Source organism: Thermobia domestica, chromosome 18 (genome assembly GCF_964235325.1).
Source record: "Thermobia domestica chromosome 18, izTheDome1.hap1.1, whole genome shotgun sequence".
In the NCBI taxonomy this organism is placed as follows: Eukaryota; Metazoa; Arthropoda; class Insecta; order Zygentoma; family Lepismatidae; genus Thermobia; species Thermobia domestica.
Genome location: NC_137471.1, coordinates 155,282,410 through 155,354,498, shown reverse-complemented (window position 1 = coordinate 155,354,498; position 72,089 = coordinate 155,282,410). Strand labels below are relative to the sequence as shown.

The 72,089-nt window shown below is 35.2% G+C and overlaps 2 protein-coding genes and 1 long non-coding RNA gene across 3 annotated transcripts in view; 2 read left to right on the top strand and 1 right to left on the bottom strand.

Moving 5' to 3' along the window:
• Positions 1-7,125, top strand: part of LOC145675323 (uncharacterized) — an 18,133-nt gene extending 11,008 nt beyond the window's left edge. The window contains exons 3-4 of the mRNA XM_081745717.1: positions 5,409-5,554; positions 6,538-7,125. Of these exons, the coding sequence (XP_081601843.1) occupies positions 5,409-5,536 (128 nt within the window). The 3' untranslated portion in view covers positions 5,537-5,554; positions 6,538-7,125. The remainder of the gene's footprint in view (positions 1-5,408; positions 5,555-6,537) is intronic.
• A 1,464-nt stretch (positions 7,126-8,589) lies between these two features.
• On the top strand, positions 8,590-14,083 carry LOC145676189 (uncharacterized). The gene is made up of 3 exons (XR_014129315.1): positions 8,590-8,861; positions 10,646-10,791; positions 13,599-14,083. It is a non-coding gene; the product is annotated as an uncharacterized LOC145676189 (long non-coding RNA).
• Positions 14,084-38,514: 24,431 nt separating this feature from the next.
• LOC145675942 (uncharacterized) lies at positions 38,515-51,685 on the bottom strand. The gene is made up of 2 exons (XM_081746757.1): positions 51,144-51,685; positions 38,515-42,368 (listed from the first exon to the last, which is right to left on the bottom strand). Exons 1-2 carry the CDS (start codon positions 51,506-51,508, stop codon positions 40,679-40,681), a joined length of 2,055 nt encoding a protein of 684 aa, XP_081602883.1. The 5' UTR covers positions 51,509-51,685; the 3' UTR covers positions 38,515-40,678.
• Between the last annotated feature and the right edge of the window lie 20,404 nt (positions 51,686-72,089).

Here is a 72,089-nt window from a genome sequence, read left to right as displayed (position 1 = left end):
TATGTGTACATATTTATACATTTAAATCTACATCCAATAGTAAAATAGCGTCAATTTAAGTAAAAGAGGTATAATTTTTCATTATTCTAATTTACATACAACGATATAAAACAATATAACAGTTAATAAAGCATTACATTATACATATGCAAAAATATATATACACTTTAATCCTTATTTACTACAGACATTTTTAATATAAGTGATTATGGATTTGCGAGATATTCTCCTACAGAATAGAAGCAGTGCTCGAATAGTTAGTACTTGATTGCTTTATTGAAGCCGGATGTTTTGTTTTTTAAAGTGGAAGGAAGCTTGTTATAAATATTCACTGCCATAGGAAATGTACTATTCTTATGCACTTTTAAACGTGAAGACTACATTAAAATCCGACGCTTGTCTTGTATTATGCATATAAATATCTGAGTTCAACCAGAAATTGCTTGTTATACCTATCTATATATCTTTTTTTTACAAATTTTAGAAGTTCATATATATATATTATGACACAATTGGATTGTGTTGGGTTCGGTTCCGGTTCGGGGCAGCCATTCTTATGACCGGAAGAGTTTGATTCTTACCTGGTCCCATTCGGGATAAGCTAATTCACATACCCTTCTGAGTTCGAGTATTGTTCGATACGCCTTACCTGCGGTGGATTTCAGCAATTGGTGGAAAGAGGACATTCGCCGAACAGCTGACGACACTAAAATAAAACGTGTGCAAACCTCCCAGCAGGATCTCGAACCAATATGACACTCAATTGAGGTTGCGACTTCGGGCACCCACCGTCCTCGTCACGCCTGGTGACATCAACAAAATATTTACAAGTTGTTAGATGGAATATCCACCATTTCAGTAGTGACTTGTGTAGAGCACACAGTAAAAGTAATTGCAAACCAAACATGTACCATATGTAATTTTTATTCAATGAACACAAGTTGTATGTAATACTTACGTATACACTATTATTACATATTATAGTAAAATTTACTCAACGTAAATTAGCACATCATAAGCCCATAACGATGTTCATACGCAAATATTACGAAGAAATATTAGTGAATTATTGATTTCTTTCTTTCTTTGAAGAAAATAATCGATTGAGAATGCCGGCTGATACTTAAATTATACAATGCACAAACACTTAACACACGCTACTTATTCACAATAAATTTTGTTGCACTAAAAATTGGTGGCTTTGGGGGGGGTGACGTTGTTATTCCCACTGATGAAATGTTTTTATAGATGCTTGTTGATTGATCAATGGTCATCATTTAGGCTCCGTTTTAGTTTTCTTTCTCAACTGCGAATAAATTCAACTATTTGTTTCTTAAGGTTCCATGCTCACAAATCATTCCTTTTTACTATTTCGAACGTCAAGCGCTGTTTTTATACATCCTTTGGTTTTGCACTAATTTTACATTTTTATATTACTTCGACGTTAGTTTTGTATGTTACGTAACTAGATTTAAAATTTTCATAAAGATGGTTGACGAAACTTTTGATTTTTGGTGAACACGACGTATGCAGAACCATTCAGCTAACAGCCATTCTTGAGCACCCCCGCGCTTCTTACTGGGCGTCAGTAAGCTTGCGCCATACATAACAAAAAACATTTTAAAAATATCAATAGTAAATGTTTTTTTTATATAAAAGTATACATATTGAGAGGTGCTAAATGAGTTTACCATTAAAGCAAAATAATTGAAATGTTAAAAACAATAAAAGTAAGTCTCGATGATGATGGAATTCGACGAACCATGTTTTGCATCATTTTGACCATATTGCACCTCCTTTGTTCGGTGAACAGGAAGCACGAATCACCACTCACAGGATTGCCAACTTATAAAAAGATAAAACTAGAACACAGTTTGCGTCGACGAACAGTACATGGAGCCTCATTCCAATTCAACCAACAGTGACTGGGAAATTTAAAATGGAATGGGAGTGAGGGAGGCCACACGCTCACAATATAAACATGGAAGAGATAAGATTTCAATAAATTTAAATAGAGGTTTAAAAGAAGTTCGAGAAGAACTACAGTGCCAAGAATGAAAACCAACCAAAAGTCATACTAGTAGTGCTTCTCTTGTAAATATAAAATACAGCTTCTGCACAATGTGTAGGAATACGGCGCCGGTGGAAAATAGTTATCTTATACAGTTGTCTTTCATATGCACTTACGTATTTTATCCATCGTAAAGCATTTATAATTATTTTACACTTGTAACGCTTCACTTATAAACCTAAAATACATGTATATTACTTTGAATTTAATTCTATCGCCTGCAGAATTTTATTTTTTATAAATGTGTCTTTTCATGCATAGTTTTGAATTTTACCTGCATATCTTCCAAAATGTGGTACGCCGAAAGTAATCCAGCACCTAAAATTTAAAGGTCTGAGTGACGACTGACTGATCCTCGCACAAGACAAGCCGATTAATTTAAAAACTTGAAATTTCGACAGTACATAGGATTTGTGACGTATGGTAACACTAAGGAAGATTTTTTGGAAATTCTACGTGAAAGGGGGAATAAGGGGTGGGAAGTACTTTAATAAAGTGGCCATATCTCTGAATGTCTTAGGCTTACATGCTTGAAGTTTTATTTGGACTTCTCATTTAAAACAATTTGATACGTTTTAAGAGTTTTTTGATATTTTAGTAAAAATGGAAAGATAAGAGGGGAAAATGACAAACAGGGGATGGGTTTGCAATTATTATAATCAAATGTCGATATCCCGAAACATTTGAAGGTTAGGAACATGGAGTTTGGAATTCGGACTCATCATTTAACATAATTAGGCACGTATTTCAGTTTTTAATTATTATTATTATTATTATTATTTTGACACAACTTAGAATGGAAGAAATACGCGGATATGCGCGGATACGCGGAAAGGGTTGAAAAGCATTTTAATAAGATGGCCACATCTCCGAATCCCTTAAGCTTAGAAACTTGATGCTTTGTATTTAGGCTCCTCATTCAAAATAATTTGTACGTGTTTCACTGATTTTTGATATTTTAGTAAAAATCTTAAGAAAAGAGGGGCAAAGGAAAAAAGTTTTGGTTTGAAGGTTAGAAACATGAACTTCTAATTTAAAATAATTAGATAAAAAAATAAGCTTTCTTATTTAAATATATGTCCTAGAAGGGAAGAAGAAGGGTGCTGACGGCGATGGAGGTGGTAAAAAATATGAAATGAAATGAAAATGAAATCTTCCAGTTTAACGTCCCACGTTTTTGTCTATAAGCCTAAGGGAGATGGGTGGTAAAAGTTAGTAGTCACGTGTCCGAGAGTTTTTGAAAATTCCGTATATTAGAGTGAAAGAGGCTCAATTGTTGGTCCGACAGTGAAGCGAGTACGTTTAGAACTAGTTGAAATGTTTAGAAAGAACGTAGTTCATCTCTGCTGCATGGGGTCCTTGGTTCGATCCCAGCTAACGCCAAGCGGGCTTTGTGGTAGAAAAACCGTGTACGTGTTTTTTCTCTTGGCTGTCCCGTTTCCTCCCACATACTTTATTCCAGTATTTCATTCATTTCTCATCATCAGCGTCTCACCCTGGATGCATAAACGTGGGACGTTAAACTAAATGTTTCATTTCATCTTAATTTCCATGTACAATATCTGCTTCTTGAGTTATACATAATATTTTCAATCTGTGAACAATGCTAAACTAGTGTATTAATATAGGTTGCTGACATTATAGTACCTACAATTCTCCGCAGAATTTGATATTTATGAGTTCTGATAGAACAACTTCGTGTAGGCTTTGCTTTGGAAGTAATTTAGAAATACGTGACTTGTTAAACAATGCATGCTAGAAAGTATCTCTCATCCATGTTCGCGAATAGTTTGTTTTCTGCATTACTACTCCCTGAATACAGCGTGGGTGTAAAGTCAGTTCTTATTTGTAACAATGAATATTTCTAAAACTAAGCAACTTTTCACAGTTTTATTTTCATCGAATACATTATTAGAGTCCACCATTTGGTTATTAAGTTACATTTCAACGTATGCACCTGCATTTTCCACAACTTCTAAAATGTTAACAGTATCACACGCCAGCTAAGCTGATGCCAATTTCTAGGATAATCTAAATTAAAAATAAGTATTGACTTTATGACCACCGTGTATATTCTGAAACTGTTAAATTATTCCTCGTCTTCCTGTAGATTTCGTAATATTTTTTTATATATACGTTGCTTTCATCAATTTCTAATTTACAACGGCAGGGTTGGCTGGTTTAAACAGCTGTTTAAAAAAAACAACAGGTTTAAGCCAAAAAAGAAAAAAAGAACGAAAAATGCTTTAAATCGTGTGAACCTCATTGTGTGGTCTCCACATATCACACCATATGCATTATGTTTATCTACTTTTCATCTTTTAATCATGGGGTCCCGTGTTCAATTCTCGGTCGAACCACAACCCATCTTTCAAGTGTAAACCAAGTAGCGATTCGGTGTCCCTTTAAGCGAAAGTCTTCTCCGTGATAACTTTTGGTATTTCATAAGGATGTTAAGCCTAAACATGTGAAACGAAACCAAATTGTATATTTCTACTTGCCTGAATGCCTGTTGTTTTATAAAGAAGCCAAGGTTGCTTAAATATATTGATAGAAATTGGCAAAATGTATCAACTGCCTACGTAGCTTCCAACATCAGCTTGGATTCGACTTTGTTTTAATTTTGTTGAATGTTATCTACATAATAAATTTGTCATTTAATATGATACGTTGACCTTAAAATTTTACATACAAATACATTTAAACTAATAATAGGAGTTTCCCAATGGCTAAGGCGGGAGTTTCCTGATTTATATGTAATTCTGTATAATGTTTTTACTTCTGTAACTAATCTTTTTGTCCTTCTGAAATGACTTTTGACAATTATATTAACAACTAGGCCTATGTAAAGATCAGTATAACGTATTTTTATCAGGAGTCCTTCGTGAGTGAGTCGAAAATCTCACTTCTGACCAATTAGTCCCGGTTTCGTGTCGAAATGGACAATTTCTCTTGGATGTAAGCCGAGAAGCGGTTTGGATTCCCTTTCAGCATAACCTTGTTGTTGCATAATAACACCAAGACGAAACAAATTAATTTCTGTCCATATCTAATATAAATACAAAGAGTAAATTATTTAAACAAAAAAACTGTTTTTTTTTCAATAAAAACCATGGTTTTTGCCAACCCTGTACAACTGCTTGAAAATTAGTATGTAACCTTTCTTTTATTGGAAAAATAAAACGTCAGTGCAAATATTAATTTCGAGGATGCCCCAATTGCAACTGACTCGGTGAGACTGTCGTCTAAAATCAATATAATTTGTTTAAGGGCATCAGTTGTATGCTCTAAATTTCCATTACTATTACTTGAGTGCTTAATGTGTATTTCATTACAGGTCTAAGAAATGAAAAACTGGGAGGTCACAGCTTAGAAGCCATCACAAGAAACATCATGAAAAAGACAAGTGCAATAGCTGAGCAATTTAGTTGGCACGGTGCAAAAGGAAAGAGCTTTCCTCGTTAACCACTAACACAATAATAGGTAAGAAACTCTCCCTACTGTTCTTTAATCTCATTTTCAGAGTGGAATAAAAACATAAAGTTGTCATTTGAATAGGGATACACTATGTTTAAAATATTGTAAAAAAATAAAGAAAGAAAAAAGAAAAACATTATGGTGCCCTTTTTATTTTCTTCGCTTTAAATACTTACTATTGTGCCATGAATACTTCTCAGAACCATCTTCCTGTAAACTTTATTTCCCAAAAGCATATTCTGCAACCGCTGTTATAACATTTAATAGGCTTTGGAAATCCTTTATTTTAGCAAAATGTGCAATTTTCCTGTCCTCAAGTGACACGTTTCATTTAAGTGCCCGTGGAAGAGAGAACTGAATATGTATAAAAATATATTTCATCCTTTTACTGAATTCTTCTGTCATGTTGGTGGTTTTCTTGAGCATTTCATGTTTAATTCCTACATTATCAAAATTATTCATTTGTATAAGGCAAAGTAATATGTATGGCCAGCTCCGTGGCAAAGAAATCGAGCAAGGTAGCGGTCATCAAAGCCTTAGTAACCATCTCGGCATTCATCTTGTGCGACTGAGGGAAAAAGAATGATCGGGCCCAGATTTGAGATCGGAGCCTTCGGAATGAGACGCTAGTTCATCAACTCAAATGCTGCCACATGTTTTCAAATTATTATTATTTTTAATATTAGGTTTAATATTTATAAGATGCTATACTTTTTAAAAATAAAAGTGCGAAAACTTCAACATGTTACAACGTCCGTAATTAAGCTACAGTCTGAGGTATGTCACTTTCAGCTTTAGCTCTTGTCTTCCTTGCCTTTTACACTTTCTTCAGGATGTTACTTTTGTAACACATTATTGTCTTCACAACCTGCTGTAGGTCCTACACAAACATTTTAAATATTTTTGTAAGTTTAAGATGTAATAATGATCTCTAATCATTCCCTGCTGTTATTATGTTATTAAACACTGCCTATTATTTTTATTTTCAGAAACTGCAACACGAGAGAAACGTAACTAACGATGAGATCGCGTGGATTATTGGGATTTGGCTTCAACATGCCATACAGAGACGGACAAGAAGATCAGTTAAGAATTCCGCTGCAGTTCCACAAAACTTGAAGTGACAATTCCCAGCGTCGAAATTAGAATTAGTTGTGGTAATCAAAAGTGAGATTATACAGAAGCAAATGAGTATTTCTGGTTATTCAGCAATGTGATATTTCTTGAAAGTAGCAAGAACCCACACAGCAAGGAATATTTCCTCAATCAAAAGAAAATATTTTCCTTGGTTTCCAAAAGGTTTTCTTTCTCTGGAGATTTCCATCCTGGTTCCCCCAATGTATTCCGAACCTTTCCCGAAAATATTTTCCCAAAAATGTTTGTAAAACATTTCATAAATTATCGGGAGTACATTTTGAGAATGCTTGCCGGAAAGTAAATCCAAAAAATATTCACAAAATATATTACAAATATTGTTTTGGATATAATTTAATATGTTTTCACTGTTGAGAAGGGAAATATTTTCGAAATGATACTAAAAATGTTTTCCATATATGATACGGAAAGCAATCAAACGAAATATATTCCACATATTTAAAAAATGTTTTCTAATACGTTATTTGTAATATTTTCTATTTTTACGAGAAAACGTATTATATATATTTTTTTAAAAACATTTAGAATATTTTAAAAATAAATTATTTCGTAATATAAGAAATATTTTTCAGAAATGTTTTAAAAAGGTTTACTTAATTTTTACAAAAGTATCTTGGTAATCTTCTCCTACAACTTAAATTAAATATTTTCATATGATATTTTAGTACTATTTCCAGAATATTTTATCGAATTTTGAATATAAAACTTTAAAACGTAAAAGAAAACATTAAAACAGAATGGAAAAATGTTTTCAATTGTGTTTTGGAAGATATTTTGTGTCTTTAGTGAACATTTTCTGATATAGGTCTATTATAGAAACATTTTTACATTTTCAGAATATACTCTTCCGTTACTGGAGAAAACATATTTCTTGTTATATCTGAGAAGTATCCCAAATATTTGCCGGAAATATTTTTTAAAATGTGTTTAAAGAACATTTAATGAAGTACAGGAAGCAGTGGCGTTAAATAAGCTTTCCGGACTTAAGACCCCCCCAAAAATTGTTTTATTATATTAAAGTAAATGAAATATCCTGCACAATTTTCACATTTCCAGGAATAAAGTTAGCAAAGATACCCTCCACGAAACGAAAAAGTAAATACGCCACTGACAAGATGTGCATTTTTAGAACGTTAATAGGAAAATAATGTAAGGAAAATTTTCACAAATTGTAATACAAATATTGTGTTGAATGTAATGTAATATGTTTCCAATGTTGAGAGCAGGAGTAAAAGTGAATCTGAAAAGGTGAGGCGACGGTAAGTAGCGGATGACGTCACACCATTCTTCCTGCCTATCTTTGCCCATTATATATTTTTTTTTTTTTTAGGAACTGGGGAGAGGCCGTACATCGCACATTTTACTCCTAGTTGAGAGAGAAAATGTTTTCGAAGAAACACTAAAAATGTTTTACATACATGATGAAGAAAACAGAATAGGCCTATGAACAAAATAAAATGTTTTCGAACATGTCATTTACAATCTTTTCTATTGTTACAAGAAAACATATGAAATATAATTTTTAAAATATTTCGTATATTTTAAAAATAAATTCGATCGTAATGTAAGAAATATTTTTAAAACGCCTATTAATTTTGTATAGAAATGTTTTTGTTACATTGTCCTGTAACTTAAATAAAATATTTTCATGCAATATTTTAGAATTATTTCCACAATATTTTATCGAATGTTGAATAAATTCTCTCGCGAGAGTATCGTAGTAGCATTATCACCAATCATTATACTAATTATAGCAGCATCAAAGAAATATATTTGTTAAATATTAGAAATTTATGATAGGCCTATCCTGTGTGTCATCCCATAGACATCTGAGATTGCAAATTAGCATCGCTACATCAACCGTCATTTGTTTATCAAAAGTATCAGCATTCCTTGCGCGCTATGTTGAATTTGAGCTGTATCATTGATCTGTGGCTGTATTTAGGCAGAGATAAATAAAATAAAATAAAATAAACCAGTATATTCAATCATGTTGAAGAAGATATCTTTATATAGAAAAAATAATATTTAAGACGATGATTATTTGTATTGCTTGTAATATTCCTTCAACTGAAGAAATATATTGAAACTTATGGAAATAATCAGCTGAATTTAACTACCAAACACACTTATAGGCTGAAAGAAGACTTCGAAGTCGGTAAGTATAACGATTACATAAAATAATTTAGTTTTATTGTTTGTACAAGTACAAGTGGATATAGTATACATGAAGCTGCATCAGTTCCCGAAGGAGCAGGACGCTCATACTTTTAGGGATTATTCATTGAGTATGTACGAACTTACAAAAGGGGTAACAAAGCGACTTTTATTTACTTATCGACTGATACGAAAATAAAAAAGAACGTAACTGTACTTTATATCTGCATGTGTAGTGCCCTTGTACTTTATCTATGTGTGTGTATGTGGAGGGGGGGATTTAACGCATATCGCATGTCTTGTGCACATGGATACTTCTTACTATTGCACTACGTAGAAAATTTATGATATTTCATGTAGAAGTGATAATAGAACATAGAAGAAACGTAGATCAGGGGGTTCTTATGTATACTATTGACGTACAAGCTTATGTTTACAAATTTATAAAGGCATGTGGAATGCTAGATTTCTACTTTTTATCTCTATACATAAAATAACGTGCAGGTTTACTTTCGGCTCACCATTCGAAATAATTGCTGAAAAATAGATTCTTTTAATAATTTTCTTTTTATTGTCTCTTAAATGATTCACGCTAGGCGATTTGAAATACGTCACATGGCATAGATGAAATTCAAAGGGACCGTCGGAAGTAATTGTTGAAAAATTACAGTTATTCTTTTATGATTTGAGTATATATATATACGGGGCCGGATGTATGATGTAAAAACTACAGTGCAAAAAGTACAAATCAGCCTGTACTACGTGGCCACTAAAAAGCACCAATAGGCAGGGTTCTAGAACACAGGTTCCTCTTCCCATTTATCTGTAATAAAGACAGAATAAACGTGCCCTGCGGGGCTCTAACCCGCCTTCACTTGCTAACGCTCGCTCTGCAATACTATGAGAATTAAATATTTTACTTAGGTACTGAAAAAAAATCTATTAACCTATATGGGGGACCTGTGTTCTAGAACCTTCTCGCACCAATACTATCTGAGTCAGAGCATACGAGGGGTGCTTCCAAAGGGAAAAGATGCGGGCGAGTCAGTGACTTTAGGCAAGGCAAAGATAATAACCAATTCATGTGAACCGGTTACAGCAGTTACAGTTCCCAAGAGGGAAAGACAGAAAACAATGTGCCTGCGGGGCTCTAATCCGCCTTCACTCGTTCACGCTCGCTCGGCAATGCTATGTACTGACATAATATCACTGCCTTGCCCAAAGAGGCGTACATTACCATTTTTATGACAGGTTATAATAATTCTGCGTGCAGTTTTACTTCTGGCGTGCCACTCGAAATCAGTGTTTCTTTCAGAAGTAATGTTGCGGGCGGCATTGCTCATGCTATTTCAATTATTATTATAAACGTATTGTTTTTATACTGCTCGAAATACTTAGTGAAATATAATTCTTTCGCTACTTTCCTTCTTGTTGTCTATTTAATGATTTCCGCCAGGCGACGTATAAATTTTTCACGTGGCATAGATAAAATTCAAGGGGGCCATCAGAATTAATTGTCGAAAAATTACAATTCCTTTACGATTTGTGTATTTATATTGATTCCTGTGGATAAGAAGTTCAGTACAAAAAATACAAACCAATCTGTGTTAGGGGACTACTAAAAAGCACGAATGCCATCTAACCGAGTCAGGGAGGGTGAAGGCTTGTGGCCCAAGGGGGTGCTTCCGAAGGGAGCAGGCGCGTACATTTCTGTTTTGATGACGGGTTAATTGCGCGTATATTACCATTTTAATTCTGGGGTGCTTAATGTGTATTTCATTACAGGTCTAAGAAATGAAAATCTGGGAGGTCACAGCTTCGAAGCCATCACAAGAAACATCATGAAAAAGACAAGTGCAATAGCTGAGCAATTTAGTTGGCACGGTGCAAAAGGAAAGAGCTTTCCTCGTTAACCACTAACACAATAATAGGTAAGAAACTATCCCTTCTGTTCTTTAATCTGATTTTCCGAGTGGAAAATAAAAAAAAATATAGAAGTTGTCATTTGAATAGGGATACACTATGTTTAAAATATTGTAAAAAAAAAATCTGGTGCCTTTTTTATTTTCTTCGCTTTAAGTACTTACTATTGTGCCATGAATACTTCTCAGAATCATCTTCGTGTAAACTTTATTTCCCAAAAGCATATACCGCAACATTTAAAAGGCTTTGGAAATCCTTATTTTAGCAAAATGTGCAATTTTCCTGTCCTCAAGTGACACGTTACATCTAAGTGTCCGCGGAAGAGAGAGCTGAATATGTATAAAATATATTTCATCCTTTTACTGAATTGTTCTGTCATGTTGGTAGTTTTCTTGAGCATTTCATGATTACTTCCTACATTATCAAAATTATTCATTTCTATGAGGCAAAGTAATATGTAAGGCCTGCTCCGTGGCAAAGAAATCGAGCAAGGTAGCGGTCATCAAAGCCTAATTTAGCATATCTCGTACTTCCACCGTGAAAAATTCAACTTAAAAGACTGAAAATTGCGCTTCGTAGCGTGGATATTCGCTGTTTTGAAAAAATGGCCCCCATTTTGATATTTTACTTTGGTATGCCGCTAAAATCTATACAGAAAATTTAGTGTCTCATGCTTGTACTGTGACAATTTTAACTTAAAACGCCGAAAGTTGTACCCTGTAGTGTGTGTGGTAGAAACAGACAGACGAGTTCAGTTGATTTTGTGTTTAACGCCCCTTTCAGCAGCGAGGCTATATGAGACGGGAGCTACTGATTAACGTGGAATCCGAACCACATGAGCTCCCTCCTGGGAGCAAACCCGGGTCCCACATCGAAGACGCGTACACTAACCGGATAGCCATGAAGGAGCTCGGCAGACAAACGAACAAATGTAGATCAAGTCATCCAGAAGCCTGACTGACGTTCGCCAAATATGAACACCAAAAGGGGTCTATTAATTTAAAACAAAGATACAATTCATGTTGTATGAAATAAATAAATGTTTTAAAATGTCTTATATGAAATTAACATCTTCCAGCGTAAATAAACCTGCCATATTTTCTCCATGAGAATACGGGAAACCTCAGATCCTCCCCTTCTCAACATTGCAACACAATGCAATGAGCTGTAGCTCTGGTTATAAAAAAAAGTAGAATGGGCCGCGGTGGCTCAGTGGGAAGAGCGTTCACCTCTGGTGCATGAGATCCCTAGTTCGATCTTAGCTCGCGCCAAGTGAGCTTTGTGGTGGACAAACACCTTGTGCGTGCGTTTTCTCAGGATTCTTCAGTTTCCTCCCACTTTCTTCATTCCGCCATTTCATTCATTTCTCATCATCACTGTCACCTTGCGCATAGCAGGCATAACCGTGAGACTAAAACTAAAAATTTCATTTTATTTTATTTATTTTATTTTATTTTTTCAAGAATATAATAGGTAAAAGTTCACTAAGCAGCATCTGCTTTTCTCTGTTCCTACCCTGCAATTAATTGTACAGACTGAAGATGCCTAAAAACTTAAGATGTGCTATAAAAATACTTTACAGGAAAACAATATGCAAATTATTTAAATCAGTGCTACAATCTATCTTCAATATTCTTCGCGCGTTTAGCAATACTTATTTACATGGCTGTATTTGCCAAAATTACGTTCGTCTCAGTTTAATCTGATGAAAAGCGGATTTTTTTTCCTTGTGTCGTGTGTAATTGTCAGGACCAGATTTACATTTTTCTAAGACCTGGACCAAAGCACAATTCTGTGCCCCTAGCCTCTTAAAAAGATTATAATTCTTGTTAACTTATCTAATGTGTTGCTGGAGAAAAGGTTAGCCAACTTCCCTGTGTTTGTAAATGTGGAAACTCTTTTTTTTTTTTAATGTTCCAGAGAGTATCCGAGTTTCCATCAAGTGCAATGGAAAAAGGAGCATTGCAAATTTCGCTCGCTATCGAGTCGAACAGGGTGGTGTAATAACTTCCTCGAAACTGTTACATGCAACAGCGCACTGTTCATTCACTAATTACAGGATTCCCAGCCAATGTCAGAATTTTTTGTTCTTCACTTTTCGAATAAGCTGATAATGATAGCAGAAATGGAACGGAATTTAAATACGGCACATTTCTCTGTCCCGACTAAATTTACGGGGACGCGAGACTTTCCCGTATTTTACGGGACGTATGGCAGGCTTAAGCGTAAAATAAATAGTTTTATTGTTGAATATTCATTTCCGATCCTTCTGCGTTGAATTCGGGAATTTCCCGAGCACTTATTTCACGGGAACTAGTACGGAAATTTGAACTTAGCACTTGAAATAGTAAGCGTCAGTGGCGGATCCAGGGGGCGCCCCCCAGAAGAGGAAACTTTCTTGTTTTATATATAAAAATAAAATCCATCCCAGAAAGCCTCTACTTTGCCCACGGAAAGTCTAAAATCTGATAAAAATCACTTACAATGTGATCACCTTAGTTGTACCAATAATATACGAACAAATAGATCAAAAACCCAGGTGGGTTTTAAAGTGGGTTTTTTCGGGTGGTTCCAACCCGAAAAAAAAACACCGAGTTTTTCGGGCTGGGGCCACATGGGCAAACCCTGTCTTCCTTGCCCTTTACATTTTCTTCAGAATGTTACTTTTGTAACACATTATTGTCTTCACAAGCTGCTGTAGGTCCTACACAAACATTTTAAATATTTTTGTAAGTTTAAGATGTAATAATTGATTTCTAATCATTCCCTGCTGTTATTATGTTATTAAACACTGCCTATTATTTTTTATTTTCAGAAACTACAACACAAGAGAAACGTAACTAACGATGAGATCGCGTAGATTATTGAGATTTGGCTTCAACATGCCATACAGAGACGAACAAGAAAATCAGTTAAGAATTCAGCTGCAGTTCCACAGAACTTGAACTGACAATTCGCAACGTCGAAATTAGTTAGTTGTGGTAATCAAAAGTGAGATTATACAGAAGCAAATATGTATTCAGCAATTGGATATTTCTTGAAAGTAGCAAAAAAAGTGCCATTTCGTGAAAAGATCTATTCCCCATGCGCCGTAGATTTGTAGAACATATTTTCAGCAACATACATAAATACTGTTGTTGATTTCTATTGAATTAGCGTGTCAGTGACATAATTTTCTAGAACAAGTTTCTACAAGTTAAAATGTGAAGTTCTGATATTTGAGAAGATTGTTCTTAATGTATAGAAACAAATAATACGAGCAGCATGAAGATTCTGCTGAAGAGAATTTAAATAAATAAAGCCAGAATAGTGTACATTTATATTTTTATTTAACTACTAACCGATATAAACTGATATATATATATATATATTTATTATAGTGGACAGTGTAAATTATAACTACATAATGTTAGCTTGCTCTCATAATTTTATTTTATTTTTTTTTTAAATACTCAAAATCTTATTTATGCACAGAATGTTTCTGGGTGTTCCACTGCTACTACTGGTATGTGGCCACGCCGTGTATGTATGTTGGGGTGTCTTATGTCATATTGCGAGGTTCAGACTGCAACTTAGAGTCTTCACAATCATCGCGTGCCAGTTTTCAAAGCGGCTATATTGGATTTATTATTTTTAAGATAGGAAAAGGATTGCCAACAATTGTTTCTTGAATTGGATGTCTAAACCTCAATCCTTTTCGTATTTTTTTTTAATGGATCCAATACAGCCGCTTTCAAAACTGGCAGGCGACGATTGTGAACACACTGATATCCAGTTTGAATCTCGTAAGTCACATAAGACACCCCAACATATATGCACGGCGTGGCCATATACCAGCACCAGTGTAGCACCAGTGGAACACCCAGAAACCATTTGTGTAAATAAGATTTTGAGTAAAAAAATGCTTAAAATTATGAGAACAAGCTAACATTATGTAGTTACAATTTACACTGTTTATTATTATAATTATTATTATTATTAATTTTTTATTTTTATTTATTTATTTATTTTGTCTGAGTCTGTGGGCTGCAATGGTTTTTCGTCATGAAGACAGAGTGAGGCAGAGGCGTCTAAGCAGGTAAAATTGGACAGAAGAATATTATGTTTTCTTCCAGCTGCTATGTCATAGTCTGGCCGCCTTGTTTTCGACCCACTATTTGTTCCCAGCAAGAAGCCATTATATATACAGAGTGACGCAAAAGGCCGGAGCCCATAGGCCAACTCGGTTACTATTGCAGATATGAAAACAAGGTAAGATATGTAAGGACATTTTTAAATTCCAGCAACACTTTTGTTTTAGTACTAGTGTACCGCTCAATAAAGAACATGCATTACCATACATCATGTTGGGCTACACGAATGAAAGAATGTGTGGTTTCAAATTAGCTACACCGAGAAGAACTGAAAGGAGACACAGTGAATGATAAACATGCAAATGCAATATCCACGCCAGTGGCGTAGCAACCACGGTGTTGGGGGGGGGGGCAGATACGAAGGACGCAAAATTGGGTCTTGCACTATATTTTTCATTGTGTCTTTCCGTTCCCTTTGGTCCAAATAATTTCAAACCACACTTTCTTCCATTCAGTGTTATCCAACAGTGGCAGCGTTGTACTTCTCGTTACTATTTGGCGGTACACTAATATAAAAACAAAACTTGCTGCATTTTAAAAATTTCCTTCTATATCTTACCTTGTTTCCTTATCTGCAATAGTAACCGAGTTAGCCTATGGGCTTCGGGTCCTATCATGTACAGAAAATATCCTGTAAATATTTTGTCATGTACAGAAAATATTCCCTAAATATTTTGTCATGCACAGAAACTATTCTCTAAATATTTTCTGAGATGTACAAAAAATATTCACCAAATATATTTTGGCATATGTAGGAAAATATTGTCTGTGTTACTGGTAAATAATTTTAAAATATTCCATGAGAAACATTTTTAAAAACATTCCGTTAACATTGTATAAAACGTTTCAAATACATTTTCAGTAATGTTTGGAAACCGTACAGGAAACATTTTTTGGAAAACTTCTCTAACGGCGTATAAAATATTTCTACAACGTTTTTGAGTGTATTCAGAGAATGTTTTCAGTATTATGTGGAAAATGTTTTCAACAACATATGGAATATATTTCCTTAAGGGAAGTAGGATACATTTTCTGAAGGAAAATGATGGCACGTTTTAGAAACGTTTTGAAAATATTTCATTGCTGTGTGGGTTAGGAAGTGTCGGAATAAAATAAACCGTAAAATAGACTACAAAAACAATTTGCAATCATAAGAATGACTAACTACTCACATTGTCGTTAATTTAAAGTTGTGAGTAATTCCCCAAAAGAAGATCTTTTGTTTGTGTAATAATCCACACACAGGTTCCTCAATCTATGCTGCAGATCAACATAAACCTTTTTAGTTTTCTTGACGGGGTATTGTCCTCTTTCGCACTAGGAAATGGTAGAATGAACGGTGGAATTCTCTTTCTGTAGGCTTTGTATGAATTTCCATACCGTTGGGTGGTTATATCCAACCAAATGGAAATACTTAAGATTCCACCCCTACATAAGTTATTTGTGCGAGGATTGTTAGACAAAGTTGCCTCATCAGAAATCCAAACTTCCGGTGGAAATCTTGGTGGCACTCTCTTAATTCTTACATCAGAATTCTCAGAATTGAAATATTATTAGCAGTTCGAATTTTGGAACATAATGAATAAATCAAAAATTTATGCCGAAATCTTCATTTACCAATTAAGAAAGAAAATAGTTTAAAACCCGAGAATTCAAATTATACTTTCTGCCTTTATGTCCTCCTGCCATTTCGTCCGCGTGCCATTTCGTTCTCCTACCATTAATTCCTGTCATTATGTACCCTGCCATTTTGCCCTTCTGCCATTCTGACCGTTCCCCCTTGCTCTAGATCCATTGGATGTGTCTCTTGGAAACTTCCTAGGAACTGCGTTTCTTGTTAAATTCAGCATGCAACATTTTTGAAAGCGTTAACTCAACTTGATAATTATGTTGCATTTGTCTTCCGTATGGAAAGCTACGTTGATTAGTCGATGTCAAGTTTCTGTACAGTTGTGTGGGGGTGGGGGTCTAAGTGGAAAATGGAAATGACTCTTTCGTGCCTAAAAGTAACGCGTTACTTTGGAAGTAGGGTAACAGTTACTTTTTGGGGACAAGTAAAGCGTGACATTTTAAAGGAAAGTAAAGTAACTTGTAACGCATTACATTTTTACAAGTAACTTACCCAACACTGCCCAGAATCGATTGCAGAAAAATGTCTATTATAATTTTTGTTCTATAATGATAATTGATAAATATTCAAACCAGTAATGCTGAGCTTACCTGTTTCTGTGAAGCTTAATCGATGGTGAAGTATCTCTTCCAGGGGCGGATACAGGGGGGCGATCTTCTCCCCCAGAAGAGGAAACTTGCTTATTTTATATATAAATAAAACCCATCCCATAGTTTGGAGCTCTTAAAAGTAGCTATAAGGAGCAGTATTACAACACCCCCCAGAAGTCTGTCCTGGATCCAACCCTGACCTCCTCTCTATATCTCTTACCGGTGTTGCTCTGAAACATAACGGGAGACGAACGGACGGACAAAGTCGTTCTATAAAACTTCAGACCTTTATGCATAGCTCATAAATTGAGGTCATAAATTTTGTATGTCCACGGGTTGAGGACCTCCTTTCGATAATCGAAACCAGAGAAAAAAAACTTCAAAGTGAGACGAGGCATGTCTTGAAAAAAATACGAGGAGAGACAAGGAAACCTGATTTCTCCTGCATATCAAAATTTGAAATGGGGTCTATTACAGTACATTTCGCTATAGTCAATATTTACTGTACTATTAATATAGCGTTTATTATTCTATTCCTAAAGTATTCGATAAGCGTTCAGGGGAGACGATTATGATTATTGTGTTACATTGCTCCTGTTTCGGGCAACGGGAAAGTCAATGAAAATTGTGTTGAAAAAAGGATTTTTAAAAAGCTGACTGAAAGAAAGAAAAAGGAAAAGACCATCAAATTCTTTCGTTCTTAATACAAAATGGACGGATGGGTTTTCACAGCGGGCGGGTTGTCGGTTGAGGTTATTTGAATGTTGTTTTGTGGTTTCAGGGAAGACAGCAACCGAGCCTGTGAATTTCTGAAAGTGTATAAAAGAGAGAGAGAGAGATAAAAAAGAACTGTATTATACGTGAGGAAAGGAAATGGAATGGCGTGTTTGGCGCGTGTCAATTATTACCTGTTGTGCAGCGGAAGTTGCTGTGAAACGAAAGGCGCAGAACGAAAAGGGAGGTTTGTAACTTTTGCCACTATTCACATACCATAAAGGACCTGTTTTATTTGTCTTTTATTTTTTGAATTTTTCATTTTTTTTCATCTTTTTCTTACAGTGAAAAACAATACAAGAGTATCATTGTGTTTTACTACGTATGTTTAAAAACAATGAGATAATATCTTCAGGTTTTTCGTCCAATGCTTCTCCTTACGCTTTGCGGCTGGTCTGTCGACCTCACTCATATACACTAGGTGGCGCCGTCGTATATTTCGCCCCGGGCGCTGATTTTCCATGGCACGACGCCATCCGGCGGTACAATCTCGTGTGATTCAGATCACATGTAGGTTAAAGTTTCATTTAACAGCACTGTTGAAGGTAAAGCTAAATTCAATTTATATGAACAAACGGGTGTCTCCTATTTAGAGTATTAGTCAGTGACTATGTGGTCTTTTGATTTATACAGGTTGAATCAAAACGACACCGAAAATTTTGGGAGTTGAGTCTCGACACCAAGAGAAGAAGAAAAGTATAGATCAACCTGGATGCACAAATGCTTGCCAGGGCTGCTATCGGGGCCATCGCCCGTCTCCACAAAAAGAAAGTGTTTTTCATATTTTATATATAAATAAACACCATCCCAGAGTTTGGAGCTGTTTAAAAGTAATTCTGAGTAGCAGTATTACAACCTAACGCCCCTCTCTAGAAGTCCGTTCTGGATCCGCTCCTGGGCTTACTTCAGTCGGAACAAACCGTAACTTAAGAACACTGGAATATTTAAATTTTAAATTAAATTGAATAAATATGAATAAATGTTTTTTTCACTGCTTTTCCACTTGATTGATACTCCTTGATACCGAAAATGATTTTATATTTGGACTGAAGAGGACAATTTGAGAGCCAGAGATAATTATGTGGTGTATGATTCTCCGGTCGTTTTTCATATTAACGAATGCGGACTGCTGAGTGTGGTTTCCTGTTTTGTTGCCTTCTGATATCTAAAGCAATGTGAAAAGCTGGATGCTTGGCATGCGAGGTTAATAATGTCTGATATCGACCATATATGAAGTCAACAAGAAAAGGAATAATAGAAAGCCTGTAGTTTATGTTTTTGTAAGAGCATGATTAAAAATTGGAATATTTAAATTTTAAATTAAATTGAATAAATATGTGTAATAATAAGTGTCCTTTTCTTTGCTTTTCCGCTTCATTGATTCTTCTTGATACCGAAACTGACTTCATATTTGAAGTAAAGAGCAAAATTTGAGAGCCAGAGCTAATTATGTGGTGTATGATTTTCCGGTAGTTTTTCATTTTAACATATGCGAACTGCTGAAAGTGGTTTCCTGTTTTGTTGCATTCTGATAACTAGAGCAAAGTAAAAAGCTGGATACTTGGCATGCGAGGTTAATAATGTCTGATATTGACTATATGTGAAGTCAACTAGAAATGGAATGATAGAAAGCCTGTAGTTTATGTTTTAATTAGAGGATGAGTAAAAATTGGAATATTTAAATTTTAAATTAAATTAAATAAATGTGTGTAATAATAAATGTGTTTTTCTTTGCTTTCCCGTTTGATTGATTCTCCTTGATACCGAAACTGATTTTATATTTTGACTGAAGAGCAAAATATGAGAGCCAGAGTTAATTATGTGAGGTATGATTTTCCGGTCGTTTTCCATTTTAACGTATGCGGACTGCTGAGTGTGGTTTCCTGTTTTGTTGGCTTCTGATAACAAAAGCAATGCGAAAAGCTTGATAATTGGCATGCTAGGTTAATAATGTCTGACATAAACTATAGGTGAAGTCAACAAGAAATGGATTAATAGAAAGCCTGTAGTTATGTGTTCATTACAGCATGATAAAAAATTGGAATATTTAAATTTGAAATTAAATTGAATAAATATGTGTAATAATAAATGTGTTTTTCATTGCTTTTCCGCTTGGTTGATTCTCCTTGATACCGAAAATGATATTATATTTGGACTGAAGAGCAAAATTTGAAAGCCAGAGCTAATTATGTGAGGTATGATTTTCCGGTCGTTTTCCATTTTAACGTATGCGGACTGCTGAGTGGGGTTTCCTGTTTTGATGGCTTCTGATAACCAAATCAATGTGAAAAGCTGGATACTTGGCATGGGAGGTAAATTATGTCTGATATTGATTATATGTGTAGTCAACAAGAAATTGATTAATAAAAAGCCTGTAGTTATGTTTTCGTTAGAGCATGATTAAAATAGGAATATTTAAATTTTAAATTAAATTCAATAAATATGTGTAATAATAAATGTGTTTTTCATTGCTTTTCCACTTGATTGATTCTCCTTGATACCGAAACTGATTTTATATTTGGACTGAAGAGGAAAATTTGAGAGCAAAAGCTAATTATGTGAGGTATGATTCCTCGGTAGTTTTCCATTTTAACGTATGCGGAGTGTGGTTTCCTGTTTTGTTGGCTTCTGATAACAAAAACAATGTGAAAAGCTGGATACTTGGCATGCGAGGTAAATTATGTCTGATATTGACTATATGTGTAGTCAACAAGAAATGGATTAATAAAAAGCCTGTAGTTATGTTTTCATTAGAGCATGATTAAAAATTGGAATATTTAAATTTGAAATTAAATTGAATAAATATGTGTAATAATAAATGTGATTTTATTGCTTTTCCGCTTGATTCATTCTCCTTGATACCGAAAATGATATTATATTTTGACTGAAGAGCAAAATCTGAGAGCCAGAGCTAATTATGTGAGGTATGATTTTCCTTTCGTTTTCCATTTTAACGTATGCGGACTGCTGAGTGTGGTTTCCTGTTTTGTTGGCTTCTGATAACAAAATCAATGTGAAAAGCTGGATACTTGGCATGCGAAGTTAATAATGTCTGATATTGACTATATGTGAAGTCAACAAGAAATGGATTAATAGAAAGCCTGTAGTTATGTTTTCATTAGAGCATGATTAAAAATAGGAATATTTAAATTTTAAATTAAATTGAATAAATGTGTTTTTCTTTGGTTTTCCATTTGATTGATTCTCCTTGATACCGAAACTGATTTTATATTTGGACTGAAGAGAAAAATTTGAGAGCCAGAGCTAATTATGTGAGGTATGATTCCTCGGTAGTTTTCCATTTTAACGTATGCGGAGTGCTGAGTGTGGTTTCCTGTTTTGTTGGCTTCTGATAACAAAAACAATGTGAAAAGCTGCATACTTGGCATGCGAGGTTAATAGTGTCTGATATTGACTATATGTGAAGTCAACAAGAAATGGATTAATAGAAAGCCTGTAGCTATATTTTCATTACATCATGATTAAAAATAGGAATATTTAAATTTTAAATTAAATTGAATAAATATGTGTAATAATAAATGTGTTTTTCTTTGCTTTTCCATTTGTTTGATTCTCATTGATACCGAAACTGATTTTATATTTGGACTGAAGAGAAAAATTTGAGAGACAGAGCTAATTATGTGAGGTATGATTTTTCGGTCGTTTTCTATTTTAACGTATGCGGACTGCTGAGTGTGGTTTCCTGTTTTGTTGGCTTCTGATAACAAAAGCAATGTGAAAAGCTGGATACATAGCATGCGAGGTTAATAATGTCTGATATTGACTATTTGTGAAGTCAACGACAAATGAATTAATAGAAAGCCTGTAGTTATATTTTCATTAGAGCATGATTAAAAATAGAAATAATTAAATTTTAAATTAAATTGAATAAATATGTGTAATAATAAATGTGTTTTTCTTTGCTTTCCCGTTTGATTGATTCTCCTTGATACCGAAACTGATTTTATATTTTGACTGAAGAGCAAAATTTGAGAGCCAGAGCTAAATATGAGAGGTATGATTTTCCGGTCGTTTTCCATTTTATCGTATGCGAACTGCTGAGTGTGGTTTTCTGTTTTGTTGGCTTCTGATAACAAAAGCAATGTGAAAAGCTGGATTCTTAGCATGCGAGGTTAATAAAGTCTGATATTGACTATATGTGAAGTCAAAAAGAAATGGATTAATAGAAAGCCTGCAGTTATATTTTCATTACAGCATGATTAAAAATTGGAATATTTAATTTTGAAATTAAATTGAATAAATATGTGTAATAATAAATGTGTTTTTCATTGCTTTTCCGCTTGATTGATTCTTTGATACCGAAACTGATTTTATATTTTGACTGAAGAGCAAAATTTGAGAGCCAGAGCCAATTATGTGAGGTATGATTTTTCGGTCGTTTTTCATTTTAACGTATGCGGACTGCTGAGTGTGGTTTTCTGTGTTGTTGGCTTCTTATAACTAAAGCATAATGAAAAGCTGGATACCTGGCATGCGAGGTTAATAATGTCTGATATTGACTATATGTGAAGTCAACAAGAAATGGATTAATAGAAAACCTGTAGTTATGTTTTTACTAGAGCATGATTCAAAATAGGAATATTTAAATTTTAAATTAAATTGAATAAATATGTGTAATAGTAAATGTGTTTTTCATTGCTTTTCCACTTGACTGATTCTCCTTGATACCGAAACTGATTTTATATTTTGACTGAAGAGCAAAATTTGAGAGCCAGAGCCAATTATGTGAGGTATGATTTTTCGGTCGTTTTTCATTTTAACGTATGCGGACTGCTGAGTGTGGTTTCCTGTTTTGTTGGCTTCTGATAACAAAATGAATGTGAAAAGCTGGATACTTAGTATGCGAGGTTAATAATGTCTGATATAGATTATATGTGAAGTCAACAAGAAATGGAATAATAGAAAGATTAATAATTTGCATATATTAGACATATTTTTTGATGATATAAAAAAGGATTAAAATATAAATTAGTAATTTAGAATTGGTATTGAGTTCTAGAAATTGTTGGAGTATGTACTTTTTATTTTATGGTGAGTTTGCAATCATCAGGATTGATAATAAACTTATTAAAATAAGTATTAAACATTATTACGAAAGGGGTGTTTGAGATTTGAGTATTTAGTTTTTGATCACTGCCACCCTGCTTTTGTTTTCAACAACATGTTTTTATGTTCCCTTCGGTGAAATTTTAAACGTTCAACTTCTTAATTTTTGATCTTTATTAACGGATTTCCATCAAGGTAGTAATTCAGCAACAAAAACGACTTTATTCTCCATACATCTGATACATTATTTAATCGTGGAAAAGGGAGACTCAAAACAGGAGCGTAGTCAAGCAAAATTCGTTTTGTAGCAATTACAGCGGTGATGAATGTTCTTGAGTTGTGATTTTATGCAGATAGTTGCACATTAACTGATACTTGCAGTAAAGTTTTCTTTCTTGTTTAAGAATAGTGACAGTGACAGTGATTTATCATACAGTATTAATGGTGTTTCAGTGGAAAGTACAACGTTTTAATTGCTTCTTATTATAATAAGATAAATTAAGGCAAGCAGTTTCTTAACTTTGATGTGAAATTAAATGTTTTACGGTATAAGTGATAATTCACAATCTCGTCCTGGCTCCGAATTTATGACTTTAATGTGAAGACTTGACTTTCATAACGATTTATGAGTAATCTAAAATACTACTAGAACTATACTTTGTTCAAAGATGCTTCACTTTATTCGGTTTAGCTTCAATAAACTTATTACAAGTACCTATTTAACTGGAAACTTAAGACTATTTAAATTCGAACAAAGACTGAAACATAAAAATAAAAATTATAAATAAAACTTCGTTTAAGCTTAAGCATATGTAATAATAAAATAATTTGTTTGCTGTATATTAAATATGTTCTTTTAATAACGTAATAATGTGTAAGTATGATGTCTTATTCTTTAAATATTTGAGTCTCTGCTGCCGAGTTATAGTTTTGTGATTTTTTTTCTTTTTTTTATAGCGTTTCTCAAAGTTATGTTCATTCGATTGAATTCTTATTACAGATGGTTTGTGTTTTAGATATGTTACTCAAATTGACTCCTAGGAGAATATAAAATGTACTTGTTTTGAAACTTATCATTTTTGCCCACCTGATCGATTTTACCTGTAGTTTATTTAAGTATATACGCATTTTATTTGTTCCACTAACAAGGTTTTATCTTATGATGTAATATTTTGTATTCAGCCGAATACAAAATTCTCAACTGCCAATACAATAGTGTCGCAAAACCCTGACGCGTATCGAAGTTCTATTTCAAAGTAATATAATGCTATCTTCACTAAATATAATATTCTATTTTAATACATCTTTTTGTCTAGTGAGGGACTTAGGGATTTATTGTTTAACTTGCAGCTTCAAGGTAATGTTTCAAACATTTCTCAAGAAACTCCGATTCCTACCATTGGATATATGGCAGGATTTATTTTCTTTTCTGATTCTTGCTTGGGGTGGCGACCGTACTGTTGTAATAAAGATTAAGTAAAAGTTAACTGTTTCAACGTAATTGAATTCTTCATCAGTGACTATAGTTTTGTTTACTCTTATTTGTTTCCTTGTACATTTTTTAATGTTGATTTGTATCAAAATAACTTATCAGTCTATTCGGTTCTCCGTGTTCTTCGGGTATCACTGTCATAGTAAACCTGCTTTGTAAACATTTTGTAACATCCATTAAAATTAGATACTATAAATAGCTAATATGTATATTAGAGAATTTAGAAGCAAATGACTGCTTCTATTTTAAGAATGAAATATATAGTTTAACGTCTCACGATCACGCACTGAGGCTAATGCAGACAGTGATGAAGAGAAATGAATGAAATGGTGGAATGAAGAAAGGGAGAGGAAACAGAAGAACTCCGAGAAAACCCTATGCGCACGCTGCTTGCTCACCACATAGCTCACTTGGTCTGGGATCGGTGCTTTAGTTGAGAACCGGTGCTTTAACTTACAAACGATAAAATTGAAATAATAATCAGTACGTCAAAGGGCCAAAACTTTTTTCTGCTTCTAATGTGACTACTAGCTTAAACACGTTTTAGACTCAGTTAGCTACTCTGATTTCACTCAAGGTAAATGCAGTTATGCACCTCGCTGCCCACTAGCTCCGAAGAATATAAAAATGTCTCACTCAGTTGACGATCTCTGGTCTAGGGCTTAGAGCGTTGGACTCATGTATGTATAGTCCCGGGTTCAATCCCCTGATGGAGTACCCCAAATTTTCGCAGTCTACCCAGCGTCATGATGTACACTGGGATCATTTAAATAAAAGACGTATCGACCATTTGGTCTAGAATTTTCCCGGTACACGTTTTGGAGGCGGGTAACACAATGGGTTGACTACATATTCGTCACTCAGGTAGACGTAGTTCCTGCAATCTCTAACATGTAGCGTTGAAGCCGGTTCATTGCAACAAGGTCTATTACACTGTGTAGTTTGGTTTGGTTTTGGTGTGATGAAGTATATATTCGATTGTGATAAATATACGTGATGTGCCACCGCCGTACACATTGAAGAGTATATTTTACAAAGCATTATATTTGTCCTATTTTAGATACTTCATTTATTTCTGGAAGCAAGGGGAAATGTTGCTCAAGAAAGACAGAAGTGTTGCAATGGAAGAAGTCCCACAGAGAGCAGTAGCGTATCCAGGACGTGTGTTTGGAGGGGGGGGGGCAAGTGCTGTTATAGGTAGATATAGAAAAATTCCAAACAAAAAATACTTTTCTGATTTTACATACTGTATGTAGGCTATCTGTGTTAAAACTCAATGTTATGAAATGCTACAAATTTTTCTTTAAAAAAAATAGTAGTGCATCCGAAGGTATATTACATGTAACTTCTATTGAATAATAAGGTTCATTACATAGGCTAATGTATATAAGTTAATATGATGTGCATTGTATTTTGTTAATACAATTTGGTGTGTTTTTAGTGCTAATATAGACCAGAAAAAATTTGACCTTCCCTTCATTTATTCTCTTAAAGAATTCCTTTAAAACAAAGGATCTTTGCAAAGCATTATGTTAAAACATTTCATTTTTGATGTAAATGACTTCATTAACCTTCTTTTTCTCTATACAATGGGTATGCACTATGAGTATACTGTACATGTGGCTGTTTCACTTACGATATAAATTATTTTCTCACATTTTTCTGTTTCATTGTATACAATTAATGTATAAATCATATAGAAACGAATTAAATGAACAATTAGTTACCTACTTAACTGTTATTTTAACTTTAATATGATTTCCACTTTTAAAGTGTATTTAAATAAATATTTAAGGCATAGAGTGAGGACTGACAGCTTAGTCGTTAGAACTTGTGTTTGGTGCATTTCAGTGTTTGGTTTCTACGAATATAGTCATGGGTGTAAGTAGGGGTAAAAGTGTGGAGAATGCGGGTGGACGCCGTCCCCTCACTTCCAGGATATATCCGTGGCGTCCCCCACTTTCTAACTTAATTACAATGTGCAAAGATAGGTACGAGTAAATTCATGCGTCTCCTTACCTTTTCAAATCCACTTTTACCCCAGGGTGCAAGTTATGCTGTACCCTGGCTAAGGGTGCCGATTTCTCTGTAAATTTGGGGGAGGGGGCATCCACATGCAAAAGGCATACATAGGGATTTAAGACAAATTGCATTCAAATTATACCAAATATGGTATATTCATAAATACAATGCGAGGAAGCCCACATGAGCTTTGGGGGGAGGGGCTAGGTCCTCCAGGATCGGCGCCCTTGACCCTGGTTTCAACAATACATACATGATGCATTAGTATCGGGGACTTTAAAATAATGCCCCACTCTTTCGACCATAGCGTGACAAGCAGACAAGTGATCGCTCCGGCCACATTTCTTTAATACCAAAGTTACAACAAATGCAGAGACATTTTTGTTTTCAGTGTAGTATAAGAAAATGAATGCATTCAGAGACGCAGGCGTGGAATTGCTAGTGAAAAATGTTTAACATTGTGGCCAGTATTTGAAGCTTGATTCATACACATAATCCCTAACGGCTGAGCTATACGGATAACTTATATTTTGCAGTATTATTATATTTTAATTAGTTTATTTGAATCTGTGAATAATTTTTCGAGTTAATTTTATATTCACCATCTGTTTGCAGTAAATTGAACAGAATATCAACAACTCTGCAGTATGGAAATGGAAAGTAGAATTCACATTAAGGGCGGTGGGATACTGTCATGACTCTTCATAACATTGTTCTGCTTTTATTTCAATTGTTTCATATTGTTCACAATGTGTAAAAACTCACGGAGCTCCTGTTCTACTGTGTTTTACAGGACTATAAAAGCTTTATATTTTACAGGACTATGAAGTGCTTTATATTTTTCAGGGTTAAAATTTTGTATTGATTTTAAGGTTAAGATTTTATGTCGAACCCAGAAATGTGTCCCAGTATAAACCGTTGAACCACTTAAGTTTGACGCGAAACAAATCCATTCCACAAAGCTAAATTATTTCCCTTATATAAAACTGTACATTTTTCGTTTTTCTTCAAATGATAGAGAAAGGTAGTAACATAATTTTATGGATTATTAAATAGACCCTCTACTGTACTTTTAGAGATCTGTTATGTTGCAGCCGAAATAATTTTTCAAATTTCAATTAGCAAATTACTATAGGAAATTAAGGAATTACCATTTTGCATTGCATTGATAATCCTTTTCTATACTATTAATAATTAATATTTCCAATTATTCATTCTGAATCATTCTAAACAATGCTTTTATCTTTCTGAATAAGACACCGTCCTCAGATTCATATTGAAAATAAGTACGTCACTTTATGTGGTTTTATAAACTAGAGAAAAATTTAGTTTTGTACATAAACGTTTATTTCAGATCGCTAAGTTAAGTGGTTCAAAAATTATAAAGCGAGAACAATTCTGAATTGGGCATAAAATTTTAACCTTCAGAAAGGTTAAACACAATTTTAACCCTGGAAACTTTGTCAATATATGGACAACAAAGCAAAAGAGGTTATAACAAATTGAGTCATGGTTATTTCAACTAATAAAGGAGGTTATATTAGACGAGATACTCGGTTACTAGAATTAACTTATCCTATTACATTAACCGAGTAAACGGGTTATTTCAATTAACTGAACAGGTTAAATTAACCGATCTACTCGGTTAAACATTTGCCCTACCTTATTACATTAATCGAGTAAATATATTATCTTAACTAATTTAATTTGTTATATTAACTGATCTACTTGGTTCTACTTTGTCCTAGCGTATTACTTTAACCCAGTAAATGGGTTACCTTCAGTAATTGAATATGTTATATTAACTAAAATACTCGGTTACTGCAGTTGATGCACCCTGTTTCATTAACCGAGCAGTCGGTTATTCCAACATACTAACTAGGTTACCGTTTACAGGCTATGATTGATAGTGGTAACTACGTGATCGGTTAGCGTACCCCTGTGAGTTATTACACTGTAACCTAGCAATATTAACCTGTAACGCAAGGTTGCTATCACCTTCTCTCGTTAACCTCTTTGGCTTGGCTGCTTGGACACACGTCTCTGTTTTCCATATATTGACAAACTAACTTGGTTAGTGTCCACCTTTTTCTTGTTTACTAGAAACTTTTTTTTGCGTGTAGGCTCGGTTTGAATCTCTCCGCCACCATATACTTTTTATTACAGTATTTTTATTTATAATTTTTACTTCATTAATTTTTATTTAAATCTCATTTTCCATTGGGAGTGTGACCCCTGTATTTTAGAAAATTTAGAAAATCATTGACCTTTAAAATTCTTTTTACAATAGTTGATGGGAAAACGACAACCTGAAAAGACCGTATTCCGACGGATTGCTGCGGCTTTTTTTTTTTTCGAAGAAAGCGTTTGCAACTATCAAATTTCGATTGCATAGAACAGTGTTGTTCCTGGTAGTCGTGATATTGAAAAATGTGCTTTCAGTGGGAAAATGTACTGACTGTTATATGTTTTTCAGTCAGGCCCACAGACATTTTAATTGAATTATTCCTAACGTTCATTATTAGCTGCTCACTTGTTATTTTTAGGTCATTTTTAAGCATTTGTAAGTCATTCACAGATACTTTCCCTCTATATAGCACTTAAATCGTACTGAGAATTATAGAAATGTACTGCGTATGTACCGAGTGCAACATTACTGATGGGAATCCGCCATGATTCTCATTGCAGTGCTACGCATCTTTTCTGCTCTCTGTCGATTGGTCGGAAAGGCAACTTAGCACCTGCGGCGCCGGCGCATTTTATGCGCTTTTCCGGCTGTTTGCCCACTGCTCGAAAGGATCTTTTTTCGATGTCAGCTTCTCAATTCTCCCAGTCGGCATCCGACCTCTTGCCGCAGTCGAAAAGTAGTCCTTTGTCGACTGGATATCAACCCTTCAGGAAGGCAACATTGTCACCACCTTTTACAGTAGCTTTGCCTAAGTTTGTCTCCGTGCTATGATTTCTCATGAAGGGCATAATTTCTAGTTCTGAAAGTATATAACACTTCCATGTCTCATTCAATTTCTTCTTTTTTGTCTGAGACTGCTGCAAAAAAGCAAAAAGGAACAAATTTTATACTGGGACACACAAAAAATGCAAGTATTTTATACTTCAAGAACTTGAAAGGGTGCTCCTTGTCGAGAAATCATAGCACGGAGGAAGACTTAGGCAAGACTAATGTAAAAGCTGATGAAAATTTTGCCTTCCTGAAGCGTTGATTTCCAGTAGGCAAAGGGCCACTTTTCGACGACGGCATGAAGTCGGATGCCGCCTGTGGGAGAATCGGGAAGCCGACGTTGAAAAGAGGATCTTTCCAGCAGTCGGCAAACAGCCGGAAAAGTGCATAAAATGCGCCGGGGCCGCCGTCGAATAGTTGCCTTGCCGAGCAGTCGGCAAACAGCCGGGAATGCGCATTAAATGGACCGGCGCCGCCGTCGGAAAGTTGCCTTGCCGAGCAGTCGGCAAACAGCCGGTAATGAGCATTAAACTCGCCGGCGCTGCCGTCGGAAAGTTGCCTTGCCGAGCAGTCGGCAAACAGCCATAAAGGTGCAATAAATGCGCCGGCACCGCCGTCGAAAAGAGGCCGGCATAAGGAGTCGGCAGAGGGTAGGAGAGAGGTCTTTCCGACTGGTTTGCCGACTCTGGCGGTCGGCAACAGTCGGCAAACGGCATTTTTTTACGATTTTCGACCGCTTGCCGCCTCGGCAAAAGGTCGGCAATTTTGAACAAGTAGATCATCGTGCCGCAGCGGACGGGTGCCGGCTGCCTACCGGCGGCCTGCCACCGTCGACGGCTGGCAATCCCTCTTGTCGACCGCGGCATCCTGATGGGGTACAGTCTACACATCCTTTTTTTCCCACTTTTGACCTTGACAAGCAGAAGTACCAGGCTTTCCGAGTTTACAATCATAAACGGATCGTGTACAGAATACGTTTTCAGTTCTTCGAATGACTGTGCGCGCGAAGAACAAGGGTGATGATCGAACAACTGTATACGGCAGCCAGAAACACCCGGTTGCAATTTTAAATGTAAAATACAAATATAGAGCCTTGACAATGCCGGACAATATATATTCATTCGGAAATATACGCCACAGTCCCCTAGTCTTTTTCTTATTTCGGAATGTATCTCGATTCTCTTTGACGTGCCATGTTGGAAATTCCATCGTCTTTACTTTTATGAATAGTGCGAAATCTTTTATTGTTCTGTGAACATCCGCAAAGGAATAGAGTGCCACGTACATTGTTCTTTCTAGTAAAAGTGTCCGCGGTAACATCTATAGACCTTAACAAATTTCACCGCAAGTTCCTTCCCCCATTCAGGTAGAAGCTTTTCTTTTGAGTTGGGTTGCTAGCTTTTGGGCATTGACTATGATAGGGTACGCGGTAGGTCACTTTAAGAGATTCGTGGTCTAAGAGATGTAACTTTTTATATGAGATGATACATTCTCTCGAAAAAGTAGAGAGGGCATAATCTACGGTGTTATTTTTACGCGCTTTATGCATATTGTCCTATTCCAAATCGAGCTCCTGAATAGAATAGTCGACGAAGGGGTCTCATTTGTGCCTGATGCTATCACACGTTTACTGTCGATCCATTCTAAGCCCAAATTATAGTCACCAAAATGAACAACTATGTTACCTTGTGACAATATTTGAAAATATATCGTGGCATGTTGCAAGTAAACTTCGATGACTGTTTCTATGTGGTCTGCAGAAAAACTGGTTGAAGTTTGTGTTTATGCACACTTACCCCGGCTCAAATGATTTCACGCTCACGTACGAGATCATTCTGTGCTCTGCTGCTCCATTTATTGTAATACATAACGCACCTGCAAATGTTTACTATCAAGAGCTCAACACATTATAGGCTTAAGACTTTTAGGTTCCAAAACGTTCAAATTAGAATAAAGTACATTTAAGGACATTATACGTTATCAAAAACCTTGTTTAGGATTTTGTTTTAGGATATATTACAGAAAATGACATTTTCGTACATTTGATTACCGGTATATTTTAACAATGTTAGCTATTGTGCACATCAAAACATCTTTTAATACAACAATATTTTAGTTTTAAGCTAACAGTTTTAAGCTAACATCTCTTAAACAAAATAAAATATTAATAGAATTGTCCTTACCTGGAGCTGTTATTCAAATCCGGTAAAGTATCATTGCCAAAGGGGGCCAAGGCGGCGGGTGCTACCCGTAGGCTATACTTGCACCCCAGACTGGTAGTATATATTAATATTGCGCAAATAATGTGAAATTAACCTTTTCAGTATAACCCCCCTCAAGTAAAATGTATCCACCCTTCGATTGTGTCCCCAAGAAATTAAATCTGATACTGTAATTGGTAGTATAGCATATCATAGCCAGTTTAGAACTACAATGAACCTAATATTTTTATTTTACTTATTTATTATTTTTAATTTTCTTATTTTTAAAATCAAATGCACTTCACTTTCCTAGAATCACACTAAGGGAGAAAATAATACCTATATGAGGAAGAACATACCGCGTAAAGGGAGCCTTGTTATTCCATTGTTCAAAACTGTTTGACGATGAGAGGCTAAATCAATATTTCGTGCGTTGATATATATATATAAACGGCAACTTAGGGTATAGATTCTAAACGCGGGGGGACTCCGTCCCGACTTCGAAAAAATATGTAGGCGTCGCCCAGTTCCTAAAAAAATACAATGGAGAAAGATAGGAAGGGGGAACAAGCATGACGTCATGCTGCTACCTACCGTCCTCCTACCTTTTCAGATCCACTTTTACCCCTTTTTATGACCCCGAAATTAGAACATTTTAGATGGTTTAAAATTCTTGTATTTTTGATCATAGCAACTTGACCTGTAAAGAAGACACAAAATTTCTCCATTAACTGTATCTGAAGCTTCGACATAACACTCCATTTGTGATGTGTGTCACTGCATGAGACCAATGCGTGGTAGCGATTTGTGTTCATGCAAAGCAAAATGTGCGTACATCTGCACAATACAAAACTGAAAAAAAAAACTATTTATTAATGCTTATTTTCATTACCGCAAACTAAACGCAAATATTACGTTGTGTCGAGCTCGAAAACCGCTAGTGAATGAGGGCTCAGAGCGCTTGAAAAAATTGATTTACACAATAATTTTGTACTCTGAGTCCAGGAAATGAACACCAATAGGCCTACATACATTTCAATTTCTTACTGGTAAATAGTTATCCGGACTTTCGGTATCCAGTTCTCAAACAAGCCAAAAAGTTTGCTATAGTAGATTAATTCATCGACGGTACTAAGAAAGAACTGTTTCAAAGAAACAATACACAGTAATTTTTGAAAAGGCAGTAGATCAGCCTCCATAGGAATGCCTCCGTTTGTCTTTATTCGTGAAGACAATAAATCAAGCAATTTTTTACTAGTATTACCATTTCTTCTATCTACTACATAATATTACACAACTCTATCATACAGGGCATAGTGTTTCATTTCAGTATTCTCCCCATTAAATTGATCACTTGTGACTATAAATATCTATATATTAAAACGCTAGGTTTATATGTTTGTGTGCAAAGAAAAGTTTATATGTTTGTCTCCAATCCTTTTGACAATGAGATCTCGAAAACCACTAGTGGTAGAATCGTGCCATTTTTGCTGGTCGATTCCAAATTTTGTGTAGATTCGCCCAGTTCCAATTGAATATTTAATAAACGTGGCCATTATTTCTTTAATACATTTTTTAGGGTACACTGTAAGTGTTGACATTTTAAATAATAACACATTCTATAAGTTATACACTCCAACACAACATGTTTGTAAACAGTGGTTGTATATTTCTCAGGCGTTTGTTTCATGACCAATTGATAATGAAAATCGAAGAAAACTGTTTCTCGAGTGATGGAGAATCTTTAATATTTAGAATGTTTTGCTAATGAACACCATATATCAGTGGCATTGTAATAAATTGTGTATGTAATGTATTTGCTTATTACATACTGCATGCAAGAAGAAAGGAAGCACTGATCATAGATGAATTAGAAATTCCAACCAGAAGTAGGCTCAATCTTGCAAACGGTGCGAGATATTGAAAAAATAATCGAAAAAATCTCTCCTTTGTGATACCCCTTGCCGATTTTTATCAAGACGTCTTTCATTTGTGTATATAAGGGGACATGTACAGATGTTGTGAGGAATGACAAGAAGATTCGTGCTCATATGTAAATGATGCGCTGTGTAGAGAGTGCAGGCTAAGCTAGTCTAATTAAAATAAATCCAGGTTCTGAAAATCTATTGATAATAAGGAAGGTAATTGTATTCGAAACAACTAGACATTTACAGCAGAGTGAATATTGAATCGAAGAAAAACATGTTTTTAAGCGTAACTAATAATAATAATAATAATAAAGTACCGTTATAACAAAAATCCCAACTGGGTTTTGATGAAAGTTCAAACTGGATTTAAGTAGAAGCTCAAAGGTAGTTCTTGATGAAAACGGAAGCCAATTTGGATTGAAAACTAAGCCGATTTGAAGATCTAAGACATATGTAGACTCTCAAGGAACCAATACCGGATTCGGTAAACATCGCAATGGTTTTAGTAAAAACTAAAACTCAAAACTGTTCTGGAAAACACAAAAAACTATCTGTGGAAAGGAAATGGGTTCCGGAGAACAACGAAAAAATTTCTAGTCAGAAATAGAATCAGTTTTGGAAAAACTGATACAGGTTTTGATGAAAAACTGAACCGGCTTCGAAGAAAACCGAAATCGGTTTCAGTAGAAAAACCGTACCGGTTTTTGAAGAATACAAGAACCAGTTTTGGAGAAAACCGAAACCGGTTTCGATGAAAACCGAACCGAAAATGAAAAAACTAAACCGGTTTCGGTCAACCGAAACCGTTTTTTTAGGAAAACCGAAACCGGGTTCTGAAGAAAACCGATACCGTTTTTTTTAAAAAAACAAAACCGATTTTTTGGATAAAACCGGTTACGGTGAAAACAGTTTTTTTTGAAAATTTTGAAAAAACGGTTTAGGTTTTTCTTGGAAACCGGAAACAGAAAAACCGGTTTCTGCGCCTACCACTAGTATATACTGTATGTGTGTGTCGTCTTTTTAAGCGTATGTGTAATTGTATGTTTATCTGTTTATTTATATATTTATTTATTTATGTGTATTTATATATATTTATAATATTATTTAATTATTTATGCCAATTATTTGTTAGTTTAGATTAGTTGTGCCAAGATCATCCTTTTGATGTGTGTGTGTAATTTACAACAGATAGGAAGCCTCGGTATAGGGAAATACGAATTAGAATACTTAAAGTGGATTGGCTGCTGCCAGGAGCCAATCAGAAGCAAGATATCTCAGCTCTTGTGTGTATATGAGACTGCACGTTTCCCATGTATCTCATAGTGTCTGATGAAGCCAAAATGTTAGTTGGCGAAACTGAACACGTATGTAATATTTTTATGTGAATACATTGTTTTGGTCAGCAAATATTTTGTTTGTGTTTAAGTATATATAAAGCAAAGCTTCTACTTATGGAAAATATTACATGTGTAAGGATAAAATAGTATTGTAACGCCGCTAGTGGCGCATCGAGCCGGATGCTTCATATCGTGTGGAATGAGTTGATAGCTGGTAAATTTGCAATTAAGTTTGGGAGTGAGATGCGTTTTACTGATAAGTAAGGTGTCAAATTGTTCCTCGTGTAATAGTTGTTGAAATATGAGTTTATGAGGTAAGTACAAGAGAATGTTGAGAAATAGAAATAAAAGTCATAGTCAAATAACTAGATACATGATCACTATGAAGTTAAAAATTTTTTTCGGGTGGAGATACATGAAAGTGCAAGTACGAACCACTGTAAGTGTCATGAAAATCGAGGTGGAGAATGTGGCGAGCTGCGTGCTGAACGTGTTTTTATTATTAATGGTTGTGCAAAAGACGAACGTTTTGAAGAGTGTGGGTGACAAATGCTAATAGTTTATGCATATAAAGAAATTGATTAGTCTTTCGAAGTCTCACCTTTTCGATTTTGAACATAATGAGTCAATAGTGGTACTACAAGTTTCGGCCTGAATTCTTCTGGAGCAAGCCGAGACTTGCACTTGTAGCTGTATCTCAGAGGCGGGAATTGATACCAAGTGTTGCAGATTCGGACAGTTTTCATAGGAAAATGAAAAGTGTGCACCTTTTTGTAGGATAACAGGTTCATAGGTTGCACCTGTTAGTAGGATGTACTTTGTTTCCTTGACAGCGTTTACCTGGGAGAGGAATTGGTCGTAATGAGCAAGATTGTTCAAATCGGCATCTCTCCTTGAAAATTAAGATTTATTTATGCAAAAGGTCGTTGATAGTATCCCGTGATGTTCTCAGAATTCGAACTATGTAGGTTGGTCCCTGATTGTTGCGAATACGGATGCATTTTTAAAGGTGTATCCCACTTCAGGAAGTTTAGCCTATATATCAAGTGTTATAGATAGACGGACCCCTCGTACTACTATTGACATGGTATGTGGCTGAGGTTGCTAGTGTCGGATGTTGTTGAGAGAAGTTAAAGTCAGTTTTCCTGAACATTTCGAAACTGGATTGTCACGAATTATTTTGCGAAGTTGGCCGACTGTGATTTAATGAGAATCCATTTTTTTGTTTCTACCATTTGCGAAATATCTTTGCGTTGCCAATACTGGAAAAGTTAGAGAAGTAAAACCTTCGAACTAAAGTACTTTGGATTGTAGTTTTGCTGTAGCAAGCTGTAGACAGGCTGCAGAGGAGGATAAGCTGGTTGGAGTCAGAGTTGGAGCTCGAGATGCTATGTGCATTTGTATGCTTCTTAAATGGTGGTGAACTCGTTGATGATGCTTGGTGGTTGCCACTGATCGGAGAACGAGAACTCTGGGAACTTGGTTCAGTGTATGCTGAGCAGGAATGAAATTGTGGAATGAAGAAAGTGGGAGGAAACTGGAGAACTCCGAGGAAACCCAAGGACACGGTGTTTGTCCACCACAAAGTTAACTTGGCGGCAGCAGGGTTTGGAGCCGGGACCCCATGCATCAGAGGTGAACGCTTTACAACTGAGCCACCCCGGCAATTTTATCTTCAAAGGATGTATGAAAGACTTTCCATCGTCAATTATCATATGCGGTGAAATAACCGAACTGAAACAGTATTCAAAACTATGTGATAAGAACAGGATAAGAGTGAAAATGATCATAATGATGATTAAAAATTATACTACTTGTGTACTCCAGCCAAATTACGCTCGTGAAAACTCTCAATTTCTTGCAACCTGTCGCCTGTAAATGAATTAGCATCACTGTGCGCCCACATGAGTGCAATAACTAGGGTCTAGACTTGGCAGCTACGCCTCACTACATGTGCGCCAGCTGAGAAAGTATGTGAATGCACTACGTTTTACCGGCAAATCAAAGTGACTAGCAACCTATGAGAAGGTTACGCCCTCTGTAACGTGAGTGATGGAAAAGAATTTATTTACAAAGTGAAAGTGGAGATCTGTGCTCTATCGAAATTTTACAATTATACGGTAAAAAAACTAACAAAAAATCAAAAAGAAAAAGAAAAATGGGCGTACGGAACTTTGATCCTTAGCATTATAATGTAAGTAAACATATATAACACAACTTAATATAGACAGATTGATTCAATATAAATACAATACAATTAGAGAAAATAAAAAATCTGTAAAGGAATAACGAGGACGGAGAATGAGGGGAGGTGCGAAGCAGAAGTTAACACGTGTATTGTTAATCAGACAAATGAATGTGTCTTTTGCGTAAGGTCATCTCTATGTGATGATGGAAACCGGAGAAGCCAAACTGAGCAGAAAGTGATTACTGGCCAGGATAGGATGGATGAAAGAGTGGAAGATGCTAATGAATAACATAATCAGATATAACCTTCAGCCCTAGATTAACCCCAGTTCGTGACTTTTTTTGAATTATTTGTAAACAACTGCAACAACAGTTTTCTTAATTGGTATGTTAGCAACTGTGGGTGAGACACTTGTCGGTTTCCGGGGAAGATGTGGATTTCGTATTTATATGCCTAAAAGACCTCCAAAATGTGGAATTAAAATTTTTATTCTTGTTGGTGAAACATTATACTACACAACAAATATAGAAGTGTATGTGAGTACACAACCAGAAGGCCCGTTCCAGATATATAACAAACCTGAAGAAGTAGTAAAGAGATTGTGTCAACAGATTCATGGTTCATCTTGCAAAGACACCTTTTTACAATAATCGGTTTACAAGCTGCAATTTGGTTAAATAAATGGAATGAGGCAGTAAGTTAACTATTATAGGGACAATTCGTAAAAACAAGAGAGTTGCCCCCGTGTTTGTGAATGCCAAACGGAGGAAAGAATACAGTAGTGTATTTGGTTTTCATTAGAACTGCACCATTGGTTCGTATGCATCTAAGAAAAATCTGTGTTTAGCGCTGATCTCAAGTATGCACAATGACGTCAAATTAGATGAGAGTACCAGAGATAACAGGAAGCCAGAGATCGTCACATTTTACGACGATACTAAAGGTGGGGTGGACATAGTAGACCAGATACGTACTGAATATGACGAAGAAAGAAATGCTACACGATGGCAAATAACGTGATTTTATCACTTCTAAAATGTAGAACAGACTAATAGTAATGTTATACATTTAGCGAACAAGCAAGGTTTTTCGGATTGACTCTAGAAGATGCTTCTGTACCTAATCATGTAGGAAAGCAAGGCCGATGTTATATGTATAAACACAGTAAGGTCAGATATTTTGCCAAAAGTGCTGTAAGTGGATTTGGCTAAGTCACGCAAAAATGATGTGTGGAGACTGCTGCAGAATTGAAACGTGAATATACCGCTATTAGGAGAAATCCTGGTTTATTTCTTTCTAGTTAATAAATATTTTCTTTTCAGTACCGGTATTTAAGCAATAAAATAGTCACATAATTATCGAACTTAATTTTATCAAGAAAGGTATTGCCTCAATAAAAATGTACACTTTCGCTTAAAGCGTATCCAATGTCTGGTGTTTGTATTTGATATTATAAATATAATACAAATTTAAATCCTAGTTCACATCTTATCAGACAAAAATGTTCCTGGGTCCAGGAGGCAAAATGTTACCATTCATAAAAATTTGTTTTCACCTTACCACTATAAGGTTAAGAACAATGTATCTCACGAGGGTAAAGTGTACTGGCAGAGCGTAAACATTAGGGACAAGGAGTATGCTGATAGCGATTTGGTTGGGGTCTAAAGTGAGGTAGTATATATTGCATGAATAAGGGAGCTGAGTTTGGAAGCGTTTGTTGATATAGGTGATATTTACTTTTTCGATATATTAGTGTAATATGGACAAGTTATGCATTGGTATAGCTCCAGAGTGGGACTACGTAACCGGACAATGAAAGGTATGTGGAAAACTTTTGGTTAGAAGGTCAACAGTTTTTTTATAGATTTTGAATAATGAAGTTATCCACACTGTAAATCTATATGTTAAGTTTGGCAGTAACAAATCTTTGTATGTACTTAGGATCGTCTATGCATAAAATACAAAAAGACGGCACCAAACCAAAGTTCGAGCTACTGCTTCGGGAAAAATATGTGTGCTATCTCTATGCTTTGTCATTTCCATTGTGAACCAAGTAGTATCATTTATTGGTAGAGAACACTCAATTAAAATAATTTACAATGTTCAACTCAGATGGCAAGAAAAGAGTGAGAGTGACTTGGACAACGTGATCCCACACTAGAGAAGTGTGCCAAATCAAATTTTTTTATATTCTGCGTTTAATGTGGTGATGTACAGTAGAATGGTGCTCAAAAGTGCAGTGAACAGAAAACCACCTTTAAACTATACTATAAAAATGTACAAAGTGTTACAAACAATTTTACAGACTGTACCGTAAATATGGTTGTTTAGTGGTGAGCGAAACATGTCTGAAAATATCAATAAGGAACAGTGGAATGTCGTTTCTCAATCAATTCTCTACATAAAAATAAGACCGCAAGACCATAAAGGCGGATTGTTTGTAGTATTAAAATAATGGGGCAGCAGAGCACAGAATGATCTCGTACGTGAGTGTGAAACTATTTGAGCAGAGGTAAGTCTGTCCAAAAACAGTCTTCGCAGGGTGTTTCTGCAGACCATATAGGAACAGTGCTCTAAGGTTACTTGAAATATGCCACTAACATTTCCAGATGTTGTCAGAAGGTGACAAAGTTGCTCATTTTGGTGACTATAACTTGAGCTTAGATATCGATCTACAATAAACATGGGATAACGTCAGACACAAATTACATCCCTTTGTCGACTGTTCTACTCAAGCATCAATTTGGGATAGTACAATTTTCATAGCACGCGTAAAAATAACAGCGTAGATTATATCATCTCTATTTTTCCAACAAAATGCGACATCTCATATAAACTCTCCGCACGTGTGAGATTTTTCTCCTTTGCGGATTATCATTTACTTTGCAATATGTGAACCTTGAGTAAACGCCTTGCTAAGATTTTTGCATCTCTTTGGTGACTGACTTCTGTTCAACTGCGTTTCAACGTTTGAGCGTAGACTATATCGTCCTCCACACCTCTTACGTGTGAGGTTTTGATCTTGTGTGGCTGAACACGTATGAACGTTGAATAAATTATATTCCAGGATTTTTGCAAGGTGAGATTTTGCTACTGTTTGGATTCACATGTGTGTAGCCAATTTCGAACGTAGATTAAATTCCCTACCACACTCTTGACATGTGTGACGTTTTACTCCTGTGCGGGTTAACATTTCTCTAACCAAACTTCAACGTTTACCAAATGACATACCACACTCAGGGCATATTAATGCATATTAACATATGTAGCCAGAGTTGAACTTCGATTAAACTTCTAACCACACTCTTAGCATACGTGACCTCTTTTTTCTGTATGGACTAACATGTGTGTAACCAAACTTAAACGATATTTAAATTCGCCGTCACACACGTAGCATGTGTGATATTTTGTTCCTCTGCGGATTAACATGTGTGCAGTCTAACTGGACCTCGACAACCAAATATGAGCAACGAGTAAATGCCGTACCACACTCCTGGCACGTGTGTGATTTTCCTCCTGTGCGGACTAACATGTGTGTAGCAAAAGTCGAACGTCTACTAAATGCCTTACCACAGTCTTAGCAGGTATGAGGTTTTTTTCCTGTGTGGATTAACATATGTGTAGACAATTTTGAACGTCGATGAAATGTCTGACCACACTCCTGGCACGTGTGAGTTTTTTCTGCTGTGTGCATTAACATGTGTGTAGCCAAAGTCGAACGATGATTGAATGCCTTACCACACTCATGGCACAAGTAAGGTTTTTCTCCTGTGTGGATTAACATGTGTGTAGCCAAATGTGAACGTCTAGTAAATGCCCCTCCACACTCTTGGCACGTGTGAGGTTTTTCTCCTGTGTGGACTAACATGTGTCTGGCCACATCTGAACGTCTATTAAATGCCTTACCACACTCTTGGCACATGTGAGTTCCTTCTCCTGTGTGGATTAACATGTGTCTAGCCAAAAGTGAACGATGAATAAATGCCTCACCACACTCTTGGCACGAGTGAGGATTTTCTCCAGTGTGGATTAACATGTGTGTAGCCAAATTTGAACGATGAGAAAATGCCTTACCACACTCTTGGCACGTGTGAGATTTTTCTCCAGTGTGGATTAACATGTGTGTAGCCAAATTTGAACGGTGATAAAATGCCTTACCACACTCTTGGCACGTGTGAGATTTTTCCCCTATGTGGATTAACATGTGTTTGGCCAAAGTTGAACGTTCAGTATATGCCTTACCGCACTCTTGGCACGTGTGAGGTTTTTCTCCTGTGTGGACTAACATGTGTCTAGCCACATTTGAACGTCTATTAAATGCCTTACCACACTCTTGGCACGTGTGAGATTTTTCTCCAGTGTGGATTAACATGTGTGTAGCCAAATTTGAACGTTGATAAAATGCCTTACCACACTCCTGGCACGTGTGAGATTTTTCCCCTATGTGGATTAACATGTGTTTAGCCAAATTTGAACGTTCAGTATATGCCTTACCGCACTCTTGGCACGTGTGAGGTTTTTCTCCTGTGTGGATTAACATGTGTGTAGCCAATTTTGGACGTTGATAAAATGCCTTACCACACTCTTGGCACTTGTAAGGTTTTTCTCCTGTGTGCATTAAAATGTGTCTAGCCAATATCGAACGATGATTAAATGCCTTACCACACTCTTGGCACGTGTGAGGTTTTTCTCCTGTGTGGATTAACATGTGTTTAGTCAAATTTGAACGATGAGTAAATGCCTTACCACACTCTTGGCACGTGTGAGGTTTTTCTCCTTTGTGGATTAACATGTGTGTAGCTAAATGCGAACGATGAGTAAATGCCTTACCACACTCTTGGCACGTGTGAGGTTTTTCTCCTGTGTGGATTAACATGTGTGTAGCCAAATTTGAACTTCGATTAAATGCCTTACCACACTCTTGGCACGTGTGAGGTTTTTCTCCTGTGTGGATTATCATGTGTCTAGCCAAACTTGAACATACTCTAAATTCCTTTTCACATACTCCACAAATGTGACATTTTTCACCTGAATGCCCTAACTCACCACTTGACGTAGTTGAACTTTTACTAGAGCGTTTATCACTAGTTTCGGACGTATGACGCTTTTCACTTTCCTGTTTCACCATATTTTGTGTCAAACGTGATCGATGAAATCCTTTGCCAAACTGCGTCGAAGTATTAGATTCATCATAAGAATGAGAAATGGATTTATTTAATGTAGTAAACGTATTCCCTTCTCCGTGGAAAGCAAAGATGTTATTGCGCCTGTAACAAATTCAACAAACAATGAAATGTAAATGGAGATAATGATTAAGTAGCAAGAAAACATGTAATCATTCGCTATATTACATGTTTTATTACATTAAATATTGTAGAAATATGAAATGGAGTACCATATCACTATTGTCTCAAAATAAGTTGCTGTAGTTTGTTTCACTATATCAAATTAAGTTATCATTTATATCGTGGCGGACAAAAGCGTATGACCAGGTATTGTGGGTTGTCTTGGCACAAATGCACAGTATGAAAATTAAATCTGTCTTATCTGTAGATTCGTGTGGAGAAAAAACCAACTTGCGATCCAAATGTTTAAGAACAACTCAACGTATTAATAGAAACTGTACCGAAGATAATTCACTTATATCATCATAAGAGGAACACGAAAGACGTTTTGAAACCAATTAAAAAATTACATACAACTTTCCAAGCTGAGGCAGCGAAACTTAGAGTAACAAGGCTAAAGACGAATCATTTACAGCGTTGTGATCGTGGTTCAGTGGTCTAGGGGCTTGACCAGTAATCTCGAGGTTCTACGATCAAATACACGTCAAGCATTTTTTTTTTAACTTTAGGAATTTTGATGGAAATAGATCGGCGATAGAAAACGCTTCATTACATTCAAATATTTGAATACTCGTTTGTTTCAGCACTTGAACTATCAAATTTTCAGGAGTAATACTTATAATAATAACAATTATCTCGAAGAATATTTAAAAATTAAAAACTTATTATCGCTCAGGTCGTACCATTACAAGCAGAAACGTTTTATTAGGCAAAACAAATATTTCGGTTTTGTGTAATGTTGCCCATGAAAAGACGAATTTCTCATCTCGATTATAAAACAAACCAAACAAAATCGGGATGAAACATTTTAATTCGAGACGGGACAAGGTTAACTCACATTATAGTCATGCTTTGGAGATGAGAATCGAGACGAGACCAAAGCTATCGTAAACATTGCTCATCTTATCTCGATTCTAGAAATAGTGTATGCCACTCTATAAGCAACAATTGCTGTGTAGACTGAATCTTATACATCATTTTGATAAGATTTCAGAGCTCACTGAAATATGCTCTGTGTATATATTTTTGTAGCAAAGCTTTTTTAATTAAATCTGCAAACTTCACTAGTTAGTTTATTAGAAGCTTTAGTTTTCAATTATATTCAGTTCTTTTTTTTACAGTTTTTTTCCTGAAAACGTACAGTAGAATATATTCTACACGAAATATTAGCGGAAATCTTTCGTTTAAATTTGAGTAGCTGTAGAGGTGTCTCATGATGGTACGGAACCCCTTTCCCGAAACCCCTTCGACAGCTTCTGTAGCTTAGCCAGCATAACCTCACTTACTCACTACCTCACATACATTACTTAAAAACAACTGTAATTACGGCTCTTGTGAGTTCAGAATCCCTACTTTCTAAACCAAAATTACCTCGAAACTTTCCGTTATAACATTTAACTTTCCTTTATAACATTTAGCTAGTTGTAGGGAAACTTTCTGTTATAACATGTAGCTAGTTGTAGGAACGTATCTAGAGGGTATGTGCTGTTGGTCCTGACACTTCTCTCCAATCCCGACTATTTTGTAACTTATGACTTACGCTACGGGTTTTTTTACAGGCTTTAATACATTGTGTCCTCATACGGAATTTGTTACCTATACTATTATTATTATTATTATTATTGTTACGGAATATTTGAGACCTCAATATTACGTCACACTGCCGTAGCAAAGCTGAGATAAATGCAATAAACAAGTGACAAATCTTGGGAAAAAGACGAAAATCAACGTGAAGGTTACGATTATATTTACAAGAATCTAACAACTACCAAAAAAAAACACGATTTCAACCACATTGCGACCGTTTTCCGGATTAAATTATAGTAATCTTAATACAACTGCTTTTACAATACCATTAGTTATACAGATAACGTGTTGAGTTTGGATCTGATTAGCCTAGCGTCGACAGTCAATTTCTATCAGATCCTCGGCGAACACAATTAACTAAAAATAAAGCAAAGTGATAGATAAAAACAAGAATTGAGTAATGTAGATTTTTCATGTAAGTTAAGTAAATATGTTTTGACCTTGAGAGCAACAGAGAGATTCATGTAGCTCATAAAAATTTTTCTTGTTGATTTTTAATTCTTTGTACAGGTGAGTGGATAGCAAACAGCAGATTGAGTATACACACATACATACATGTTTTACACTATGCACCTTCATGTGCATTTATGAATAAGAGTAAATGTTTTAATACTAATACACAATAACACACTGAGCAAGGCTATGTGATAATATGTAAAAATAAAACAGTATCACGTGACAGTTTCAACACAATAACTGTGCAAACAAACAGAGAACATATAGATAATGTTTCGGAAAGCAGGAATTAGGACGTACAGGAAAAGAGGAAGCAGAATAATTGAAGTAGTCAGAAGAAAAAAGAGAAAAGCAATAGCGAACAAAGATCAAAGGGGAGTAATATATAGAGTAGGATGCGAGGAGTGTAAAAAATTTTCATAGGAGAAACAAAAAAAATGCAAAAAAAGGATTAAGCAGCACCAGGAAGTTGTAAGACTGAAAATGGACAACAATGCGATATACAAGCATCAGAAAGAAACAAACCACAGGACAGAGTGGGAAGGAGCAGAGGTCATAGAAGTAGAGAACAGGACTTTGGTGACAAAATGGAAGGAAGCCAGAGAGATTATGAAAGCAGGACGCAAAGTGATGAGCTGGAATGCAAGATTCTCGATAAATAAGGAGTGAGAGAAGATTCTGCTTAAAGAAAAAGGAATAAAAAGGAAAAAGAAAGAAAGAGAAACAAAATAACAAGGATAATAAGGATAATTAGAGGACAGGACGCATCCAGCGGAAAAAAGTAAACCTTTAATTGGACACGTGTGCAGCTAAAAAGTGAAAGTGAAAACCAGACATGTGTTATTTTTTAAAGAAGGGGCGGAACCTCATTAAAATTGATCTCCGGCCAGTATATATAAGTGACGACCAACTCCCAGCAACCAGAAAGAGTGGAAGTCTGATTAAGACACAGTTATTGTGTAGAAACTGTCACGTGATACTGTTTTTCAAATATTATCACATGGCCTTGCTGAATGTGTTATTGCGTATTAGTACAAAATGGAATCAAAGCCTGATAGAATAGTTATAGAAAATATTTTATATATGGTACTAGTTTATATCTGTGTTAATTTTATATTGAAGCACTTCGCAAAATGAAACCTGAGTTGGAAAAACAAGGATTGCTTGTTAATGGTCGTAATATCAAAATTCTTAGTGTTTCATGTTTTAAGTGCATGTTTCTTATTTTCGTATTAAACTCAGACATTTATATTTTTGTACTTTGAATTAGTTGCTCGTATCTCATATCAATATGGAGGCTAGTGTTTTAGAACAATTTCAAGCAATGTTGACAGAAGAATTAGAGAAAAAATTAGAAACCATTGCTCAAAAATGGTAATGAATATTGGATGCCTAGGACAAAAAATACATGAATCAGTAGGTGATCTTCAAAAGCCTGTAACAGAAACGATTATGAAGCGTAGGAAAGAGCAAATTGAATGCCAAAGCAGACAGCTTACGTATTAATATCAAAGTAGCCAATAACTCCTTAACTGAAGTACTCTCTGAATTAGTTAACGCGGCCAATCATGTTGATTCAGTAACTGATGAGTTTAAAAAAAGTGTAGCGGAATGAAAGAAAGGTCTCACTGTGTTCTATGAATACATGCGAACGGCACAGATTGAGTGTAGGCAAACCAACAAAATAAAAGAGTGCAAGGCGGAAGAGAAACCGTCTTGAATTCGTGCCAGCCCAAGTTGTGAAAGATATGTGCCAAATAAACCAGAAAGTCGATTACAGTCAGGAAAAGGAAATATGCAGTGTAGAGATAGCAAAAAAGAAGAATCGTTACGCGTACCTGTAAAAATGCCGCGTTTCTAATGAAATTGTTTTGCCGGCAAGGGATTCCGATGTTTCACACATGATAAGCGGTAGCGTTCAGGTTGCGCGTATCCGCCCTCTCGAAAAAGCCAGGGAAGTCTTGAGAGTTCAATTGATGATTTTGTGTGATAACGAAGTTACAGTGTTGTCGGTTTTGTTTCGCAGGCAAATGGTTTTGCGCGAACTAACAAATTCAAAATTGTCTTTGTAACAGTGTATGTCTAACGTAAGTTGCATTTTAGTGCTGCAAATCCATTCCGACTTTATCAGCTTTGAGTATTGTAGAAAGAAACGACTTCAAATTCACAATAGGCCCGCCAAGCGAACTCCGTTTACGTAGCGAATGTCTCGTACATAATATATCGGTCGGAAATGTTTACCGTAAACAAACGTAACACTTCCAAAAAAGCACACGCAGTCGAAAGTATATTTCTGTTATAGAACCGAAATGTAACACCAAAGTTAAGAAGAAAAATAAGATGGTCAATGATACCCAGTTGAGTTTTCGTAATACATTATTAACGTAAACTCGATTTCGAGGAGCATAATCAGTAGAATTAAAATGAGCAGACGTGATCATATCAGTACATCAGATGCAACATTTATTAATTTTCAGTTGCCGAAATGTTTGAATTTTCAAGCTAGTACTTCACTATTGCGAAATTGTAAAAAGCGAAAGTTTAAGTGTAGTGCTACACAAAATGTAGACATGTTGATTGCTCATGATGAAAACAATGTGCGTCGACCTCCACGTACAGCGTATTCTCAGCACGCACAACCACACATTAGGCGTGCAGAAGGAAATAAGTTGAGAATAAAAGGAAAGTGCCTTGGTAAGCGTAATTCGGAACGCACTAACCTCGGTCAAAGACGAACTACATGCAAATTAAAGTCGAGCTGTAGGCGAGGTTGTTTCGAGTCAAACATGCGGAAGAAGTATACATCGACTCCGAAGAGCACTAAAAAGCTTAAGTTAAAACACGTGCGAACATTGTATAGTAAACTACATGGCAAAATATACTAATAGTAAGCGCAAACCTAAAAAGAAATTTATGGCAGGTATCGCAATGCAGCGTAAATCCAAACGTCGCAAAGGAAGGCGTGTCATTACGTGGAAGTTTAGTAAATACGCTGCAAAGAGGAGAAAAGTTCCCAAATTAAACCAACTAACTGGAAAAGTACACGTAACCGTGCTAAATTACAGCTTACAAGCGTAACCGGCACAGATGGAAAAATAAAATATTAGCACAAAAAAAGCGTAAACTTCACCCCAACTCGGGTTAAACCCCGGAAGAGATGAGAAATCAGAAATACCGAATTTGAACTTTTTAACTTTTAGATTATGAAAAAAGGATTATTGTTTATTTATTTGTTTATTTCCCCGAATTTCGAAGGTTACTTTTCATAATCAAAGTGTGTGCCCACCGCCACTGACGCACCAGTCCAAGAAACCATCAATATCGCTTTACAATCAGGTACGTTTACTTAGATGTCATATTTTGTTGTTTCCTTACAGCATTTGGAGATGAAAGATGAATGTGGAAAGGAGAGGAAAGACAGCATTGGAAATTTTAAACAGGTAATTGATTTAGAACGCGATTTCCGACTTTGAAATTGTAATAATACCGCACCACTTTTGAAAAGTATGGCTATCCCGTTTTGGATGCGGACTTTCAGTATCGAATTCTTATTTGGATGTTTAAGTTTTGCATTTTTTTTCAGGTATTTCCAGTTTTGGGAACCATACTTCATAATGAAATTTTATTATCAAATTTTGCTTGAGTTTTTAATCATTCTCCTTTATGATTATATTAACATTAACTGTCCCCATACAATCAAGCATTTAGAGACATGTTAGGCAATTAGATATAATTACGAACATAATTAGAGAAGTACTAGTAATAACTACAATTAATCATAAAGTTAAAATTTTGGGTAATTAAACAAATGTGCTCTTCAGATAGTGAAGTTTTTCATCTGATGTTGTGATTGTATAATGAGAAAATATGTGAAAATTTGTAATGTAAGATCAAGTCGCCGTCAAAATACTGTAAGTTAAACACAATTTAGTATAATATTGAAAGTAATTGACAATAACCTTGAATTTGATAAAGTTGCTCGTTGATTTGTTCGTCGTTCGATATATACATGCAGTCTACTATGAAAAGTCAATGTGCATTCAATGTGACTAATGATAACACAAGTTAATTGACTTCAGAGAAAGCGATATTATAAGTTAAGAAGAGTTGAAGGTTAAAATATATTTCATCCCCCAGGGACATCTCTACTTTCGTTATAAAATTAAAGTGATGAAACCAGTCCGACGCCTGGTTGGGTCCCAGCTAATGTGCAGATTCGGCAATTGACTAAAATTTCAAAATTTTGTTATAATTTTTAATGTTTGGCATAATTAGAGAAAAGTATAATATTAATAAAATTTATGTTCGGATTTTATATTTTGATATAATAATTAGTTTTGATTTGGATTTATAGAAAAGAATTAGTTTTGATTTGCATTTAGAGAAAGTAAATTAAATGTTATTCTTTTTGATATTTGAAAATAACTCTTGTATTCTTGTGCCGGGAATCATAAACCGATCTCGAGAAAAAGAAAAAGGGAAGACCGTTTACGATTCCACGTTACCCTCTACTACGACAAACACCGGATACTATGATGTATCGATAGTACGGAGTGCCTACGTCAGTTACGCAGTATATGGTAAAACTAAGATTTATGTTATGAGAACATATTAAGATTGCTACGTACGAGTAGGCGATGAACAACAATAATGTTTAATGAACAAGTTAATATTACTGTTATCTTGTGTTTCACTATTGTGACAAATGCTCTCGGATGTGACTTTATTCTCGATAAAGATAAGTGCAATTGCTAGTAAACCACACTTAAGTATCAGCTAGCGCTCTTTAAAAGGTTACATTTGTGAACCTACTAATTTTGTAGGTACGAGCGGGCCTGAAGTAATACTAATGATTAAAAAATTGATGAATTGAAATGTGAGGCTGTAGCATTAAATCTCCTCCCAGGGTGTATTTCTTGTCGTCCTCTTCACTATATTTATTTTCTTAAAATGCCTCCTCAAGGCCTGAATGTTGACAGCCCAATTGGGGTTCGGAAATTAACTCTGATTTGTAATGACTTGAATACCGAAGGCATGCAACTAGGGTGGTATGTAAGGTCTTAGGGTAGAAGCGATTCATTCGAATCGTCAGGGACCCTGCAAGCTTCAAATGTAAGAGATTGTCAGCACCGTTGGTTTTAGGATCCAATTCATTAATCTGTATTTTTAATTAATGACTTACAACCTGTGTTGTCAAATAAGTACGCAGAGAATGGCGCTCTGTAAGGCATAACCGACGTTTTACTAATTAATTTGTATTAAAATGTTCAAACGGTTATTAGTTACGTTGTACAATGCAAGTTACAATGATTAATATAACGAAACTTACTTAAAGTTGACGGAAATTCTTTAAAAATTTGGCGGTCCTTAGAGTGACTGTTTTTCACGCCACTACAACAACAAAGCCTTCCTGTAATTAGAACTGATGCTGACCCCAACATTAACACCAAAATAAAGTTACATGTTCTATCGTAGGTAGTTGAAACTTCGTGTATACAGTTCATGGTTTTACCGAGGGAGGACTGTGAAACTCTCTTCATATTTTGGCGAAGTAATGCCCGATGTGCAAAGTAACCCCTTGTCAAGGTAGCTAGTAACCACTGTAAGCGAAATGAAGTATTAAAATTTAGTGTGGCAAATCATAACACGGAACTATGAAAATGTTTGTGAATGAAGGGATCCATATGATTAAGAAGTTACGTCCCTAATGTATTGTGTTACTTTGGAACACAAATATACAAGCAAAGAAAGCATTTCAGCATGTTACCTATAAAATACTTAGGAACGTACAAGAACACATTCAACACGTAAGACGTGTAAGTCATCCTAAATACAGAATCTTTTTTTACCCACATTCTGCGTAATGCCCTAATCTGCATAGCAATCTCATTTTTACCGGCCATCTAGCACATGCTGATTAGCGTTGTTTTTACAATAATTCATATATAATGCACGTACACCAAGCTCCTAAAGTGATCCCATATTGAAAAATGCAAGTCCATACCCTAAAAAAGATTCCTGGGAATGGAAAATGTCGAATTCCTTGAAAAAATGAGTGCAGTTACGAAATGGACTGTTGTATGGACCCCTACAAATAATGAACATCCATTGTTGGTTAAAATATTCTTTATCTTGTATTTTACTTATGCCTTTCGAAGCCAGCCGGAAAAATCAAGCTAGACCCATTTGAGCTAAATCAAAATAAAATCACAAACGTCCATAGTGTATGTTCGAATATAATACATTACAGATTTACATTTGTAAAATTGTAGGATAATTACCATTCTCATTATTTGGTATTTTACATAAGTCTCTATATAAATAAAACAATATCGTCTAGCACCCATATTTTAAATATGTGAACAATTAGTGGGAAATGTGTAACCAATAATAAGGAAATAATTATTTTATCAAGATATGAACTACATAAGAATTGTATGGATCGTATCAATCTTGTTATTATTTTTATTTGGTATACAGTTTGTCTATGTGTGCCATGTCATTTCCAAATTGTAGGCTACTAACTTACGTTCATGATATCTCCCATACCTAAATATTTCTCGTGAAGTATTGATTTTAACCAACAAAATTTCCAAAACCATGTAACCGTATTATCAATCTGAGCGAATTAGTTAATGAAAAATTGAACATTACCTTTTTGGCCGAACTGAATTTAAACTTTTTGTTGTTAATTGTTGGGAGTCAATAAAAAACGACGCGCAAGTCTCCTGAACCACAATTTTTCTTAGCGTTTCTATATTACTTTCAAATTCAGGATCTTCTTCTAGTGCTAATTCTGGTTTCACCCTATCAACGTTTAGTTTCACATCCAAAGAGCACATAGCTTTATCCTTGTCCACTGATACATCTCCTTCCGTTGTAGATAATATTAACTCTTTGTTGTCATTCATCAGTTCGTATGTCCACCCTCTCCCTTCGAGCGGATCATCATTAGGTAAGGCATAAGCAATTTCTTCTTTGCACATCAATTCCGACTTAACAGACGCTTTACCAGACATTGTGAAGTGAAATATAATAAGAATTTAACACTGTTCTTATACTCCCCTTATATTTTACACTGCCAGTGTTAATGAAATTAATTACAATTACGTTCACAAGAGCAACTTTATATTTCCAATCTTCTTCTTCTTCCTCTTATTCTTCTTCATCAACCACTACTCCTCTCTAGTGATGGGTAAATTCCAGGGAAGATATTTTTCGGGAATATTCCCTGGGAATATTCCCGGGAAGATTCCCAAAATGGGAATTTATGTACAATCAGAAAGAAAATTGCATTCTATTACTATATTATAATTTCAAACTTGAATTAATTTTTATATCACAGCATATGATTACTGTTTCCCCTGAGGATTCTTTAAAATGTATATTTTGAACGGTACTATGTTACTTTATTAACACTTTATTATATTTAGAGAGTACGCATAGATGTATATTTACTTACAATATGTTCTATCAATTAAATATGTGTGAAAAAATATATAGTTAAGTCCTAATACTTTTAAACCGCTAAACAGTTTAAATTTATATGTAAATGGATTTGCTAAACCTGACTACTACTGATATTATAAACACATTAAATTTATAAATGCTATAAACCAATTAGATTGGGTAAATGCCAGAAGATACATGTCTCACCAATTTATCAACATTTGCGCATACATATTTATGTTCACAAAATTTGCAAGATACTTACTTATCTTTATATTTTAGCACGTAACATTGCCATACACGACCTTTCATTCTACCTATTTCTCGAAATTCCTTACGTTAATTCACATGTAAGAGAAGTCCGAGTACCTCTTCAGAAATTAGAGTCAGACATAGTGATTGGCAAATTCTCGGGAAGATATTTTTCGGGAATATTCCCAAAAATGAAAATTTTCCGGGAATTTATGTACAGTCACAAAGAAAATTGCATTCTTTTATTATATTATGATTTCAAAAATAAATTCGCTTTTATTCACAGTATATTACTGTTGTCCTCCGAGGAGTCCTTAAAATTGTATATTCTGAACGATGTTATGTTATTTTCTTAATATTCTATTATATTTAGAGAGTACGCATAAATGGATATTTATTTACAATAGGGTCCTATATAAGTAAATATATTTCAAAAATTGTATAGTAAGTCCACATATTTTTAAACCGCTATAAAGTTTACATGTAAGTGGCTTTTCTAAACTTGACTCTACTACTGATATTATAAGCATATTAAATTTTTAAATGTTATAAACAATTTTGTCAACACTTGCGCATAAATATATATGTTCAGAATATTTGCAAGATACTTTCTTATCTTTATAATTTTGCATGTAACATTGCCACACACGAACTTTCTTCCTGCCAATTTCTCGAAATTTCATGCGTTAATACACATGTAAGAGAAGTGCGAGTACCTCTTCAGAAATTCGATTCAGAGAGAGAAGACAGACCTACGTCTATTACTAACGGTGGTTCAGGATTTATTAATAGTACCTCATCTCTATTTCTACATTACTTTACAAAATGGTTCCTTTTCATCATTTGTAAATTAGTACTCTGCTAATTTTGGCTGTTGTTTAGCATTGGGTGCCAGCTTTTGCACCTACTTTTTTTGCGATATGCTATTCCGATGCGGTTGTTTTATGGTTTCATACATTAAATTATGTTACCAACATTAAATTCAGACAGCATTCAGAGCGAGCGTTAGCGAGTGAACGCGGGTTAGAGCCCCGCATGGCACGTTGTTTTATATCTTCGTTACCAACAATTCACTTTCTTTTCTCACATAAATATTTTCCACTTACGTTTACAGTTTGTACAAAACCTCTACTGCCCTAAAAAATGTTTTTGATACTTTCTTGACTACTTGAACATCACTATCTACTCATTTCTTCCGTAAATCACCCTACGTTTTGCTAGTTTTGGTCTCCCAATACTAAACATTACCTTACTTTTTAGTGCAAATGGAAATGGAACTTAAAAAATCATATTATTAGCTATATAAGGTACAGTCAAATAATTTTAAATTTCTTAACCTCCAAATTCTTTAAAACCTAGAAGTAAATCATAATATATTAAAATAAACTAATTAGTCATATGGTTCTTATAATTTGGAAGATAAAGTAAACAATTGGAAATAAATTCCTTCCCGGGAATTTATAGGTCAGGGAAAAAACCCGGGAATATTCCCACTTTTTAAATTCCTTCCCACCGGGAATATTCCCACTGCCCATCACTTATCCTCTCTCGGCAATTGATTGTTTGTTCGTTGTAAGCATTACAAAATTTTTGCAAAGTATCATTATCACTGTATTGAACAAGAATATCGGCAATTTAGAAAGGTAATTAAACGTGTAAAATGTACAGATTAGAATAGTTGAAAAATGATAAAAAAGTAACAAGATGTGTACAAAGTCATAAAACAGATAGAAAGTAGTAAGTATGATAAAGCGAAAATACGTGAAAAAAGAAGTGTCGCAATCGGGAAAAAGTCAAATTTCAGGTTCAGGTTCAAGGTATTTTCCTTCCTTCTCTTCGGAAGTTTGATTCCAGAAAAAAAGAAAAAAAGGAGAATGTAAGTACTGCCGTTTTTTCATTTAAAGTTTTCCATTTTCTTTTTCCACCAAAATTCAAGACGTTCTTTGTTTTTTTCTATTTTTTTCTCACTTAGTTCCCTTCCAGTTACATTAAAGCCTAGCCTCCAAGCTAATTTAACCAAATTTCCTTCCTTTTTCATTTCATCGATCCATTTCCATTTTTCCCTGATTTTTAGGGATTCTTCACAATTTAACAATAAGTGTTCTAATGTTTCATCTTCTTTAAAACATAATTGACATTTTTCGTTCACTTCTTTAAATTTTTTCAATCTTACCCCTGTTTCAAGACTCCCTGACCTGGCTTTGAAAATAAAAATGCTTCGCAAATCACTGTTCATATAATTTATTTTCTCATAACGCCTTTTATATGTGTATATTACTTTTAAACTGCTCTTTTTGACTACTTCTTCATAACACTTTTCCTGCGCTTTCTCTTTAATTATTTCGTCTGTGATTTTTTGGAGAGAAGTATGGTACAATAGGAAAAGGTCAGAATAAGGAGAGAATTTCGAACAGATAAAGGGGGCTGAAGGCCAAGTTCAACAGAACAAGAGGTAGAGAAGATTGAGGAGTGTAAAATGGCTGGGAAAAAGTGTAGAAAAAGGAGGGAATGTATGAACGTGTAAAGGAAAGAAAAAGTGTGTAAGTTCAGTAAATATGTATAGAAAACCCCACACAACTCTCGTCATCACAGGACACACAAAGCACGATGCACTCGCCATAACAGCCACTCTACTCGATATTTCATGGATACTCTCCCGGCAATTATAGACGGTACTTGCAATCAAATATACGATCAGGTTTTAATATGATACAGAAAAATTGCTTATTGAAAAATTAGTTCTTCTTCTTCTTCTTCACAAATATAAAGCCTGACCTGGCAAAGACCATTGCAAATTTATAATGTGTTTAAAGCCACTGTTGTATACATGTTGAAGGCATGAGCTACCACTGACTTTATATATTATTATTATTATTATTATTAATAATAATAATAATAATAATAATAATAATAATAATAATAATAATAATATGCATAACAATGAACGAAAAGTGGTTGGTGTGTTTTCTTTGTACTTTTGTTTTGATATCATTATTGTTTTCCACCGTAAATTAAATTGCACTAGTTATTTTTTTCGTTTATTCTATTTGTAAAATGTTAACTTTTACCAATGTCAACTCATTCAAGAATAGTTTTAGGCAGTGGGAATATTTACGGTGGAAAGGAAAATAAAAAACGGGAATATTCCCGGGTTGTTCTCTTGCATGTCAATTTCCAGGAGGAATTTATTTCCATTTCTTTATTTTATTTTCCAAATTATAAGAAAAGTATGACAAATTACTTTATTTTCATTTATTATAATATACTTCTAGGTTTTAAATAATTTGGAGGTTACAAAAATTAAAATTCGTTGACTGTATTTTATATAACTAGTCATATGATTTTTTCTAACAAGGGACATGTTTCGGTTAAAACGCGATGATCGGTATAAAACTTGGTATACATATACAGGACTAAGTGCTGAACACTGTATGATAAGTCATTCCCGTGTAAAACTCGTTTTCCGCCGACAACGCCAACTATCCTTCGAAACACTAGCAGTTAAATTCCTCGTTATAGGTGCTGAGTGGCGATCAGTCTGCCGGGCCAGTGTGTCGTAGCAAGCTCGAATTAGTGTTAGGTCAGTGTGGAAAAAATGGGACGGGCTGCTGGCATTAACCTCCTTCATGTAAGTGAATTGTTAAAAGATAAACTAAGGCGCAGATTATGAATCAAATATCAGTTGGAGCAGAAGATGAGTGATTTGCAACACTTTGATGCAATTTAATTATCAATGAGTACGAAAATGAATTAGAAATGATCATACTCGTCAGAGATGATAAAAAAAAACTGGGCCATATGCAGAGTTCTTCTGGCTTGTGATTATTACCATACTAAAGCGTTTGACTTACATATGCTTCCTGCAGATGTCGGGCGTTTAGCATGACGCTAATCATTTGTCAAAACGACTTGGCATAAGGCGTGTTAAATTTCTAAATGTTATAAACAAATTAGGTTGGGTAACTGCTAGGACACAGATACCCCACTATTTTGTCAACATTTGCTTTTAAATATGTATGTTCACAATATTAGCATGTCTTTCCTGTTTTTTTTTTTTAATTTTGCATGAAACATTGCTACACACGACTTTTCTTCCTGCCTATTTCTCGAAATTCCATGCGTGAATTCACATGTAAGTTCGAGTACCTCTTCAGAAATTCGAGTCAGAGAGAAAAGGCAGACTGACGTCTATTAAAAACGGCAAAATTTGATGCAAATATCTTAGAACTGTTATATATATATATTACTAGGGTGCTATTCACCAACTCGTGTGTGTCCATAGAGAAGAGGCAAGTTAGCTGTGGTGGGTAATACGCGTGCAAGATGTCGAAAAATACTAATTTGTTAAAGGTGGCCACTTCAAGCTAGTTTTGGTTACAATTGGAAGCAGTGAACCGTTTCTATGGTTACAAGTTACCTATATAATTTCTCTTAATATTGCTGTTCCTTTCTAGCTTGACACGTTTCAGGTTGTAAGCCTGTAACAGCACCTCCGAAAAGAATGAAAAGCATTTCATCCTTGACCGTCCAAAATTGCTCCTTCTGTGAAGATTACTTTGTACATAGTGTTCGTATTTGCTGTGTCAGTTCTTCACTATTACTTTTCAGCTATGTCGCCTGAGTGAAGTAACTATTCTGCATGGTCGTTTGTTGTGACGTGACTGATTTTACCTGGAAATTTCCAAATACTGGACCCCTTCTTCATTTTAACCATGTGTCATCTGATATCGTAAAAACGGTTTATGCAGTGCGATCCATTCCTACGCGATTGTGACTCAAAGCTACTTGTTGAGACCGCCTACCATAGGGTATGGGTGTGTTTCTCAAACTCTTGTTATTTTCCACATAAACCTATCATTGTCATCTCGACTACTCCTAGGATTACACCCGAGCTCAGTTCCTCAAATTCCCTTTGCTTTAAATTGAACTAGACATAATAATAATAAAAAAAAACACTTCTGGGCATCTTGCAGTCGTGTATAAGCATGCATATTATACATTTGCACACAATAGATGCACAATACTCAAAAAATAAATAAATAAGAGAGCAGAATATATCAGAAGATAATCAGTGAACTTTTTGGTACCATCATTTAACCTTTGTTATGGACATGCGCTAACCAAAAGAAATCATTATGACAATAATTCGTAAACAAATAAATTTATTGGTTTTTGGTGATCTCTTACGAATATCATGAGTCTTTCAGAGCATAAAGGAATCAAGTCTTCAGAAAGCTGAGAAAGTAAGAAACCTGTTTGTAGGTACTTTTATGTATTATCTGTCAGCAAAGTAAATGTACACCTATTTTTCGAGTCTGCCATTCCTGCGCTCCATCCGTGGAGAGTATGAGAATTAAATCAATCAAATGTTTACTGAGGGGCAAAAAGAAAAATTCAATCTGAATAAGACACTGCATAGGGGCACAAGCTGTGAATAAGAATAGTGCATAATGTAAATAAAGGACGACAACAAAAGAGAAAGCCAGAAACAGCTGTTAAACTTAGAAAAAAAGAGTACAAATTGTCGAAGTGGGAACATAAAACATAAATACAACAAATACGCCGACAACTAAACGTTCACCAGGCCGTGATCTTGGTGTAGTGGTTAAGGTGCTGGCTTACAAATGCAAAGGTCGCCAGTTCGAATCTTCGGTGGGGACGTTTTTAAAAATTTTTGTTAATAATACATGCAGCTCGTGAGAGATGGTAAAAGAGGTCGTATTTAGTTTTTCGTAGCAATTATTATTGGTAATATTTAGTACTGATAATACTTTTTGTCTTTGCGTATTGCTTTTATTCTTGCCTTAATTTTGAAAGAAAAGAAAATCCGAAAAAATGCCACCAAAATTCCTCATATTTTGAATGTAAACGCCATTTGCAATTTGTAAAGAATAAAATTTGAACGTTCCGATGTAGCTGAAAAAAGTAAAAAGAAAAACATGGAAGTGGAGTGTTCGAATCCATACTCATGGTTATTAAAAATACAATTTTTACATGCCTTACACCTCCCGACCACGTTTCTACGTTAGCAAGTAAGAGGTTTCTGTTTAGGTTAGGCTGCTCAATAAGTTTTGCAAAGGGGCCCGGTGTAGCTCTGACGCACCACAGGTGCGAGAAGGGAGCAAAACACTTTTTCTCTCTTCCTCTGTGTGTCTATTTATCTATCTATCTGTATATATATAGAACGCTATTTGTGAATGCTATAACCACCCTAATTTTCAGCGGATTGAGACGAAACTTGGCAGAAACATTAAATGTTGAAATATCTTGATGAGTTCGTTAACCAGAATAATCAGATGAAAATGTTCAAAATGGTGCCCCTTTAAACTTTTAAAAACTTCCAAAAGAACCAAATTTCGCCCATAAATAGGTATTCAGAAAGTTTTTCACGCCCTTTCGCTACGGTAGGCTTTTTTTTTGTTTTTTTTACCAGAAGGAGGGTTATTTTTCTTTCGGAACAAGATGATTATTAGTGATGATATGGAATTACACATTGAGAGTGAAGTAACTTCTGAAACGTGTTATTTGAAAGAATAATATAATAAATGTGCTATCCTCTAATACAGAGAACTGTAAATCATGTATTTCGATTTCGGGAGCCTGAATGGCGAGGAGTGTTATTTGATTTGCTTTTTAGTAACACATTGCATTGCAAATAAAGGTAGGCAACATTAGTGGTAAGTAAAATAATAATAATAATAATAATAATAATAATAATAATAATAATAATAATAATAATAATAATAATAATAATAATAGGTGTTGTTTGTGGCAAGGGAATATCTTTTTCAATTCTTCTTCAAACGAAATGATTGTAACGCCATATCTCCCTTACAAACAAAATATTAGCAATTTATATAGAGAAAACGGGAAATTGTAGAGTGATGGGAGCAACGTTGGACTGTATGCACTCATATTACTTAGAAAAATAAGCGATTTCATTGCAAAATGAACGAAGAGTCATTGTCATGGGTAGTCATGGGGCCACGGCAGAGCCCTCTTTAGGCAAAATGTCAATAACTTATATCGAGAAAACAGGAGGTGATAGTGAGATGGGACCAACGTGGACACCGTGGACCCATAAGGCGCATCGAAAAAAATTAGGGGGGCGGGCGCCAGCCAACCTTACTTCTACATAATAATATAAAATTATATTTTCGAAATACACACACGAGTTTCATTACGTGTACATTATTGACATGAAGCTAAAGAGAAGATCCATCATTCGTAGAAAAAATGAGAATAGTCAGTTACTTTAACTGTGAACGACGAAGAAAAATACGAAAAGAGTTGCTACCTTTAGCGAAAACAAACAATACTTTCTCTCAAATGGATAAAAATTCAAGCCGAGATAGATTCAAACTCGCATGGACGGCGCAAAAAGCCAGTGCTTTGTCCAGTTTTTTTAACTGACTCACCGAAAGTGTTTCAGTAAGTTACTTATTGCTAATTTTACTTGCTTCACTCGTTTAACTTGCTTTTTCTAATAACTTACAACGACAGAGACACGAACACAGAAACATCGAGGACAGTTAAAAATCAGAGATGCTCTCCCGCCGGGAATCGAACCCGGGACACCATACATTCGGCGCACGTTCTAGCCACTAGACCAGCGGGGAGGAAACCGCTTACGTCCTGTGTCGTTAGGGATTACGACCAATGTATTGCTAGCTATCACTTCTGTGGGTTGTATAATATGATCACATGTTTCTTCTTTGCTGGAAAAGTTAAACCTACATTCTATGTAATACATGAGGTATTTAGGCCTACATGCTCTTCATATAATGTAATAAAAGGGTCATGCTGGGAATAAGAAAAAGAACATTCCTTGGACAAAACGGAAACTATTGGCATCAGAAATATTTATCTACGAGGCATGCGCGGTAATATATTATAGAATAGTTACTGTTTAGTTCAGTAAACGAAGAAAGGGGTAAAAAAAGCAAATATGTTGCTTCAACGAGATTGATCAAAGTTGACAGAGGCGGAAGGAAATGTGTAGTAATACAACAACTTGATTAAATTGATAATTGGTTCTGTATTCTGTAGTAGATCGTATCACAACTTTACGGGAGAGCAGAGAAAGACTTACTAACGCTGTCATATAGTAAGCTTTAGTAACACGATCATACAGACACAAATGGATGTAACTGTGAGTACTACAACTTGGATTTAACGAAAGCCGTTTAGATATTCGGTGGTTTGCAGGGTTGTATAAGACACAAAAAGATAAGACACAATACAATTCTTCATACCTCAGCTTTCAGTAACTAGATAAATGTAATTTCTAGTTAGATACTTAAACTGCTGTCGGATTTTATTACATGACGTATTGCAGGATACAAAATACTTTGCATTACTTGTTTGTTTGTAGACAGCTACTAGCTTAGTGTTCTGAAAGGTTGGGTAAAAACTAGAGATAGCCAATTCCGGAATTATTACTTCCCGGACTCCCAAATGTAAAAGCGGGCAAATTTCGGAATTCGGAATATTCCGATTTTGGAATAATTCCGGATTTAGAAATTTCTGATTTCGTTAACATTCCGGAATTCGGAACAATCCGGATATTTTCTAAATCCTGAGTTTTTCTCAATTCCGGAATTTTCTAAATTCCGGATTCTTCCCGAGTTCCGGAATTCTTCTGAATTAGGGAGTTTAAGTGAATTCCATAATTTTCCGAAATCCGGAAAGTGAAAGTTCCGCTTCCGAAAAATGATTTTATTTTTGTTAATATGAATCGTGGCGGAAATAAGTCTTTGACTAGGTAATGGCGACTGCTTTGAAAGAAATGGGGTGTATTCCATTCAATTCAATCTGTCATATTTGTAGTTTCGTGTGGAGAAAAACAAACTTGTAAACCAACGGTTTAAGAAAAACTCAAGTTATTAATGTAAATTTTTCGGACATCATAAAAGAAATACGAATGACATTTTGAATCGAAGAAATATAACATACTAGTTTGCAAGTGGAGAAAAAGAAAACTAGCATAACCAGACTAAAGACGAATCGTTTACCGCGTAGCGATCAAGGTCAAGCTGGTTTCGAGGGCGAGTTTCGAGTTGAGTCGAGTTTGGTAATGGCTCGCTCGCTCCTTCAGCTCGTTTTAACTCGTTTTGAAATAATGGTGTGATTAGACTGGAAAGCGAAAGCCATGAGAAATGTAAGCAGTAATGTGGAATACTTTTAGTGTTCTCACGACAGGGTTGCGTCTCGTCTCGTAATTTTAGTACATCTCGTGGGGCAATTTTAGTGTATCTCGTCTCGTCTAGATAACGAGAAGTCAAACAGTTTTTTTATTATTATTATTACGAGACAGCCTCAAACGTCGTAGTCACCAATATAAGTATATACGGTAGTTCTTAAAATCAAGGTGGAGACCTTCACTGTCGAATTCTTGAGCCAAAGCAGAAGACCAACTCGGGTAGTGATATCAACCGGCTCGGCTCGTATAAACTGAGCGAACAGCTCGAGTCGGTTCGGTTGGGATGAGCCGATGACCCGAGCCGGCTCAGTTGGAACGAGCCATCGACTCAGCTCAATTGAGCCAATGGCTCGAGCTTTCTCAGTTGGGATGGGTCCTCTACTCGGCTCATGTGAACCGATCCAAGCCAGCTAAGTTGAAACTAGTCCATCGGCACGTTTCGATTCAGCCCAACAAAGCCGATGGCTCAAATCGGCTCGGTTGGGCGAGCTGTTGGCTCGGCTCACGTCTCGGTTCTGTTCGGTGTTAATGAGCTGTAAGCCGAGCCGCTCGAGCCGTTGAGAAGCCTAAACCCGGTCCCAGCTATTTTGAACATGTTTGGCTGAAGCCTATAATTTTAACAATTTTTGGCTCGAGCCCGAATACTTGTTCCTTCGGAACTCAAACCCAGAGCGTGACCGCTGTCCTTCCCTCCTGAAGACTTCTCGTCGACCGAGGTCGACAGTCAGTTAGTGTTTATTATTCAGATACAAACCGTATATCTTTTAAACATTATACACGGTGTTGATATAATAATAATAATAATAATAATAATAATAATAATAATAATAATAATAATAATAATAATAAAAGTTTTAAACTTGCCGTTGAAATTTGGCAAATCTTACTTAAAAGTAGAGATTTCGGGGAAAGGGTTCCGTACCTTCAAGACACACCTCTGCAACTACCAACATTTTAAACTGCAACGTTCCATTGAAGTTTCATGTAGAAAGTATTGTACTGTATGTTTTAAAGAAATAACTGTAATAAATATAACTGAATATCACGCAACAGTACGGCATATAATAAACTAATTTTTAGGATATGCAGAGGATGATGAGGATGAAAGCTTTGCTACAAAATACCTACAGAGAACATAATTCAATGAGCTCAGAAATATAATGTAACGAAATAGCCTATGAGATTCAGTCTACAGAGCAATTATTACTTCATTAATGGACATACACTATTTCGAGAATCGAGACAAGACGGGAAATGTTTACCATACTTTTCGTCTCGTCTCGATTCTCATCTCCAAAGAGAGACGGAAATTTTGAGTTAGCCGTGACCCGTCTCGAATGTAAAATGTTAATTCTCATGTTATTTTATTTGTTTTAGAAACGAGATGAGAAACTCCTCTTCTCGTGAGCAGCATTAAACCAAACCAAAATATTCTTTCCAAATGTCACGTTTCTGCTTGTAATGGTATGACCTGAGCGATAATTAGCTCCTAGCTTTTAATCTTCTACGAGATAATAATAATAATTATTAGTTTATTATTATTACTTTTTTATTGCTGAAGATTTGATAGTTCAAGTATTGAAACATCCGAGTATTCAAATATCTGAATATAATAAAACATGTTATCGCCGATCAATCGCCATCAAAAATCCTAAAGTAAAAAAAAATACAATGTGCATTCGCACAAGCACCATGACCACTGAACCGCGATCGCTACGCGGTAAAGATTCGTTTTTAGTCTGGTTACGTTAGGCTTCTTTCTCTCCGCGTTCAAACTTGTATGTTATATTTCTTCGATTTAAAATGTCTTTCGTATTGCTTTTATGAAGTCGGAAAAGTTTGCATTAATAACTTGAGTTGTTCTAAACCGCTGGTTCACAAGTTTGCTTTTTCTCCACACGAAACTACAAATATGAGAGATTGAATTCTCATACACCCAATTTCTTTCAAAGCAGTCGCCATTACCTGGTCAAAGACTTATTCCCGCCACGATTCATACTAACCAAAATAAATTCACTTTTCGGAGGCGGGACTTTCACTTTTCGGATTTCGGAAAATTATGGAATTCAGTTAAACTCCGGAATTCAGAGGAATTCCGGAACTCGGAAACAATCCGGAATTTAGAAAATTCCGGAATTCAGAAATCTCCGGATTTCGAGAAAATCGGATTTTTCCGAATTCCGGAATTATATCAAAATCGGAATTTTCCGAATTCCGGATGTTGTCCGGTTTGACCTTCGGGAGTCCGGAAAGTAATTATTCCGGAATTGGCTATCCCTAGTTTATCCACAACCTTTCAGAACACTAAGCTAGTAGCTGTCTACAAACAAGTAATGCAAAGCATTTTGTATCCTGGAATAAGTCATGTATTAAAATCCGACCGCAGTTTCAGTATCTATCCAGAAATTGCACGTATCTAGCTACTGGAAGCTGAGGTATGAAGAATTGCATTGTCTTATCCTTTTGTGTCTTATACAACCGTGCAAACCACTGAATATCTAAACGGCTTTCGTTAAATCCAAGTTGTAGTACTCACAGTTACATCCATTTGTGTCTATATGATGGTGTTACTAAAGCTTTCTACATGACAGCGTTAGTAAGTTTTTCTCTACTCTCCCGTAAAGTTGTGATACGATCTACTACAGAATAAAGAACCAATTATCAATTTAACCAAGTTGCTGTATTACTACACATCTGCTTCCTTCTCTGTCAATTTCGATTTCGTTGGTCGATTTCGTTGACGCGACATATTTGCATTTTTATACCCCTTTATTCGTTTACTGAACGAAAAAGTAACTATTCTGAAGTATACTACTGTGCATGCCTCCTAGATAAATATTTCTGATGCCAATAGTTTCCATTTTGTCAAAGGAATGTTCTTTTTCTTATTCCCAGCATGACCCTTTTAGTACATTATATGACGAGCATGTAGGTCTAAATTAGGGATGGTACCTAGTCTTGTTCTCGTCTCGGTCTCGTCTCGATAATTCGAGACGAAACCGAGACCGAGACGGACTTTGGTATACGGAGACGAGACCAAGATCGAGACGGACTTTTACATACCGAGACGAGACCGAGACCGAGACAGACCTCTATGAATCGAGACAAGACCGAGACGAGACCTTTTTCTATCTCGGTCTCGTCTCGAATTATGACAGCTATTTTGCCTTTACTCAAAATTTGTTTCGCTGCTGTGTTGGTTGACTAATGTACAGTGGCGTAATTAGGGGGTAAGTGTCGGTCTGAAGCCCCTCCCGAAATGAATTTGTGAACACTTTTTCGCATTGCACGTACAACAGAAATGTTTCTTACCCATTCCTCATGCTTCTCCCGAAACAAAATCCACTGCTGTTGTATATAATCTTATATATATATATATATATATATATATATATATATATATATATATATATATATATATATATGAGCGGATTCAGGATATGATCAAGGGAGGGGTTAAACCATACTTTGCCTCTTTATCCAGTGTAAAGCAGAGTTGAAGTTCATTTTATTCCGTGTATACCTGAGCGTTAAGGGAGGATATGGCCCCTATACCTCTTCCCTTGGATCCACGCCTTTATATATATATATATATATATATATATATATATATATATATATATATATATATATATATATATATAATACTGAAAATTTGTACCATGTTGTGTGAAATATTGAAGGGAAAATTATTCTAGATACTCTGCAATATCACTAGATAAACAAGCAGTGTTGGTAACGCAAAATAAAGTTGTATTTTCTCAAATTGCACTATGTAAGGCATTACCTACTGCTTATTTAGATATTAAATAAAACCACAATACCACATACATTATTCATTGTAACAAAGGGCAATACAGTATCACCAACATCAACATTTTGGAGATCTCTAATAACTCAAATGGCATAGACGGTGCAATGTGCATCATTTGTATCTTAGCGTCAAATACTATGATCATGGTATAATGTATTTCGAATGAATGAAGGATCAAAGTTACAAGGAATGAAAAAATTAACTTTTTCTAAAGACTTGACTTCGAAAACGTGCTGACATATCACGTCTCATCATGTAGATGCTTCCAAAAGACTTAAGTGATCATAATGTCATTTACAACAATTGTTATTTCAAACCGTTTCAGAGATACCAAACACATGGATAGTGATTGTTGTACTGCTTAAAATAACGTATTTGTGTTAAATTTTTATAGTGATTGTTGCTTTAGTTTGTTTCTAGAACATTACAACAATAGTTTTTAGTGGTTTTAATTACAAGTCGCAGTTCCATTATTTTAAGTAGTGTTGCCAATATTATTTTAAATATATATTTCTAGTGCAAATAACGTAGCTAAACTGCAAAATATTTTTAAATTACTCGTAATTTATTTTATGGTGCAAGAATGTTTTCAAAAGACGATGTTTTTCGTAGTCTTTAAAATGTTAATGTTAATGTCAAAGTTTTGGTTCCAGCAATACACGTAAATGCAAATTGTAACTGAAATTAAATGTAACTGATAATTTTTTAGTAACCCTGGTTGTTTCCCTAAGCCTTAATCGTGATATACACAAAACCATGGGTAATTAAAAGTTATAATTCCACCCTAGTTACATTTTACTTGTTTTAGTTTGACCACCGACAACCTCAAACTCGATCCATACCATAGCTGTATGCAGTTATTCAAGGACTTACAGTTAGTAATACACATTGTGTTGATTTTTGGTTTGGTTTGTTTTAGTCTCACGATTATGCTAGGGCGTCTAAAGGAGACGTGGAGCTAATGATAATAATGGAATCCGAACCACTTCGGTCGTTCAACTGTACTCCCACCGGAAATCGAATTCGGGACCACGCGAACCGAAGTCAAGCGTGCTAGCCACTAGACCAAATGGAGTCCTCACATTGTGTTGACTTTAAGCATTGAGTCAGTGTTGTCAGATTCGAAGATCAAAACCTAGCGTGTCTGTGCTCCAAAAGTAGAGGATTTGAACTATTTGTAGAAGAAATATATACAGTAGAAATGAATTATTTGGCAACTAATGACTAGTACTAATGAAATGATTTTTAATATGGGCTGGAAAATGTGCTGGACATATTGCAAGAAATTATGATCAATGAACAAAAACAATTCTAGACAGGATACCACAAGCTATAAACAGCCTAGAAAACGTTCTTGTACAAGAAGGTTTGACGAAATCAAGGAAAACTGGGGAGTAACCTGAGAAAGAAAGAATTGCTCAAGATAAATATTTGTAGAGAAGACTTGGAAAGACTTTTACCTAGGAGTGGGCTGATAATGTTGATTAAGATTTTATTATTTCTGGACCTCAGAGTTAGACTAAACCAAGTCATAATTTCGTAATTTTACAAAAGAAGCGAAAAACCAGTTCCTTAAGTAAGACCTATAGTACTGTTTTTCAAACTATAATAAGTAGATACAAAGTAATAGGATGCTTTTAGACTTATATTATTACACCACTAGAAAGAACATAATCTATTAAAAAGTATTATTAAATCTGTTTCGACCAAAAAGTGACTTAGCATAGTCTACCTCTAAAATTCATATATATAAACTTTTACTGGGTAAGGTAGGGTAAAAAGCGATCCAAAAATTAACGAAATTCGTACAGCGATAAAAAATATATACTTTGTTGACTCTTCATATTGCAGCAAAACTACGAAAATTAATAGAAAAGAAAACTAGAAAGTTAAGAATCACTCGTATTGCAGGGACAGAGAAAATAGATACATATAGCTCGAATTACCTATACACTTATATAATATGTATGTTCATGTTTCGAAAGTAATTTTCAATCAATATAAAATTTCAACATAATGAACGCACGATTAGTTTTCTCGAATAAAGATCACATGCACCGCTGAGAGTTCAGGAATAAGCTTAATTTATGTTACGGCACTGGATATATGCTTATGTAATACCTTACGACCTTATGAACTTGTATAAGAAACAGAATGTACTTAAATTGAGACGCGAACTATACGAAACATCGGACTTTGAATGTAAGTTGTTTGGTGATCCAAGCCGAGACCACAGATAGCAAAGATGAGTGCCATAGCTCCCACCACAAGGTTAAGGAAGTTTCTGTTTTAAAGTGTCAATTAAACACTGAGATTTAAAACGGTAATAAAGCATTTGATCAAATTGAAACAAAATATATTATAGTAATAATTTACTCTATTTGTTAAGATAATGAATATTATATTCTGTTTTCAAAATGGCAGCCAAAGCAGAATGTATTGGATAATAACGGAGAAATTGTAAAATTTCAATTTCGGTACGATTAAATACATTCGTGCTGCTATGTGTTGCGTTATCCGTTAGGAGGTATTGAACAATTCTGATTCAAAGGAAGGAATTAAACTACTGTATAGTACTGGGGTTAATTTAATAGATTTTGATTGTATAGGCAGTACTAAAACTATTTGAGACAAAGAGAAATATGAGTTACTTTCAGGGTTTCATCCCGGGTATGTTATACCCACTGATTATTGAACCAGGAACACACACATGGAAAGCATTAGCGCTAGCAAATTACCTATGCAGAGATACATCATACCATAATTCTAAGTCAAGAATGAAGGCAAAAAATAAGAAGCGGAAAGGACAGACTTACACTAATAATACTTTCACACTTTTAATTTCACACTATATATTTCGAGACTTTCGAGACGAGACCGAGACTTGGCCTTCGAGACCGAGACCGAGATCGAGACAGGCATCTGTTAACCGAGACGAGACCGAGACCGAGACGGCGATTTTTGACTCGAGACGAGATCGAGACCGAGACCGCTACTTATCAACCGAGACGACACCGAGACTGTATAAAGTCTCGTCTCGTCTCGTCTCGATACCATCCCTAGTCTAAATACCTCATGTATTACATAGAATGTAGGTTTAACACTTCCAGCAAAGAAGAAACATGTGATCATAGTATACAACCCACAGAAGTGATAGCTGGCAATACAGTGGTCGTAATCCCTAACGACACAGAGAGTGAGCAGTGCCCTCATCGCTGGTCTAGTGGCTAGCACGTGCGCCGGATGTATGGTGTATGGTGTCCCGGGTTCGATTCCCGGCGAGAGAGCATCTATGATTTTTAACTGTCCTTGGTGTTTCTGTGTTCGTGTCCCTGTCGTTATAAGTTATTAGAAAAAGCAAGTTAAACAAGTGAAGCAAGTAAAATTAGCAATAAGTAAGTTACTGAAACACGTTCGGTGAGTCAGCTAAAAGAAGCTGGACAAAGCACTGACATTTCGCGTCGTCCATGCGAGTTCCAATCTATCTCGGCTTGATTTTTTTCTATTTGAGAGAAAGTATTGTTTGTTTTCGCTACAGGTAGCCACTCTTTTCGTATTTTTCTCCGTCGTTCACAGTTAAAGTAACTGACTATTCTTTTTTTTTTCTACGAATGATGGATCTTCTCTTTGGCTTCATGTCAAACATGCACACGTAATGAAAATACGCTGTTGATAATAATAATAATATGAAATATTACTAGCTAACTCGTGTGTGTATTTCGACATTTTAATTTTATATTATTATGTGGAAATAAGTAATGCTGCCTCCCCCCTAATTTTTTTCGATGCGCCTTATGGGTCTACGATGTCAAACGTTGGTCCCATCACTCTTTAAGTTCCCGTTCTCTCGATATAAATTGCTAATATTTTGTTTGTAAAGGAGATATGGCGTTACAATCATTTCGTTTGAAGAAGAATTGAAAAAGATATTCCCTTGCCACAAAACACCTATTATTATTATTATTATTATTATTATTATTATTATTATTATTATTATTATTATTATTATTATTATTATTATTATTATTTTACTTACCACTAATGTTGCCTACCTTTATTTGCAATGCAATGTGTTACTAAAAAGCAAATCAAAGAACACTCCTCGCTGTACACGCTCCCGAACTCGAAATACATGATTTAAAGTTCTCTGTGTTAGAGGATAGCACATTTATTATATTATTCTTTCAAATAACACGTTTAACAAGTTACTTCACTTTCAATGTGTAATTTCATATCATCACTAACAATCATTTTGTTCCAATACGAAAATAACCCCCTCCTCCAAAAAAAAAGCCTGACCGTAGCGAAATGGCGTGAACCTTCTTTATGCGATTAATCGGGTCCAATATTTCAATAAGTCTCTGCACACAAATATTTCCGTAAAAAAGGAAAAGTTATTCAAACTTTCTGAATACCTATTTATGGGCAAAATTTGGTTCCCTTTGAAGTTTTTAAGAGTTTGAAGGGCAGCCATTATGAACATTTTGTTCTGATTATTCTGGTTAACGAACTCAAGATATATCAACAATTAATGTCTGTGCCAAGTTTCGTCTCAATCCGCTGAAAATGAGGGTGGTTAATGCATTCACAAATAGCGTTATATATATATATATATATATATATATATATATATATATATATATATATATATATATATATACAGATAAGTTGATAAATAGACACACAGAGGAAGAGAGAAAAAGTGTTTTGCTCCCTTTTCCCATCCGTGGTGCGTCAGAGTTAAACCCGGTCCCTTTGCAAAACTTATTGAGCAGCCTAACCTAAACAGAAACCTCTTACTTGCTAACGTAGAAACGTGGTCGGGAGGTGTAAGGCATGTAGAAATTGTATTTTTAATAACCATGAGTATGGTCTACTTCCATGTTTTTCTTTTTACTTTTTGCAGCTACATCGGAACGTTCAATTTTTATTCTTTACTAATTGCAAATGGCGTTTACATTCAAAATATAAGGAATTTTGGTGGCATTTGTTCGGATTTTCTTCTCTTTCAAAATTAAGACAAGAATAAAAGCAATACGCAAAGACAGAAAGTATTATCAGTACTAAACATTACCAATAATAATTGCTACGAAAAACTAAATACGACCTCTTTTACCATCTCTCACGAGCTGCATGTATTATTAACAAAAATTTTTAAAAACGTCCCCACCGAAGATTCGAACTGGCGACCTTTGCATTTGTAAGCCAGCACCTTAACCACTACACCAAGATCACTGCGTGATGAACGTTTAGTTGTCGGCGTATTTGTTGTATTTATGTTTTATGTTCCCTCTTCGACAATTTTTACTCTTTTTTTAAGTTTAACAGCTGTTTCTGGCTTTCTCTTTCAGTGTCGTTATTTATTTACACTATGCACTATTCGTATTCACAGCTTGTGTTCCTCTGCAGTGTCTTATTCAGATTGAACTTTTCTTTTTGCCCCTCAGTAAACATTTGATTGATTTAATTCTCATACTCTCCACGGATGGAGCGCAGGAATGCCAGACTCGAAAATAGGTGTACAATTACTTTCCTGACAGAAAATACATGGTTAGAACCAAAACTTTTTATTCAAAAGGTATTTACAATATCTTTATATGAATCTATAAACAATGAATGGAACTTCAATTAAATATCTCAAACATGAATTGCATCTAAAAGGAACAAACACCAAAGTACTTAATTCTTTTGTCCTCTCAATGCACCATATATGACATACAACCAAAACTCAAAATATTTACATGAAAAAACCTATATCTATATGGACAATTCCAGAGAGTTCTGTATGTAGTTAATAATAGCCTGTGATACATATTTAGAATTTCACTCTCCTAAGAGTAGTGTGAATAAAATAAAGCCGTCTAACATGTTAAAGCTAGCTAAAGCAACTGCAGGATAGAATATGCATATCATGTAATACCTCTGAACATTTATTTCACATTATATCCCATCGTCTTACTTAGCCGACGGGATAGAAGAATAGAATGAGAATACTAAAAATGCAATACAATTAAATAAAATAATTCCATTTAAAAGGTCAAACTTCGAAGATTCAAAATAACATTTACATACATTTCGATAGACTATTTTTTTATTTCTTTTTTTTTATTTTACAATCCAAACATATTTAACATAAAACGTTCAATTTTTATGGCCTCATCATTATCATCACCACTACCAAGTTGTAATTAATGTACAATAATATATTTTGCTATGAAGCCAAGAGTGCGAATCTGTTACACGTTAATATTCTTTCAATAAGCGTATTGTTTTACTCTGCGACTAGTTTAAATCAATTTCAGTCTATAAAGTTAGTACAATGTAAAACTTTACAATTACTGTTTCTACTAATACAGACAACTCCTTCTTAAAACAAGAAGATTTATTTTTCACATTCCAAATAATCACACAGCTACTTTTGTTGTCCTCTTGTGAATAATTATTTATATCTCCACTAAGCCTCTCTCTCTCGGACTTAACGATGGGCGTGAGTGTTCTACACGGATACTCATAGTCACAGAGTAGAGGACACCGCATCCAATCTTCTTCCAACTTTCTTTTAAAGTACTCTTTTGGAAAACTGCTGTCACGCATGTTATTGAGATACATGCAATACTGTCCATGGTATCCATTCCGAAATTCCCCACTGCCTGAAAGGAATGAAAAAGATATAATTCACATTTTGAGTACAAAAGTAATATGATACATAGAATTTCATATTCTCAAAAAATTAAGCATTAGATAATTGAATCTACTTTGCATTACATCACTTGAGATTTATTAAGCAATGTACTTCAGGCACTCCTGGAGCCACATATCAATGTTTATTCTACTACTACATTGATCACTAGAACATGGCTATGAGGGACAGGAAAACACAGCG

Coding starts and splice junctions, on each gene's coding strand:
- LOC145675942 (XM_081746757.1), bottom strand. CDS start 51,508: ATGTCTGGTAAAGCGTCTGTTAAGTCGGAATTGATGTGCAAAGAAGAA. Junction 42,369..51,143: donor AATTCAGTTCGGCCAAAAAG/GTAATGTTCAAT, acceptor AATTTGTTACAG/GCGCAATAACATCTTTGCTT.